Source organism: Callithrix jacchus, chromosome 1 (assembly GCF_049354715.1).
Source record: "Callithrix jacchus isolate 240 chromosome 1, calJac240_pri, whole genome shotgun sequence".
Taxonomy (NCBI): Eukaryota; Metazoa; Chordata; class Mammalia; order Primates; family Cebidae; genus Callithrix; species Callithrix jacchus.
The window spans coordinates 175,383,987-175,447,210 of NC_133502.1; the positions used below are offsets into that span (position 1 = coordinate 175,383,987).

General features: G+C 43.8%; 1 protein-coding gene across 3 annotated transcripts; it reads left to right on the forward strand.

Annotated features, from left to right (window-relative positions):
• Window positions 1-23,935: 23,935 nt before the first annotated feature.
• On the forward strand, window positions 23,936-51,320 carry ZBTB43 (zinc finger and BTB domain containing 43). 3 transcript variants are annotated; one of them, XM_002743326.6, is made up of 3 exons: window positions 23,936-24,059; window positions 27,644-27,764; window positions 49,854-51,320. In XM_002743326.6, the coding sequence occupies exon 3, from the start codon at window positions 49,877-49,879 to the stop codon at window positions 51,278-51,280; it is 1,404 nt and encodes a 467-aa protein (XP_002743372.1). In that variant the 5' UTR covers window positions 23,936-24,059; window positions 27,644-27,764; window positions 49,854-49,876; the 3' UTR covers window positions 51,281-51,320. The 3 variants fall into 3 exon arrangements, with proteins under 3 accessions (XP_002743372.1, XP_003732100.1, XP_054092831.1); XM_054236856.2 differs by having other exon boundaries at window positions 23,967-26,620; XM_003732052.6 differs by lacking the exon at window positions 27,644-27,764.
• The last annotated feature ends 11,904 nt before the right edge of the window (window positions 51,321-63,224 follow it).

Below are 63,224 nucleotides of genomic sequence, written 5' to 3' on the forward strand. Positions count from 1 at the left end.
AAGAGGAGGGGCCCAAAACTGAGATATGGGGGGCCAGGGAAGCATTCCAGAGGCAGTGGCATGTGCAGCAAGACATGAAAAGCTGAACAGGAGTATCTTAGCAAAAAGATAAAACCAGGAGGAGGATCCCAGACAAAAGGATTAGCAGGTGAAAGGGTTGTGAGATAGGAGGATGCTTGACACCTTCCAGAAACTAACCGTGGGAAGAAACCCAGTATGAGACGGCCGGGCACAGTGGCTCACGCCTATAATCCCAGCACTTTGGGAGGCCACGGCAGGCGGATCACTTGAGATCAGGAGCTCAAGACCAGCGGCCAACAGAGTAAAACCCCGTCTCTACTAAAATACAAAAATCAGCCAGGCGTGGTGGCGGGTACCTGTAGTCCCAGCTACTCAGGAGGCTGAGGCAGGAGAATTGCTTTAACCTGCAAGGTGGAGGTTGCAGTGGGCCGAGATCGCACCACTGCACTCCAGCCTGGTGACAGAGTGAGACTCCATCTTAAAAAACCAAAAAAAGGAAGAACGAAAGCGAAAAAAAAAAAGAAAAAAGAAAGCCAGTATGAGAGAAAAGGAGTGAGAATGGGGAGGGTCCAATATAAGACTGCAGCAGGTCTGGGGCTACTGGATTTGAACCTGCAGCTTTAGGGAATGGGGACCATGGAGAGATGATAGGTAGGGAGGAACATAAACAGATTGTGTTTTTAAAATAACCACTCAGGGCCAGGCGCCGTGGCTCATGCCTGTAATCCCAGCACTTTGGGAGGCCAAGGCATATGGATCATAAGGTCAGGAGTTCGAAACCAGCCTGACCAATATGGTGAAATCCCCCATTTCTACTAAAAATGCAAAAATTAGCTGGGCTTGGTGGCGGGCACCTGTAATTCCAGCCACTCGGGAGGCTGAGGCAGGAAAATCGCTTGAACCTAGGAGGCAGAGGTTGCAGAGCACTGGAGGTTGCAGTGAGCCAAGATTGTGCCACTGCACTCCAGCCTGGGCAATACAGCAAGACCCTGTCTCAAAATAAATAAATAAATAAATAAATAAATAATAAAATAACTACTCAGGCTGTACAGTGAAGCATCGCAGTGTAAGGAGCAGAGTCGGGGGGAGGCTGGAGTCAGGGAGACCAATTAGGAAGCGGCTGTAGTTAGGTGAGAGAGGATGGGATTGGGGAGGGATTCCTGAAGTAGGGAAGAGGAGACAGGAGTGGAGATAGTGGATGGATGTGGAGATAGAAGCTGGAAGTAAAGCCCAAGAAGTATCAGTGGCTCACAGTCCTGCAAAACTGGACATCTGGAGGCCCACGCCTCTTCCACCACATCTCACTGGCCAAGAGCAGTCAAGGGCAGGAGCATTCTCCACCTTTGGTGGGAAAGCCCACAGTTACATGGCAAAGAATGTGCATGCATGGGGAGGGGGCAGGCTGAAGAATCAGGGCCAATGAAGCACAGGTTTTTGCTTTTTGGTTTTTGTTTTGAGACAGATTCTTGCTCTGTTGCCCAGGCTGGAGTGCAGTGGCGTGATCTCAGCTTACTACAACCTCCACCTCTCATGTTCAAGCAATTCTCCTGCCTCAACCTCCTGAGTAGCTGTGACTACAGGCATGAACCACCACACCCTGGCTAATTTTTTTTTTTTTAGAGAGACAAGGTTTCACCACGTTGGCCAGGCTGGTCTCAAACTCCTGACCTCAAGTGATCTGCTTGCCTCGGCCTTCCAAAGTGCTGGGGTTACAAGTGTGAGCCACTGCACCCAGCCAGAGCACAGTTTTCTTCCTAGTAATGGACAGTGTCCAGAGAGAAAATGATGTTTAAGAAGCCACCTTCCGCTCGCACACCCTTGCCCTGGTAAAAGAGGAGTGTTGCTTGCTAGTTCAGCTCCTGGCTGCCCTTCTCTCGTGGGGATTCTGGGTGAATGGTGAATCTCACATAACGAAGCTAGAAGGGCTCAGTTAATCTATATAAAAAAAGACCTGAGAGTGAGGGCAGGTTCGGGAGAGAAAACTGCTTGGGTAAGGAGAAGGAAACCTGCCTGGCTCCCAGAAGCTCCGTGGGCCTCATTCCAGCCCTTCCTAAGGTCTTGCCAAATTCCCAGCATTAGTTCCTTTTAATACGCCATCAGAGGAGACTAGGCTGGAAGTGATGAGACCTGGCATACATTTTTTAAAAAACACTCTGGCCAAGGATAGCTGAGATGCTCTCAAGGGCAACAGGTAGCAAGTGTCAGGCCATCCTCATCACAATGCTCTAGTCATTAAAACAGCATGGTTTCAGCAAAAGGACAGACACAAAGACCAATAGAGGGGAAAGGCGAACCCAGAATCAGACTCTCAAACACACAGGCACATGATACCTGCTCTGAGGTGGCCCACAGAGCAGTGGGGAACAGAGAGAGTCTTCAATAAGTAATTCTGGGACAAAATTGAGTACCCACGTGGAAAATAAGAAACGGACCTCTACCTCCACCATATGCAACAACACACATTGCCCTCAGACCTCCTGGAGAGTCTGGAACCAGGCACTGGAGAGCTATCGGGACTGTGGCAGCTCCTCCATCCCCAGCCCCTCTCCTCCTCCCCTCCTGATATTTACAGAGCGCATTTTAGACACTGGGCACTGTGCTAAGGGCTTCTTTGCATTCCCACTGAGTCTCCACAACATTCCTCTGAGGCCAGTGTTATGATCCCATTTTACAGCTGAGGAAACTGAGGCTCAGAGATTCAGTCATTTGCCCAAGGGTATATAAACCGCAGGATCAGCAAGGTAGAGTGGCTCACACCTGTAATCCCAGCACTTTGAGAGGCTGAGGTGGGCAGATCACAAGGTCAAGAGATCGAGACAATCCTGGCCAACATGGTGAAACCCCATCTCTACTAAAAATACAAAAAAATTAGCTGAGCAAGGTGACACCTGCCTGTAGTCCCAGCTACTCTGGGATGCTGAGGCAGGAGAATCACTTGAACCCAGGAGGCAGAAGTTGCAGTAAGCTGAAATTGTACCACTGCACTGCAGCCTGGGCAACAGAGCAAGATTCCATCTCAAAAATAAATAAATAAATAAAAGGATGTAGGGTTGGAATTTGAACCCAAATAGGCCAGTTCCAGAGCCTACTGTGTTACAGCACCTGATATGGTTTGGCTGTGTCCTCACCCGAATCTCATCTTAAACTGTACTCCCATAATTCCCACTTGTTGTGGGAGGGACCTGGTGGGAGATCATTTGAATCATGGGGGCGTTTTCCCCCATACTGTTCTTGTGGTAGTGAATAAGTCTCATGAAATCTGATGGGTTTATCAGGGATTTCTGCTTTTGCTTCCTCCTCATTTTCTCTTGCCACCACCATGTAAGAAGTGCCTTTTGCCTCCCACAGTGATTCTGAGGCCTCCCCAGGCATGTGGAACTGTAAGTCCAATTAAACCTCTTTTTCTTCCCAGTCTCAGGTATGTCTTTATCAGCAGTGAGAAAATGGACGAATGCAGCACCCCTTCTGGAAACAGAAGTTTAATGTGACAGGGGTCTGTGGTATTGGGGTTGGGGGGCTTGTGATGTGGAGTCTGGAAGGTGAAAGAGAGGGGTGGGAGTAGTGCCTGGAGAGGGGGGTAGAAACAGACCATCGAGGGCATAGAATGCCAACCAGGAAGCTGCCCCTCCCTCTCCAGGTAGGAAAAAGTGGAAGGGTTGAAAATCAGGAGAGTCACACTGGCTTCTCCAATTCAATTCCCCTCATCACCAGACTATCCCAGGACCCCAAGCCAGCAGTTCTGTAAGAGAACTGTTCAGACACAGGCCGCTCCCTGCCAGCCTTCATCCTTGTCTCTCAGGCCTTAGAAGTGACCCAGTTACATCTTCCCCTCTGTCATACCAGAATCTGGCTTCACTGGATGCCACATCAGGGTGAAGGGGAGAACCGGGAAGTAGGCCAGCCAAAGCAGTTAGAATGTTCTGATTGTTAAAAAACCAAAAAGAAAAGAAAGAAAAAGAAAACCTATGTGGATTGGCTAATGCCCTCAAGTAAGAATTTGATGTTTCAAACACTGAAAATCAGAAATGCCACCAGGACCTTGGAGGACCTGGAATAAATAAATATAAATCCAGCACTAGGCCAGGCGTGGTGGCTCACACCTGTAATCCTAGTACTTTGGGAGGCTGAGGCGGGCAGATTGCCTGAGCTCAGTAGTTCAAGACCAGCCTGGGCAACACAGTGAAACCCTCTCTCTACTAAACTAAAAAATTAGCCAGGCATGGCAGCGTGCACCTGTAGTCCCAGCTACTCGGGAGGCTGAGGCAGGAGAATTGCTTGAACCCATGAGGCAGAGGTTGCAGTGAGCTGAGATCACACCATTGCACTCCAGCCTGAGCAACAGAGTGAGACTCCATCTCCAAAAAAAAGGAAAAAAAAGCAGGTATAAAAATTTTGCTGAAAAACTGAAGACAAAAAAAAGCAGCACTTTGGGAGGCTGAGATGGAAGGATTGCTTAAGGTGAGGAGTTTGAGACCAGCCTGGGAAACATAGTGAGACCCCCTTTCTTTAATTAAACAAAGAAAATTGTTTAATTAAACAAAATAAGCCACAATGAGATACATTATACCCACTAGGGTGACTATAACCAAAAAGACAGGTAGTAACAAGTGTTGGAGAGGATGTGGAAAAATTAGAAATTTTGTATTAATACACTGCTGGTGAGAATCAACACTGTAACAGCCACTGTAGAAAACAGTTTGGCAGTGCCTCAAAAAGTTAAACATACCGTTATCATATGACTCAAGAATTTTACAGCTAGGTATATGCCCAGGAGATTTGAAAACATGATATCCACACAAAAATTCACACATGAATTTTCATAGCAGCATTATTTATAATAGCCAAAAAATGGAAGCAATCCAAATGCCTGGGATATTCTTCAGCTCTGAAAAGGAAGCACTGATACATGTGACAACAGGAACAAGTCTCTTTTTTTGAGACAGAGTTTCGCTCTTGTTACCCAGGCTAGAGTACAATGGTGCGATCTCGGCTCACCGTAACCTCCACCTCCTGGGTTCAGGCAATTCTCCTGCCTCAGCCTCCTGAGTAGCTGGGATTACAGCACACGCCACCACGCTCAGCTAATTTTTGTATTTTTAGTAGGGACAGGGTTTCACCATGTTGACCGGGATGGTCTCAATCTCTTGACCTAGTGATCCACCCACCTTGGCCTCCCAAAGTGCTGGGATTACAGGCGTGAGCCACCGCGCCCAGCCAAGGGACAAGTCTTAGAAACATGCTAAGTGGGGCCAGGTGTGATGGTTGCACAACGTTATGAATATGCTAAAAACCACTGAATTGTACACTTTAAAATGGTGAAGCTTGTGGTATGTGAAGTCATGTATCAATCCTAAAAAAATAAAACCTGCAGTGGCTCCCCTGACCCTGGGGACCTTTCATGGTCTAGCCCCTGCCTACCCTCCAGCCTCATCCCGTGCTAGTCCTTCTAGTGCTCAGAGGAGCAGGACGTTAGGATTTGTCTGGAGATTGTGGAAGCTGAGTAAGCGGTGTTTTTGTCTGTTGCCCTGGATCTAAATGTGTGCACTGCAACAGCACCTGACTAAGTAAAACCAAGGCTGCTGCTTGGTCTCTACCTTCCTGACTCATACAAATTTCTCTTGAAGCCAAACCTGACCCAGAGCCACACAGGGAAGGGCATTCTGGGACATGAAGTTCCAGCTTAGCTAAACGGACACAGTACCAAGCCACCCAGGCTCTTCTCACATGCTGTTTCCCTGCCCAGAGCATGGTCCCCCCTTCCCTTTTTACCCACACATTTCTACTCTTTCTCTGAATCTCAGCTACCCTCAGGAAAGCTCTCTGGCCCTTGCTCTATTCTTGGATGGGCTCCTCCTCCAATCTTCTCTGGCTTTATGAGGTCCGGCATGTGCAGTTGTGGAGGCTGTGCAGGATTCCAGGAGCACAGTCACACTCCTAGTCATCAGAGTCATCACACACACATCCTTACATGACTTTCCCCATGGAGAATGGTAAAATGACTAACACTGGAGGCATCTTTTTCTAACACAGGTGCTCATAGGCGGTCCCAGTGCTGACTGTATTCCCTTTGTTTCAGGGATTGGAGGCACCTGGGTACTAGGCTGTTTCCCTTCCTAGACTGTGAGCCCCACCTGTCAAGAACCATGTCAGAACAGCTCAATATGGGGTCCAGCAGTTAGCCTCTAGAGGGTCCAGCCCTATAGGGTTCTGTGAGCCCTTCCCTGCTGGTGAACAGACAAGAAACTGCAGAAATAAAAGACACAGGCACAGAGATACAGAAAAGAGAGTTTGGGCTCGGAGGTCCACGGCCAACCGAAGCACGGAGACCTGCAGTAGCCCCAGGTGTCTGGATGCTCTGATGTTTATTGAGTACAAAGCAGCGGGCAGGGAAGGTAGGATGAGGTAATGGTGGTCAGGGATAGGGTCAGGTAAGTCACATGTCTTGAAGATAGGGGCCCAAGACTTTCAAGTAGCCAAGGTGAGAAGAAAACCTAATGCATTAGTGCTCTTCGCATATTTGTCAGAAATATCAAGGACACTAAGATTATGTTACTATTAGTAATTCTTATCTTTTAAGGAAAAGAGAAACCAGGTGCAGAAGCAGGGCATGAAAGTAGACGTGGAATGTGACCACTGAAGCATAGCATCACATAGAGACAGTTAAGCCCCCGGACGTCTGCGGGCCTCCCTGACAGCTGTCACACCTTGCCACAAGGGCTTGGAGAAGTGAAGTTTTCTCCTAACTTCCCCAGGAAGGAGATGTCTTGGTCATTTTGGATGTCTCCTTCCCTAGCTGGCTAAACATCGGACACTTTCACAGCACTGGCGGTGCCGCACAGCCGAGGCACCCTCCAGCAGCCCTTATGCGAGTGTGACAGAGGGCTTAGAGCATCTTGCCTTAGGATCACTTTATTCACAGTGTCACCTCAGTTCTATGCTTCATAACCTGATAGTCATTAGTAAAATTAAAGGTAATATTGAGTATATATTTTTATCATTATAATTAACTATAAGATTATATATGAAGGAACAACTATGTGCCTACATTTCTAGTTCTTTTCTAAATCAATATTTATATGGGAACAGACTGAGGCTTCAGACCCTTGCCATGGCACTTGCAGGGATTCCACCCTACAAGCCTCAGGGCTGGCACACAGCAGATGACCTCCATAAAACAAAGGAATGAGTGAATCTCTAAAGGATGAGCGAGGAGTGGCAGGAGAGAGTGCAGAAGGATGGGTGAGCTGGGGGCTTCAGGAATGGGGCTGGAGGCAGAAAGACAAGACGGCACAGCAAGGGAGCTCAGACTGTGGATTCAGGAGCCAAACCCTCATCCCCACCACTTACCAGCTGTGTGACCTTCAGTAAGTTACTTCACCTCTCTGTGCCTCAATTTGTTGATCTGTAAAAACAGAGCTAAGAATAGCACCTCCCTCGAGGGGTTGTAAGATAATTCACTGAACTAATATTTGCAAAATCTATAGATAGGAGTGCACAAGTGTTCATTAAAGAAATATATACATGCATGCATATGTACATACACAAACAAATGAATGGACAAATACAATAAAGGAAAGATGAATAGCTTTGTTTCTCTTTCAAAGCCAGGACAAAATGCAGCAGAAGGTGGTACTAGGGTTCCCTATTCAGTGGTGGGAAGGCAGTGTAGCGCTTCGGCTCTGAAACTACGTAGCTTTAAGAGCATCAAGACAAATGCCCCGGCTGGCAAGAACATCTAGATTAGAGGGTATTGCATTAGTGAACTGTTAGTTAAGGAATTATAGCTCTTAGGATACCAGCTTCTGCACAATAAAATGATTTTTAAAACATTTTAAAAACCCGATTAAAACATAATGCTCTGTTTAGTTACTGCCACAAAATGTTTTCTTTGCAAATTACAGCCTAGCGGATTTAATTTACTTTCTGCTGACACCCGTATTAGACATGATGGACCAGGCAAGCGCAGCAAGGCTGCCGGCTGCAGAACCGCGTTGCAGGGATTGGAGCTTGCGGCTTCCCGGTGGAGCCTCTGCAGAGGAGGCAGCATAGCCAGGCCTCTCCACTCCCACCACTGGGTCCTGAGGGTCTCACTAATGACCTGTCACCATGGTCCTTCCCATGGGCTCTTTGTACCATGGAGGGTTTGGGGCTTTGCAGAATACTGTACACTGAGAGCAAAGATTGAAAAGGGGCCAAGTTCAGCCACCTCATTGCTTGCCTGGCTCATATTGTGACTTCAAAAAATTTAAGCCCTTTTTTTTTTTTGAGACATATTCTCACTCTGTTGCCAGGCTGGAGTGCAGTGGTACAATCTTAGCTCACTGCAACCTCTGCCTCCCAAGTTCAAGCAATTCTCCTGCCTCAGCCTTTCAAATAGCTGGAATTACAGGCATGTGCCACCCTGCCTGGCCGATTTTTTTATTTTAGTAGAGACGAGGTTTCACCATGTTGGCCAGGCTGGACTCAAACTCCTGACCTCCGGCGGTCCACCCACCTTGGCCTCCCAAAGTGCTGGAATTACAGGTGTGAGCCACCATGCCCAGCCTGAGCCAACATTTAAAAATCAGGGGGTACCACTTTAAAAATCTAGATGTTTTGCTCCTCTTGAAAAATGGGAAGAATGGGCAACACTGGGCTATCATTGTCATGGCAACAAAAGGCTAGAGTATGAGTGGCCATGTGCCTTCCGCTTGGCACAGTCTCTACCATTCCTTACCGTCTCCCTCACATTCAGGAATCTGAGACTTACTGAAGTCCTGTTTGCTGGTGCATGTGAGCTGTTGTTTTTTCTTTGGATAGAGAAATATTTCCAGACTCCATAGATGTCATTCAGGTACCACCAGGAAACAGATGACACACTCAAGGTGAGTAATAGACAAGAGTTTAGCAATGAGATTATTTACAAAGGTATGACCAGTGATTAAGAAAAGCAACAGGGAAGGAATGATTCAGTACCCTGGGGCTAGGAACCCTGGGACTGTTACCACCCTAAATTTGAAGGGATGCAGGGAGGGGACCTGGAGAGAGAGGGCTACCAACAGAGCTGAGGGTGGGTCAAGGGCTGTGGCCAGCCCATGGGGACTCCGTGGGAAGGGATCCTGGAAAATAATCCTTCAAATGCACTCCTCCCTACCTCCAAACTCCCCTGGGGATCACAGGGGCCACACCAGCTAGAAGCCAGCAGACAGAGAAGTCCATATGAGTCAGCCCCCCCCCCGACACAGACTTGGGTGGGAGGCAGAGAGGATCCAAGGGAAGAGCCAAATGGAAGACAACCAGCCTGTCATATATCCTTCAAAAATGACAGGATGGTCAGGCATGGTGGCTCATGCCTGTAATCTCCGCACTTTGGGAGGCCAAGGTGGGTGGATCACTTGAGAACAGGAGTTGAAGACTAGCCAGGCCAACATGGTGAAACCCCATCTCTACTAAAAATACAAAAATTAGCCAGGCATGTTGAAAGTAGCCTACTTTGGGAGGCTGAAGCAGGAGAATCATTTGAACCCAGGAGGAGGAGTTTGCAGTGACCTAGATTGTGCCACTATACTACAACCTGGGCAGCCCAGCAAGACTCCATCTCAAAAAAAAAAAGTCAGGACAAAAAATACAGGAGAGAAATCCAAGATGGCTGATCACTAACAGCTCAGGATTGTAGCTCCCAGTGAAAGCTCAGAGAATGAGAGGACGCCACACTTTCAGATGAATTTTCGTCGCTCAGGGACCAGCAGATTTCTAGTGGAGGAGCCGCATGAGTCACCAGCGCGACTCTTGTGGCCGGCGCAGCGGTTTTGCCGGTGCCTTGGCGCGGCAGCTCTTCATGCAGAGTAAACGGGACTGATTCCCTTACTGACCGGTATTTGGAGCTCCAGGAAGGCAGAGCCACTTGTTGCGGACTCAAGAAGGAAGCCAGACCAGAGATTCCCGGGCAGGAGAGCACCATCAGTCTTATCGCTGCTATTTTGGCCGGCGCAATGGGTTGCTTGAATCCCAGCACTGGGAATCAATAAATTGGACGTCGACTCAGAAACCTAATTAGAAAGGTGGTAATTGTAAAGACGACAGATGGATAAATTTATAATAAAGGGAAAAAACCAGCCTAAGAAGGCCGAGCATACCCAACATCAGAACCCCTCTCCCTCTACAGGGGATTACAGTTCCTCATCAGCAACAGAACAAGCCCTGATGGAAAAGGACTGTGTTCCATTATCTGAAGTAGGCTTCAGAAGGTGGATGATAAGAAACTTCTGGGAATTAAAAGAACTTGTTCTAACCCAATGTAAAGAAACTAAGAACTTTGAAAAAAGGTTTGATGAAATGCTGAAAAGAATAGACAATATAGAGAGAAATATAAATGAACTAACAGAGTTGAAAAATACAACACGAGAGGAGCCAATGTTAAGGTCAAATGGGAGTGCACAGCTTTGTGTGGATGTTAAGAATATACATCTTTATACAGTTAATGTGCAAATGGCTACTGTTCTCATTTGTATCACCGACTTTGCCTCCTGGGAAACCTTGCCTCCCCTTGACCCCCTCATACCCCCTCTCACCCCACATCTTTTTTTGTGTGCTGTTTCTCTTTGGGAAATGGATGGGACTGTCCATCCCCAAATGGAAATAGCATTAGAGGATCCTACCTTTCTGCCCTCTGTGTGGGGAGACAGAGGACAGGTGACAGTTCAGACACTGGCCTCCCCAGGACCTGTCCTCACGAACAGCTTATCCCTTGTTTCTGCTCCTGATGTTAAACAGTAGCTCAGCAACGCAGAGCATCCCTGCTCCAGGAGGAGGGCTCCCCCACAGCAGGGAGAGAAATTCTGTTCTTGAGGCTGGGTGTGATGGCTCACCCCTGTAATCTCAGCACTTTGGGAGGCCAAGGCAGATGGATCACTTGAGCCCAGGAGTTTGAGACCAGCCTGGGCAACACAGTGAAACCCCATGTTTGTATTTTTGTTTCTACAAAAAATTAGCTCGGCATGGTGGTAGCACACCTAGCTACTCAAGGGGCTGAGGTGGAAGGATCACCTGAGCCAGGGAGGTTGAGGCTACAGTGAGCCATGATTGTAATAAAATATATTAAAATATATTAATAAATTATTAATAAATATAATAAAATTAATAAATATAATAAAATAATTAAATATATTTAAAATTATTTTAAAATATATTAAAATGTATCAAAAAATAAAAAGAAAATAAAAGAGAAAAGAAATTCAGCTCTGAGAAGGGGGAAGGAAGAGTCAGTAGCCCCATTTTGGCCCCAGGTTCCAGCTGCATTCTCCAATTTAGATCTACCAAGAATAAAGCTGAAGCTATTCTCTCTATTTGATCTCAGTTCCCTATGCCCTGTATTGTGTTTTTTACTCCCTAGCGTGAAACTCCATCCTGTGTTTGAGGAATTCCCCATTCTTTGAGGCTTGGAGAGAGACAGAACCTACATCCCACTGTAGAAGCCCAAAGGGCCAGTTCATTGCTGTCTCAGTCTCCCTTGCAGCCAGGAAGCAGGTGCAGGGCCAGGTTCAGCCAACCACAGGACTCTGACTCAGCAGCTAGTGGCACATGAGGGTAGCAGCAGGGGGCAGCGCAGTGCAGACTGGAGGAGATTGGGGGGGGTCCAGGTGGCAGTGGCAGCCGCAGTGGCAACAGTGGTGGCCATGGTGGTGGCAGCAGTGTTCTGGCCACCCCAGTTCTGTGGCCTGATTGGGGGTATGGTTTGGCCACACGGTCACAGAGCCTGATTTTCCCACCCTCTTGGGAACCAGATCCTTTTAGTGAATTCCTTTTTTTTGTTTTGTTTTGTTTTTTGAGACAAAGTCTTGCTCTATCACCCAGGCTGGAGTGCAGTGGCGCAATCTCAGCTCACTGCAACCTCTGCCTCCCAGGTTCAAGCGATTCTCCTGCCTCAGCCTCCTGAGTAGCTGGGATAACAGGCACCTGCCACAATGCCTGGCTAATTTTTTTGTATTTTTTGTATTTTCAGCTTCACCATGTTGGCTAGGCTGGTCTCAAATGCCTGACCTGAGGTGATCCCACCCGCCTCAGCCTCCCAAAGTGCTGGGATTACAAGTGTGAGCCACCATGCCCGGCCTACTAAATTCCTTTTCTGCTGAAATCAGCCAGACTCCATTTCTGTTCCAAGAAGCTTAGAAGGCCTACCCATACATGTGCACACATGCCCCAAAAGCCAGAACCCTGGAAGAAAGAGTGGGTGAGTCCTTCGACCACTCCCCCCCAGCAACGACCTCGAAGCCTATGTATCAGTGAAGACTGTCTTGACTGTAAAGAAATGAAAACAAAAACAAAATTGCGAACTGATGAGCAACGAAGTTGGTTCACCTGGGTCTGGTCAGGTGAAGCTGGATCCAGATTCTCACCGAGACACTGACTTTTCATTTCCAGCCCCTCCCACAGGCTCCTGCAACTCCAGGTTCTCCCCTTACAGGAAAAAAAAAAGCTACCTGACCTCACATCCTCCCACACCATCCAACAAAAGGTATGTCTTCCAGTAGCTCCCCACAACTCCTGGGATGTCCAGCTGTCCCCACAGCCTGAAGCAGAGCTGCCCAGTTGAGCCCAGCTCAGACCAGCCAGCCCTTAGCTGATCTGCAGACTCATGAATGAGAATAAGTAATTACTGTCGGAAGCCACTGAGCTTTGCAGTGGATTGTTTTGTAATAACAGCAGGCGGATGCAGCAATCGGTGCTGAAACCAAGAGCCTGCCATAACAAAAACCTCCAATATGAGGCACTGGGTTTGGGACCAGGCAATAAGCAAAAAGGAAATATTTACAGTGGGCTGGAAAGTGATGAGAAAACTCATGGGAAACAGGAAAAGGCAACCTGCGTTAAGTATCGGGAAACATTTAGTAAAACTCCTGTGTATGAAAACTTGAATGAGAAAATGTATCTAATGAAGTTTTAGGAGACATTTAGAGGCAAAATGTCAAAAATAGGATTTTTTCTGGTGGCTCAGGCCTGTAATTCCAACACTTTGGGAGGCCGAGGAGGGTGGATCACCTGAGGCCAGGAGTTCATGACCAGCCTGGCCAACATGGTGAAACCCTGCCTCTACTAAAAATACAAAAATTAGTCAGTCATAGTACATGCCTGTAATCTCAGCTACTCAGGAGGCTGAGGCAGAATTGCTTGAACCCGGATGATGGAGGTTGCAGTGAGCCAAAATCATGCCATTGCACTCCAGCCTGGGTGACAGAGATACTCTGACTCAAAAAAAAAAAAAAATAGTCATATATATATATAGGATATATATATATATATATATATATAGGACTTCTTGGTGTTAGACAAATTTTTGCTAGGTTGGAAAAATAAAGGTTCCTAATGTCCAAACTCTCCAGACAGTAAAAGATTCTTAAATCAAAATACAATTTGGGGACAAAAATCAAATCAAGGGCATGGATCGTTTCAGCTGGCAAAAGGGCTGCTAGAAAGATTAAGAGGTACTAAGGGTATGTTCCCTCAAAATTTTAATTCCCCTAAAGTGCCAGTAAGTACATTGAGTCTATAGAAAGAGGCACATGTCGAGAAAAATTATAAGTGTAACTTTGTCATATGAAGTTGACTGGAATGAAATACATAAAAAATCTACAATGTCTTTGAGAGCTGTGCACTGGCAAAAGTGCCACCAGTCTAGATGGAAAGAGGCAGAGATATCCCCAACTTCCCATGGGAATGTACCAACCTGACAAAGCTGATCAGCCACAAAAAAGTACATACTTTTCAATGCTATCTTCAAGACATGCTTCAGAATTAAGCAAGGGAGTTGTGGTGAAAGGAAGGATTTCCAAGAGGGCAGCCAAGAGCTGTGGAGAACTGACTGAGGAGCTACTCTCAAGGAGAAATCAAGAGCCTTAATCCCAGCCTAGTGAGACCTGGCAATGCCTGTCCCCTGGGATTTTGGAATTGCTATTGACCAGTGACTGACTACTATGAACCTCCCTTTCTTAGCTATGTTCAAATGAGAGTGTTCATTGCTGTTATCTTATTCCTGTACTATCGATGTGTGTTAGGTGTGAGGGTGAGAAGCCAGACAACTTGTCTTTCTAGTTCACAGATGTTTTAGAACCCAGAGAAGCCACATCTAGATCTGAAGTAGATCACAAGACTCTGAACTTGGATCCTCATGAGGATTTTAAGTCTGGATAAGATTTCAGAAGGTCTTGGGATTGAAATGAATGAATGTGCTTTGCATTCGGGAGAAATTTGAACAATTGTGGGTAAGATGGCAGACTTAGGTCAATTGGTTTATTGTTCCTAATCCTTCGCCCCTCCCTGTGTACATGCCTGCTGTCATATGACGTTGTAGTTTCTCCCTCTAAAAGTGAAGTGCACTTCCTGCCCTTGACTTTGGGCTGTCATGTGACTTGCATTGGCCAATAGAATATTAGCAAGTAAGACATCCACGAAAGTTTAAAGTATGCTTGCATGGTAGGGCTTTCTCTTTAGCCCCCTGACATCGTCATGGGATGAGCTTTTCCCGGGTAGCTGCTGTCCCTTCAGCCTGGACCTGCCTAAATTAATACATGTGGAGCAGACTTTTTTTTTTTTTTTGAGACGGAGTTTCACTCTTGTTACCCAGGCTGGAGTGCAATGGCATGATCTCAGCTCACTGCAACCTCCGCCTTCTGGGTTCAAGCAATTCTCCTGCCTCAGCCTCCTGAGTAGCTGGGACTACAGGCTTGCAGCACCATGCCCAGCTAATTTTTGTATTTCTAGTAGAGATGGGGTTTCACCTTGTTGACCAGGATGGTCTCGATCGCTTGACCTTGTGATCCACCTGCCTCGGCCTCCCAAAGTGCTGGGATTATAGGCGTGAGCCACCGCACCCAGCCACCTGTTACTTATTTTCATGTGTGTTGTTAATGTCCAAATAGAGAATATTTTGACTGTATTATTTTGTCAATTCCTTACTTAATTCCACTGAGGTAAGAGACAGAATCTAGGTGATTTTATTTCTTTGAAATTTTTTAAGGTTTGCTTTATAGTCTAGCACACAATTTTAAAACTGTTCTAAACATGTCATATAAGAAAATGATGTACATTATCCAATTCTTCTGTGCAGAGTTCTACCTATATCCTCTCTTAGTCTGTTTGTGCTGCTGTAACAAAATACCTGAGACTGGGTAATTTACAAACGGCATCCATTTATTGCTCACAGTTATGGAAGCTGAAAGGTCCATAACGATGAGCAAGTTACTGATCAAGGCACCAGCATGTTTTGTGTCTGATGAGGGCCCAGCCTCTACTTCCAAGATGGCACCCTGAAAGCTGAATTCTCCAGAGGAGAGGAACACTGGTGTCCTCACATGGTGGGAGGGATGGAAGGGGCAGAAGAGGCAAAACAGGGTTAACAGCTCCCATGCACTTCTTTTATAAGGTCATTAATCCCATTCATCAGGGTGGGTCCCTCATGACTAATCACCTTCCCAAGTGCCCCACCTTCTAATATTATCACCCTGGGGATTAGGTTTCAACATGCACATATTGGTGGACACATACACTGAAACCATAGCAACTAATGAGTTGCACAATCTCCATATGAGAGTGCATTTGTCTATTTCTTCTTATAGTTCTATCAATATTTATACAATGGTTTGAAGCTATATATATATATTTGAGATGGAGTTTCATTCTTGTTGCCCAGGCTGAAAGGCAATGGCCTGATCTCAGCTCACTGCAACCTCTACCTCCGAGGTTCGAGTGATTCTCCTGCCTCAGCCTCCCAAGTAGCTGGAATTACAGGTGCCTGCCACCACACCTGGCTAATTTTTATAATTTTAGTAGAGATGGGTTTTCGCCATGTTGACAGGCTTGTCTTGAACTCCTGACCTTATGTAATTCCCCCTCCTCAGCCTCCCAAAGTGCTGGGTTTACAGGCGTGAGCCACTGCACCTGGCCTGAAGCTGTATTTTTATACGGATACAATTTAGAATTATTATGTACTCCTGGTGAGCTGAACCTTTTCTCATTATAGATCACCTATTTGCATCACTCATCTTTTGCTGAGTTAGGCCATAGTAACTGCACAGTAGCATGAATCATGCACTCGCTCTTAAAGTGCTCACCTGGAAATGATGCATATTTTATAATACATTAGTGAAACAAAGCTACCTGAACATATCTACCTTCAAAAATCTCTGCAGCTTACAACAAGAAGGGGTAATTTTTCACTCACGTTATGCGACTTTTGTGGGTCATTTGTGGCACTATCCATTCTTTATTCTATATTCTCTTCATTCAGGGACCAAGGCAGAAATAACAATCAGTCCCAGACCTGTGCGGTGGCTCACACCTATAATCCCAGCACTTTGGGAGGTCAAGGTGGGTGGATCACCTGAGGTCAGGAGTTCGAGACCAGCCTGACCGACATGGTGAAACCAATCTCTACTAAAAATACAAAATTATCTGGGCATGGTGGTGCATGCCTGTAATCCCAGCTACTCAGGAGGCCGAAGCAGGAGAATCGTTTGAACCCAGGAGGTGGAGGTTGCAGTGAGCCAAGATCGCACCATTGCAGTCCAGCCTGGGTAACAAGAACAAAACTCCGTCTCAAAAAAAAAAAAATCAGTCCCGTTTGGGACACACTCTTCTTGTGTCAGAGGGAGACAGCAATTGTTCTGAAGGCCGTGCTCAGGAATGCATACATGACTTCCACTCACATTTCGGCAACAAAGCCTGATATCCACGGGGTGGAAAGTTAAGCCTCTCGTGGGAACAGCCACCAAACTATTGAAAACAACAATACAAGCTACCACATACTTCTAGAAATGCTTTTTCTTTTAGAGTCTATTTATCCAATATTTTTTTGTTTTTTGACAGAGTCTTATTCTGTCTCCAGGCGCCAGCCTAGAGTGCAGTGGCATGATCTCAGCTCACTGCAACCACTCTGCCTCCCGGGTTCAAGCAATTCTCCTGCCTCAGCCTCCCAAGTAGTGGGACTACAGGTGCGTACCACCATGCCCAGCTAATCTTTGTATTTTTTAGTAGAGATGGGGTTTCACCATGTTGGCCAGGATGGTCTCGATCTCTTAACCTTGTGATCCGCCTGCCTCGGCCTCCCAAAATGCTGGTATTACAGGCGTGACCCCCCGCCCGTCCTATTTTTTGTTTTTTGAGATTAAATCTCACTCTGTTGTCCAGGCTGGATGGAATGCAGTGGCGTGAATATAGCTCACTGCAGCCTCAAACTCCTGGGCTCAAGCGATTCTCCTGCCTCAGCCTTCTCAGTAGCTAGGACTACAGGTGTCACCACACCTGGCTTGTTCTTTGTGTTTTTGTTTGTTTGTTTGTTTGTTTGTTTGTTTTAGATAGGGTCTTACTCTGTTGACCAAGCTGGAATGCAATGGTGCAATCACGACACACTGTGGCCTTGACCTCCGGGGGTCAAGTAATTCTCCCACCTCATCCTCTCGAGTAGCTGGGACCACAGGTGTGCACCACCACACCTGGCTAATTTTTTTGTTTTTTGAAGAGACAGCATCTCACTATGTTGCCCAGGCTGAAATTTTTTAGTTTCCATAGAGACAGGGTCTCACTGTATTGCTGGTTTCAAACTCCCAGCCTCAAGTGATCCTCTCACCTTGGCCTCCCAAGGGTTGGGATTAGGGGAATGAGTTGCCACACTCATCCTTATTTATCCAATGTTAATATAATTTAACCAGCACAGAATCTTTTTTGCAATTCTTTTACTTCAAATTTTCTTTTTTTCCTTTTCTTTTTCTCTTTTTTTGAGACGGTTCTCACTCTGTTGCCCAGGCTTGAGTGCAGTGGCATTATCATGGCCCACTGCAGCATCCTCCTGGGCTCAGGTGATCCTCTCACCTCAGCCTCCCAAGTAACTGATATTACAGGTGTGCACCACCACATTCAGCTAATTTTTTATAGAGATGAGGTTTCACCATGTTGTCTAGGCTAGTCTTAAACACCTGGGCTCAAGTGATCCACCGCTTCCCAAAGTGCTGGGATTACAGGCGTGAGTCACCATGCCCAGTCTTAAATTTTCTTTTGGTTTGTGTTTTAAATAGTGTATAGCTTGATTTTTTTTAAAAACTCATGCTTCCACTGCACTTTGTGCTTTGTATATTTGCTCCTTTTTATTTTCTCTTGTTTCTGCCATTATTTTCTTCCTTCTTTTGCTTTTTTTTTTTAATTCTGCAATTTTTGGCCTAGAAGTCTACATCTATTCTTTCAGTGGTAACCCTCGAAATTTTAACATTCATTTTTAATTAAAAGTCTAAAATTAATCCATTTTTTCGGATGAAGTCTCATTCTGTTGCCCAGGCTGGAGTGCAGTGGCATGATCTCAGCTCACTGCAACCTCCACCTCCCAGGTTCAAGTGATTTTCCTGCCTCAGTCTCCCAAGTAGCTGGGATTGCAGGCACCTGCCACCATGCCCGGCTAATTTTTGTATTTTTAGTAGAGATGGGGTTTCACCATGTTGGCCAAGCTGATCTTGAACTCCTGACTTCAAATGATCCACCTGCCTCAGCCTCCCAAAGTGCTGGGATTACAGGCATAACCAACATGCCCAGCCCCAAAATTAATCAACATTTTTATGGATAATAGAAGGACCTTGGATTGATTGAACTAATAGCTTCAATTCTTCACTCCTCCCTGTGTGCAAACCCTTTGTCATAAACCTTCACAGTTCCCTCCTTCTATAATTCAGGATGCAGCTATGCGACTTACTCTGGCCAATGAGATGTAACAAGAGTCTTGAAAATGTGGTTGTGCATTTCCATTGGCTCCCTTTTGCCTCCCTGCCATTGCCATGAGAACTTACCTATCTACATAGCTGGTAAGTGAGAGAAATACTGAGCAGTAAAGTCCCCCAATCAAGGTCATCATAGATCAGCTGACCCCAGATAAGTAAGCAAGCCCAGCTAAGCTCAGCAGTGCTTCCTAACCCACTCCCAACAGACTCCAGACATGTGAGCAACAAATATAGGTGAACAGGCTGGGCGAAGTAGCTCATGCCTGTAATCCCAGCAATTTGGGAGGCTGAGGTGGGCAGGTCACCTGAGGTTGGGAATTCAAGACCAGCCTGACCAACATGGAGAAACCCTGTCTCCACTAAAAATACAAAATTAGCCAGATGTGGTGGCACATGCCCATAATCCCAGTTTCTCAGGAGGCTGAGGCAGGAGAATAGCTTGAAGCTGGGAGGCAGGGGCTGTGGGGAGCCAAGACGGCACCATTGTACTTCAGCCTGGGCTACAAGAGTGAAAGTTCGTCTCAAAAAACAAAAACAAAAACAAATACAGGTGACCAGGTGTGTTGCCTCATGCCTGTAATACCAGGAATTTGGGAGGGTGAGGTAAGAGGATCACTTCAGCCCAGGAGCTCGAGACCAGCCTGAACAACAAAGTGAGACCCCATCTCTATGAAAAAATTAAAAATTAGCTGGGCATGGTGGTGTGCACCTGTGGTCACAGCTATATGGGAGGCCAATGCAGGAGGCTTGCTTGAGCCCAGGAAGTTGAGTCTGCAGTGAGTCATGATCATGCCACTGCACTCCAGCTGGGTGACAGTGTGAGACCCTGTCTTTAAATAAATAAATAAACAAATATATGTGTCTGAGGTTTTCTGTTTAATAGACACACACACTGATAGATAACTGATAATTTTATAATGCTTTAATTTCAATAATGCTCTTATACTTTGTATACTAATATTCCATTTCTTGTTTGCCTTTTTTTCTTTTCTTTTTTTCTTTTTTTTTTTTTTTGAGATGGAGTCTTGCTCTGTTACCCAGGCTGGAGTGCAGTGGTGCCACCTTGGCTCACTGCAACCTCTGCCTCCAGGACTCAAGTGATTCTCCTGCCTTAGCTTCCTGAGGAGCTAGGATTACAGGCACATGCCACCAACACACACCACCATGCCCAGCTAATTTTTTGTATTTTTAGTAGAGATGGTGTTTCTCCATGTTGGCCAGGCCTGAAGTGATGTGCCCACCTCAGCCTCCCAAAGTGCTGGGATTATAGGCATGAGCTACCACACATGGCCTCTGCATCTGCTTTTACTATCACCTGTTATTCTTCAGTGTTCTCTAGTTTCACCAAAATGGATCTAGGTTTTCTCTTTTCTTAACCTGCTTGGGATTCATTGTGCTTCCTGAGGACTCTGTCAATTCTGAGAAATTCTCAGCCATCATTATTGGACAATTGCCTTGCCCACATTCATTTTATTGTCTCCTCGCATGACTGATAAGCATAGGATGGACCTTCTCTTACGTTTCCTTCTCTCCGAGATGCTTTTTAGGTTATTTTCTTTAAATCTCTCTTCCAGTGCATAAATCTATCATTTGATATTTAACCTTTCCAATGAGCTATACATATACATCCCAATAAGTTATGTCTATAACTCCTGTATGATTTACTTTTACATTTGCCCGCCCTCCCTCACTCCCTCCCTTCCTTCCTCCCTCCCTCCCTTCCTTCCTTTCTTCCTTCCTTCCTTTCACAGAGTTTCCTTATTGTTGCCCAGGCTGGAGTGCAATGTTGAGATCTAGGCTCACTGCAACCTCTACCTCCTGAGTTCAAGCAAGTCCCCTGTCTCCTCATCCTCCCAAATATCTGGGATTACAGGTGCCTGCCACCATGCTTGGCTAATTTTTTTGTATTTTTAGTAGAGACGGGGTTTCACCATGTTAGCTAGGCTGGTCTTAACTCTTCCTGATCTCAGGTGATCTGCCTGCCTCAGTCTCCCAAGATGCGGAGATTACAGGCATGAGCCACCATGCCTGACTACCTGGCAATTTTTCAAGAATATCTTGATACTCACTTGTGTTTTTAGCCCCTTTGTTTTCTAAGCATGCTCGTTTTATGTTCTGGTTCTAAAATATCTAATATCTAAAGCAGGTAGAGATCCATTTCTACTGCTTGTCTTCTCTGCTTATTTCCTCAGAGGGTATGTGGTTTCTGGTTGTGAGTTCATCTTTGTTTAGCACCCTATCTGTGAGAATTCTTTGAAACCTTGGTTGCCTGTGAATTCTTCCAGAGAAGGTTTGTGTTTGTTTTGGCCAAATACTATAGGCACCACCTACCCAAGTTCATTCCAAATTAAAACATTCAGATCATGGGCTTTTGGACTATGCAAATTGTGTGGCCATATGACAGCCAGACTTTTTGGCCATGAATCCTCTGGGGGAATGCTTTACCCTTCCCCTGAGAAGCAACGCACAGAGAGACAATTTTAATTGCTGCCCAGGTCTGTATGGCAGATTTTCCTCCCATAGTTCATCCTTCACCTGAGGACATATTTCTTCTTGGATCCCAATGTGATGTTGCAATTTGGCTCTTATCCTGCCTGGACCTAGGTGGATGCTGCTATAGCTGGTAGCAGTATCAGTGTTTATCTATCTCCAGAGTGCAAGGTCTTTTAGGCTGACTGACTGCACCATGGACTGCATGGTAACCTCTGTGACCTGCACATACACCTCCAGATGAGTTCCTGGAACTAGAAGGTCTGAAGTAACTGGAAAACCACAAAAGGAGAAGAATGACCAACCCCTGTGGAACCTAATTAACTTTGAAAAATTCTTCTATTGTTCCTTATTCCTGCCTCAACTGATAAGGCAACTGGACTTTGTAACTGACCTTGCCCAACTGATAGGTCAACTTCGTGACTCCAGACCCTATGCCTATGACCCCCTCCCAGCTTGCAAGAAAACGCCCTGAACTGTAACTTTCCACTGCCTACCCCAAACCTATAAAGTCAATGCCCATCCCTCAATCCTCTGCTGACTCTCTTTTCAGACTCAGCCCACCTGCACCTGGGTGAATAAACAGCCACGTTGCTCACACAAAGCCTTTTAGGGGGTCTCTTCATTCAAAGCACATGTAACACAGACATAATTTTTAAGAAATTTGTCAGTATAGCACATGCACCAGTGGATCGGAACAGATGCAGACTGTACCTCTGCATAATTTCTGAACATCAGTTGTTTAATTTCCCAGGCTTGTGTTCTTGTTCTCCTCCTAGCTTCAGATAATTTTCCTTTCTTGCAAATGTATCCAACATTTAAAAGGGTATTCTAAATATTTCTTCTAGCAATTTTATATCTTTTGTTGCAGTAATATTTGGAGATATATAGTCCTCAATATTGCCAGAAATAAAGTCCAAGTAAGAATTTTATTTGTCTCATGCAACAAAACACCTATGGGTGTCCAAAACTGGAACTGTAGCCTAATGTCATATAGGACCTACGTTCACCCAATCAGCCTTAGTTAGCATTTACTTGCCACTTCATAGGCACATGATGGCAGTTGAACTTATGAACTTCAGGACCACTTACAGGCAGGAATAAAAGTGGCAAAACACTTAAAAAGTATACTCAACTAGAAGTCCTCGTAGACTTTGTAAAAAATACTCTTCCAGAATTCCCACTCAACAACTTCTACTTATTTATTATTGGCAAAAAGTTCGTCACCCCATCATGCCTAGCCAAATTACTAGCTAATGACAATGAGAGTGACTCATAGCTTGGACCAGTTATGAGTCCCCCATTCCACTGAGGTGAAAGTCTCCCTCACAAGATCAAGGGATCACCTCTGCTACCTGAACAAAATGAGTGTTTACTTTTATGGGAGTCAAAAGAGGGAGGAGAGTTACTAGAATATCCTACCCTATCTGTGGGAATTCTTGGAGGCCTTGGTCAAGAGCCTGTGCCACAGTTGGGTTAAAAAGGGGACTGGAGCATACATGCTTGAAGTAGAATCTTTGACAAGCTCTTCTGCACCCATTCCCATTTCTGTGCTTCCATATTTGTTTTCTTTCATTTTGTTTTCTAGAATTTTTTTTTTCCTAATTTTCTAGGAAAGCCCCAGACTCCTCTGTGAATACTCCTGTGTCCTATAAGCAAGACAGGCATAACAGCTGGGAAACCAATCAGCTTAAACCAAGACAAACAATATCACACAGGTATCTCTGGCCCCAAGAGAGCATCCACCCTTAATCCAGAAGGCACTATGACCAAACCTCTTCAGCTGTCTGGATTTCAGGCATAAATAAGCTCTTTTACAAAGAGGGTACTTGGTCTGTAAACGGGTCCAAACCCGAGTCTTACCACTAAGGACCTATCTCTCTTCTACACTAACATGGTGGGGCAGAAAGGGGTGAGAAAGAGGTATGGAGGATTTTGGGAGGGAGTGGGAGAATTGGAGGCTAGAGAGATCATTTCTGTCCCATCTTTGTGATCCCAGTGCCCAGCACAATGCAGCCCCCAGAAGGGCACTGGTCCTTTTATTGAACATTTACTGAGCATCTGCTACAAGCCAAACAGTGGGATGGGTGCTGTCGAGGCGGAAACGGATTTGGACATAATCTCCACTAGGGAAACAGAGGTCAAGGTTTTTGTTTGTTTAGAGAAGAGAGGGAGAACGTCAAGGTGTTTTTGTTTTTGTTGTTTGAGATAGACTCTCATTCTATGCCCAGGCTGGAGTGCAGTGGGGCGATCTCGGCTCACTGCAACCTCTGCCTCCCGGATTCAGGCGATTCGCCTGTCTCAGCTTTCCTAGTAGCTGGAATTACATCTAATTTTTGTATGTTTTGTAGAGACTGGGTTTCACCATGTTGACCAAGCTGGTCTCAAACTCCTAGCCTCAAGCGATCCTCCCGCCTCGGACTTCCAACGTGTTGGGATTACAGGCGTGAGCCACCCCGCCAGGCCTACGTCAAAGTTTCAACAGGGTTTAGAACTCGGTATCCACTCCCCTATTTCCAACAGCTTAGTCAGTCCCCAAAATTGACCCACTCCAGACTGTACTGCGCAGGCGCCTGCTACCTGCGTGTTCTCTCCCGACGTTTGGCTCCAAATGTGAGTCCCGCATGCGCACTCCGTTTTCTCTCTGACGCAGCCCCGGAAGCACTGTCAGTTTCGGGGGGCGGGACCGGGAAGCGTTTCCGGGGGCAGAAGGCGCAGGCTGAATCTGTTGCGGCAGCGAAGGCTGAAACAGGCCTGCGCCGGTGGCTGAGAGAATTCCTGGGGCGGGGGATGTGAGTGCTGAGCCCTCGGCAGGTACCGCGCGGGGCCAGGACAATGGGCGGCAAGGGTAGGGGAGGAGAAGTCGGTGGGAGAGTTAAAGACTCCCCTGCAGGCCCCGACGCACGCGCGGCTTGCCCCGCTGGACCGGCTTGCTAAAGCCCTGCGCTGGTGGTTGGCGTCCCGACTCCCCAGCTCCGAAACCCGCGATTTCCTGCCCACATGGCGCGCAGAGCGCGACACCAAGGCTTTTGGGGTAGCTTCTCGCCCAAGGTCACCCCCGCGGCGGCGGAGCTCGGCCGGCTACGGCGCTTAGAGATCCCGCCCCCGTCTGTCCGCTGGCCTTTCGGGGCGTAGGGTGGGCGCGGCTTAGCGGCGTGGGGTTCGAGCCACCTGTGCGTGAGGCCTGACGAGCCGAGCTAGGAGAAAGACTGCGCCTAGACTTTGCTGATTTTCTGTTTTACCCCCGTTGCTGTCTGTCACCTGTTGTAACCTGCCCTTTTTGTTTTTCAACTCGGTCCCTGTCAACTTGATATTTCTCTCCACTTTGTCTTTCTCGGGGTATCTCTGTGTATCTGGATACTGTTTTATCTCTGTCTCCACCTTGTCTCTGTATCTATTCACTCTGTGTCTGTCACTCAGCCTTTACTCTAATTCAGGGCCTGTCAGTCTGGCTTTTTGGTCATCTGTCTGTTTCTTTCTGCCAACTCTGTTTTTTCTCTTGTTTCTCTTTCCTGAGTTTGTCTGGGTGGGGCAGGACTGCCCAGACCTCTGAGCCATGACTCATGACCCCGTGAAGCTCCCTTCACTGGTGACACTCTGACTTCACCACAGTTTGGCCGCAGTTCTGACAGGTGTCTCCCAACTTAAGTGTCAGAGTGCAGGAGCGTCTGTTAGGGAGACAGGAGGCCCATCTCAGGGCCAGAGCAGCTTGAGTCCTCGCCTTTTCTCGCTTGTGGTTTTTCAGGCCTGCACACCTTCCCAAATCCCTTTGCTCCATCCGCTCACCACGGGATGGTCTCTATGGATCTCTGGAACCTGCTCGTTGAGTTACAGCTGTTAACAGACCTGTCTACAGGCTACGGAAGGGCCAGGCTGAGATCTCCTTTGGGGCTATCGGGACAGTAGCAGGGTTTCTGAGAGAGCGGCATGCTTAGTTAAGAGATTGTTCAGTATTTTCAGTTAAATTATAAGAAACCTAATGGGGCTTTTTCTTTGCTTTACAAAAGTACCACGGGAGAAATAAACCACACACAAAAGGACAAATATTGTTTGAGACCACTTAAACGAAGTACCGAGAATAGACCAGTTAAGAAACAGAAAGTAAAACAGTTTACCAGGAGAGGAGTTATTGCTTAATGGATACAGTTTTGGGGGTTGATGAATAAGGTCTGGAAATGGGTTGTGATGATGGTTGCACAACATTGTGAAGGTACTTCACTGAACTGGACTCTTAAAAATGCTTAAAATGGTTAAGTCTTAAAGTTTTATACATTACAAAAATATTCATTGAAGACACCTGAAACTAATAAGCTCCTTTTAAATGTAATTTTTAAAATTCATTCTGTAGCTGTTAGGAACATTTAGTTGAACCTGTGTTTATTGATTCCTACTCGCTTTACAGCAGTGGGTACGGCTGAGATTCTTAGAAAAGTTTAGTTAAATGAATTTGGTTAGTCTTCCTCAGGCTTTCCACTTAGCTTTCTGCCCTGGCTCTCCTCCCTCCGCCTTTCTTGAAATCAGTGCAAGAATCTGCTCATAAGTAGGATACTTGATAATTATACTCTTCACAGGAAGAAAACTGATAAGATTGAAAAATAGCCCTTTTATGATAGTGCAAAATTATGTGTTATTTCTTGAGTTTTCTTATAGGGGATGCCTTTGTGGTTTTTTCATTTTAAAAATTTCCTATTTAAGCTATCTGTTTGCCTTTAAGGTAGTTTATCAAGCTTTCTAATAAGATATAGCAAATGAATTACTACTTTATTTTATTGAGTCCTAGATGCTGTTGATTGTTTTATGTACCAGCAAGGAAGAGAGAAACACTGCTAATTAAACTATGGCTTAATGTGCTCTTAGCATGTAGACTTTGTATTATGGAAAATACTTTTAGACTTAGACATTAAAAAAGGATATCAGTGCCAATTCTAATGCATATATACAAAGGAAAAATAAGAAAAAATTGGTTAAAGTGTTCATTAAACTTAACAAAGTTCTACTCTTCTGTATACTTTTCAGTTCAGAGTTGTGTCCATGTTTTTTCCAGAGTGTCATCCTTTGTGCCATCAAGAACATTGATAAGGCCCTCAGCAGTTCTCTATCGTTGTCTCAGGCAGTGACAGTATTAAAACTCCCACCTAGTGATCACATTCTGATTTCAGGAATTTTAAAATGTGAAAAAGTACATGTCTGAAAACCTGATTGAATAGTATCATTTTCCTGAACTTGTCCTTTTTTTTTTTTTTTCTTTGTTTTTGTTTTTTTCAGAGATAGAGTCTTGCCCTGTTTGTTGCCCAGGCTGGAGTTCAGTAGTGCATTCTCGCTCACTGCACCCTCTGTCTCCGGGGTTCAAGTGATCTCCTGCCTCAGCCTCTCAGGTAGCTGGGATTACAGGCATGTGCCACCATACCCAGCTAATTTTTGTATTTTCAGTAGAGACAGGGTTTCACCATGTTGGCCAGGCTGGTCTCAAACTCCGCCTCAGCCTCCAAAAGTGTTGGGATTACAGGTGTCAGCCACCGAGTTTGGCCTGAACTTTTCCTTTTCACTCTGTTTATATTTGCAGTTAAAATAGGGGCTTTTGTCTTATTTGTAACATATTGAGAAAAAATGATTTTTAAAAATTTGTCGATATGTTGTTAATTTCATGAAATGAGTGTTGTTAATTTCATGAAATGAGTGCTGTTTCTGCCTTCTGCTTTCTGGATTTCAACTGCTTATCCTAAATTCGAATGCACATGAGGGTACAGTTAAAAACATTTCCTTGGCTTTATTGAAAGTTGATAGAAGGATGATTGATAAATGGGGGGTTAGTTCCTAGAACATTACTTTCTCTTTTGAATCTCAGAGAGTTTGCTGTAATGGAATGTTTGTCCTGGAAGTTTTTAAGTAAAACATTCAGCCGTGGCTTATAATTGAAGGGAGTCATGAATCAAACTTCATTAAGTAGGTAGCTTGGTTTTTTTAAAAAAAATCTTAAAGTAGATTTTACTAAGTTATTTGACCAGAGTGCTCTAATTAGAAAAGAAATTTAAGAATACTGATTGACAATGGTCAGGAGACCAATAGCACTCTTCCAAAGGCTATATTAATTCTGCAAAATTACATAGTCATTGCCCATGTTGGTTTTCTAGTTTTAATGAATATGCCCTAGTAATGGATGAAAGGTAGATGGAAATTATTTACTGTCTTTTCAGTTTTTTTAAATATAAAATTATTACAAAATAAGTTTATTTTCTTTTAAATACAGAGGCGGGAGCTATGAAGTTGCAGAATGGAATTTAATATAAACAAAAATGCCAGTCTTGATTACTTTTCTTTCTGCCACTAATGTACACCTCTAGCGAGCACAGATGTACATAGCCTCTCTTTTACATTTTCGCTATTACTCTTCCTTTCAGAAGTCAGTGTGATTTTTAATTTGAAGCAAAACTGAAATGGATTCTTCCTCATTCTATTCATATTGCTTTTTGATGGCCATGGCATAAGGAACTTTACCCCAGGAATACAGCTTTGCATTAGGTAAGCTATAAACTTGCTCATAATACCATTTTTAAAATTACTTACTATAATCATTTCTTTTTTAGCAAAAATAATGTATTTTGTTAAGATTTTTAATTACTCTAGACTAGAAGATTCTTACTTCTCTTCTGAAGAGATATTACACATTCTAAGGCCAACCAATGCCATACTTTGCACTGATAGGACATTTAATGTTAGAGAAATTTTTCTGCCAAGTGATTTTTTTTTTAACTTAGAAAAGTGTTAGACTTGGATTTATACTTCTGTTTGAATCCAGACATGCCATTTCTGAGATGTGTAACCATGGGCAGGTCTTTTAATTTAAGCTTCACTTTACTCATCTTTTAGAAGGATGCAATGATACAGGAGTATTGCGCAACCCAGGTTTACGTAGTGTGCTTTGTGAACTGTAAAGCATTTCACTCATGTAACGAGTAGGCATAGGGTATTGGTATTTTTGTACATGTGCGCCAGGCTTTAAATTTACTGAAGCAACATTTACTATGTTTAAATGTGCTTTCTATAGTAAGCATGCAAATTACCATATGCTTTGATTAAAGAAATCTCTGAGGGACTTCATGATAAGTATCTTGTGGGTCTGCTTTCCTATTATATTGCGGTCGTCCTAATGATTTTAGGATCATCCTAATGATCCTAAATATATTTCCTATCATATTAGGATGTTTAATCAGTGTTTAAATCACGTATGAAATTTGACTTACGGTTCCTCAGCTGAATAATAAATAGTGGCTGCTATTAAACTCACCAAAGTTGGAAGGAATCTTGAAGGTTATCTAGTTCAGGAATTCTTCAGTATGTAGTCCTTCATCTGCTTTTAAAAAGCCAAACAGCTTTTAAGAAGCATGGTGGAACAGGCTGGGGTTAGTGTGTTTGCTTTAGAACTGTTGCTACTGGATTTTAAAAAAAAAAGTGCAAAGTGACATAAAACTGCTGGTATCTTATTAAGTCTTTTTTTTTTTTTGGAGTGCAGTGGAAATATCTCCGCTCACTGCAGCCTCTGCCTCATGGGTTTAAGTGATTCTCCTGCCTCAGCCTCCTGAGTAGCTGGGACTACAGGTGCCCACCACCACGCCCAGCTAATTTTTGTATTTTTAGTAAAGACAGGATTTCACCATGTTGGCGAGGCTGGTCTTGAAATCCTGACCTTGTGATCTGCCCGCTGTGGCCTCCCAAAGTGCTAGGATTACAGGCATGAGCACCATGCCCTGCCCACATTACTCTTTTAAACTGCTTTATAGAGACATAATTCGTAATTCAATAAAGAGGGGTTTTTTTAGTGTATCATAGATTTGTGTACCCATCACTACAATCTAATTTTAGAACTTTTGTCTCCCCTAAAAGAAACCCAATTATCAGTCGCTCCCCATTTCTTCTACCCCTAGTTTCTATCAGCCACGAATCTACTTTCTGTCTCTGTGGATTTGTCTGTTCTGGACATTTCATGTAAATGGAGTCGTACAAGATACGGCCTTTTGTGTCCAACCTCTTTCATTTAGTGTAACATTTTCAAGGGCCAGCCATGTTGTCACATCTATCAGTATTTCATTCTTTTTTATTGCCAAATATTTTCTTCTAAGGATATATCCCATTTGGTATAGTCAAAAGTTGATGGAGCTTATGATGGTTTCCACTTTTTGGCTTTTAAGAATAATGCAGTTACAAAAATTCATGTACAGGATTTAGTGTGGACATCATATGTTTTCATTTTTCTTGGGTATATACCTAGGAGTAGAATTGTTGGACTACATGGTGACTCTCTTTAACTTCCCGAAGTGCTGCCGCACTGTTTTCCACAGTAGCTGTGGAAAACACATTACATGCCCACCAGCAATGTATGGGGGTTCTAATACACATCCTCACCAACACTTGCTATTATCTGTCTTACTTATCCCAGCCCTCTTAGTGAGTGAGAAGGGGTATGTTGTAGTTTTTATTTGCATTTTCCTAATACTGGTGATGTTGAGAGGTTTTTATGTGCTTATTGGTTATTCGTATATCTTCTTTGGAGAAATGTCTCTTCAAATCCTTTATCTGTTTTTCATTTGGGTTTTTTTCTATTCTTGAGTTGTAAGAGTTCTTTAGGTATTCTGAATGCAAGTCACTTATTTGTTACATGATCTGCAAATAGTTTCTCCCATTCTGTAGGTTGTTGTTCACTTTCTCGGTGGTATCATTTTTACCTTATACTACTGCTGTATCTTCTGCCTACCAGTTCTGTCAGTCTCATCAATTCCACCTCTTTTCCATGCCCACTGTTACTTTTTTTTGTTTTGAGACGTAGTTTTGCTCTTGTTGCCCAGGCTGGAGTACAGTGGCATGATCTCAGCTCACTGCAACCTCCACTTCTGGGGTTTAAGCAGTTCTCCTGCCTCAGCCTCCCAAGTAGCTGGATTACAGGTTTATACCACCATGCCCGGCTAATTTTGTATTTTTAGTAGAGACAGGGATTCACCATGTTGGCCAAGCTGGTCTCAAGCTTCTAACCTCAAGTGATCCACCTGCCTCGGCCTCCCAAAAGGCTGGGATTACAGGCATGAGCCACTGTGCCTGGCCCCACTGTTATATTTATTACTAGTATATACTGTAGACTATACTTTTTGAAATCTCATAATTAGCTTTACTGCAGACTTTCTTCTGCTTTAGTCCGTCAACAGATCAACCTTCCTTAACCTTGCCCCATAGCATGTCACTCAGAAGTTTTCATTGCTGCCCCAATGCAGACATCCCATTGGGCTTTTTCCAAATTTATCTACCGTCACTCATTGTCACTTGTAGAGGGAAGCACAAGTAATGACGTGTCTGTCATCAGGGTTAGTCTTGAGTGGAAGAGAACCAAGGGAAATTTGAAATGGCTTTCTGATGGTAATTTCACCATAATCTTAGGAACTTGCCCTTAGTGTGATCAGACTGATAACTCAGTTTCTTCAATGTAGCATACTTACGATGTACTACACCCACAAGAGATTAAAGTATACAAACCAGAATGCCATGTGATTTATAATATTTCTGTGTTAATAAATGAGATTGGCTTGTACTGAAAAGTACTGAAATTTTTTGCTGTCCAATTTTGATACCATAGTTTTGTATAAAATTCATGAATTTTCTCCTATCCTGTTCACCTGTCCTCCTCTTCCCTATTTTTAACATTTCTAGTTTTATCACATTGTGTGATCCATTGTATAGTCACATGTAATCAAATGTGCCCATGCATTTCTGCTTTGGGGAATGTATTGATCTCTGTAGCCACATATATTACCATTTTTGTAGATGTCCTACAGACATTGGAAAAGAAGAAGTATTATTTGTAGAGTATAGCAGTATTTCATTAAACTAGCTTTATTAATGATAGCTGTGTCAACCTATAAATTCTTACCCTTTCCCTACTTGATTTATTAAGAATTTAAGAGGGATATTTATATTTCTTACTACAGTTACATTTCTGTTACTGTTGCCTTATTTTCTAACATTGTACTCTGACACATAAAAGTTCACAGAGTAAACTTTTTATTGTGAATTATAGAATTCATCAGTTAACAATAAACTTTCATCCTATTTGATGATTTTTACATTGAAATTTACTTTGATGTTAGTATTGTGTTGCTTGACTTTTGTTTTCATGTGACTTTTTTTTTTACTTTTGACCTTTTTGGTGCTAAAAATTCTTTTAACTTTTCTATGTCTGAAAAAGTGTTTTGCGTTCATTTTGAAAGATATTTTCATGGGTATAGAATTCTAAGTTGGCAGGCCTTTCCCTCCCACCCTGCCCTTAATTTCAGTTCTTTAAAAACGTTGGTCTGCTGTCTCCTGGCTTGCATTGCTTCTGAGGTTCTCTGTACACAAAGGCTCTTTTTTCTTTGGCTGCTTTTAAGATTTTCTCCACTGATTTTAAGTGATTTGATTATGATGTGCCTTGCTTTAGTTTTTTTCATGTTTCTTATGCTTGGAGTTTGTTGAGCTGCTTAGGTCTGTGAGTTTGTAGTTTTCATCAAATTTGAAAAAGTTTTGACTGTTGTTTTCACCTGTGTATAAAATGTGTGTATGTGTGTGTATTGTTTTTACATGTATATCGTTTTCAATATATGAAATAATATATATGTTGTTTTCACATGTCTCATAGCTTATCATATAAAACTTTTTGCCTTCCCCACCACAATTATGTCTATATTAGGCATCTGGAAGTTGTCTCACAGCTCACTGATGCTCTATTCCCTTTTTGCCTTTTTTTCTTTGCTTTTTTCTCCCCCATGTTTTATTTTGAGTAGGTTTTTGTTGCCATGTTTTCAAGTTCACTAACGTTCTGCAGTGTTAATTCTGTTGTTCTCATCTCAGTGTATGTTGTGTGTTTTTTAAATCTCTAGATGTTTCATTTGGGTCTCTTTTTTTGTTTTCCAATAGTTTCCCTGTCTCTACCTAACATGCTTAATCTTTCCTCTACTTTCTTGAAAATATAGAATATAGAATTGTCTACCAGTTGTATAAATCTCTTGTCATTTCTGGATCTGTTTCTGTTGATTGATTCCCACCCCCCACCTCACTATCCTGGGTTATATTTTCCTCGTTCTTGGCATGCCTGGTGATTTTTAAATTTGATGTCAGATATGAGTTTTACCTTGTTCAGTGCTGGATATTTTTGTATTATGTAAATGTTCTCAAGTTTCATTCTGGAACATAATTAAGTTGGAAACAGTTTGATCCTTCTGAGGCTTGTTTTTAAGCTTTGTTTGGCAGGACCAGAACTGCATTTTGCCTAGAATTAATTTGTCCCCACTACTGAGGTGAGATTCTTCTGAATACTCAAGGTTTTCCACTGAGGGCAGTTTTCTTCAGTTAAGTTTATTTTTTTTATTTCACATACCCTGGTTGTTTCTCTTAAGGACATTAACAGGCTGTACATTGATCTCTTCTCCGTTCTCCTGCTTTATCATCTTCTCTCTTGCTGTTTTCATGTTTTTGTCCTTTTCCTGCATTTTAGTAGAAGTTCCTTCTACTAAAGAAGGTATTTAGTAAAGTACCTACTAAAATGCCTTCTACATTATCGAATCCATTTTTTTGCTGTTGTAATTCTGCTTCTTATTGCCTGTGTGAATTTCTGCTCTATATTAGTTTCCTGATATCCTGTTGTTAATTCAGTCTGCTCTTTTTTCATATCATTCTTCTGTTTCGTCTCGTCTTCCTTATACGTTATTCAGAGACTATGTCTTTGTGAAGTTTGTGAAAAAACATCAATTTAAAATTGTTGTTTAAAATGTACTTTTAGTCTATTTCTTGCCATTTTTTCCTTTTTGAAATTCTGGAATATATCCACAGACCCCATGTTGGTTTTATTTTAATTATTGAGAGGGAAACATTCTGTTCAGGTCTGAAATTTGCTTTTGAGTCCCTCACTGTATACCTGAATATTGTTAGAATCAACTCTTAGTTCTTAAGCTGGATGTAGGGCTGACCTGCATTGACACCTGGGATTAGTTAAGTGGAATGGCTGGGGCTAGAAGGCTAGGCCTTAGGTACTCTCAGGGGAGCTTGAACTCTGTGTACTTTCTTTGCAGTTGGTGAAATTGGTATACCAGGAGCCTCTGTTGTCTTTGGCTCAGCTGGCAAATGATGGCTACGCTTTTATCTCTTTCCTGGGGCTACAGACCCCCACCCCCTTATGTTAATATTTCTTCCTTCTGCTGAGGCAGTGTGCAACCTTTGGTATCCTAATACCACCCACCTCTGAGTTTTACCAATCTGCAGGACCTGTCTGTCTCTGGCTTTTAGCTCTGGGCCCTCCAAGTGAAAGAGTGTTACTTTACTGATCCTGTCAGAATTGTCTGGTATAGATAGGAAGTGGAGTTTCAGGCCAGTGTCTCCCTTTAACTTGGCCCCATTTCCACTATGTCTTTTTTTTTAGACAGAGCCTTACTCTGTCACCCAGGCTGGAGTGCAGTGGTGGCAATCATGGCTCACTGCAGCCTTGACCTCCCCTGCTCAAGCAATTTACCCTCTTCAGCCTCCTGAGTAGCTGGGATGTCAGGTGCATGCCACCATGCCTGGCTAAATTTTGCATATTTGTAGAGATGGGGTCTTGCTATGTTGCCCAGGCTGGTCTTGAATTCCTGGGCTCAAGCGATCTGCCCACCTCAGCCTCCTAAAGTGCTGGAATTACAAGCATGAGCCACTGTGCCCGGCTGGACTGTTAAATTTCTTGTTTGTCTTTGAAGTCCCCCACAGTACATTGAATATAGCATTTGATGAGGGGTTTTGTTTTTGTTTTTGTTTTTTTTGAGACATAGTGTCGCTCTGTCACCAGGCTGTAGTGCAGTGGCACGATCTCGGCTCACTGCAGCCTCCGCCTCCCGAGTTCAAGCAGTTCTTCTGCCTTAGCCTCCTGAGTAGCTGGGACTACAGGTGCACGCCACCACGCCCAGCTAATTTTTGTATTTTTAGTAGAGACGGGGTTTCACCATGTTGGCCAGGATGGGCTCAATCTCTTGACCTTGTGATCCACCCGCCTCGGCCTCCCAAAGTGCTGGGAATACAGGTGTGAGCCACCGCGACCAGCTTGATAAGGTTTTTTAGTGAGCTAATTAATTACTTCTATGACATCATCTAAATAACTGAAACAGCAGCTATACTCTCTGTGTAGGTCACAATTGCCTATGAGTTTGTAATAGGAAAACCTGTAGAAGTTTAGCATGTTGCAGGTCAGAGAATATGGAGAAATGCCATATTCACCCAAAGTTAAAGGGAAGGATTTTTGATAGGGCTTGCTTTCAATCTGTGTATTGCTTTGGTTAGTATTATTATCTTTACTGTATCTTCCAATCCATAATCAACATGGGATATCTATTTGTTTGTTTAATTTCTTTCAGCAGTGTTTTCTAGTTTTCTCTCTCTTTTTTTTTTTTCCTTTGTGGACAGAATCTCCCTCTGCCACCCAAGCTGGACTACAGTAGTATAATCACAACTCACTTTAGCCTAAAACTCTTGGGCTCAAATGATCCTCTTGCCTTAGTCTCTCAAGTAGCTGGGACTGTAGCTGTTTACCACTATGCTTGGCTAATTAAAATTTATTTATTTATTTATTTTAGCGACAAGGTCTTGCTGTGTCATCCAGGCTGGTCTCAAACTTCTGGCCTCAAGTGATCCTCCCAAGTAGCTGGGATTACAGGTGACAGCCACCACATGTGGCAGCTTTTTAGAGACGGGTTTTGCCATGCTGCCCAGACTGGTCTCAAACTCCTGAGCTCAAGCAATCCACCCACCTCAGCCTCCCGAAGTGCTAGTGTTACAGACATGAGCCACTGTGTCCAACCTCTTGTTTTTATCATGAAAGGGTGCTGAATTGTGTCAGATACTTTTTCTATATCAGTTGAGATGATCGTGTTTTACATGTTTTTTTCTTTTTTCTGTTAATGTGGTGTGTTACATTGATTGATTTTGTATGTTGAACTATCCTTGCATTCCAGGAAGAAATTTCACTTGGTGGTGGTGTATAATTCTTTTAATATGGTGCTGAATTTGGTTTGGTAGTATTTGTTGATATTTACTCTGATGTTCATAAGGGATATTGGTCTGTAGTTTTTGTATAGTGTTTTTGTCTGGCTTTCATATCAGAGGGCACTCCTGACCTAATAGAACATGTTAGGAAATGGTCCCTTCTCTCTAGTTTTTTAGAAAAGTTTGAGAAGGATCGGTGTTGGTTCTTCTTAAAACGTTTGTTAAAATTTACCAGTGAAGCCATCAGGTTAAGATCTTTTCTTTATTGAGAGAGTCAGTGTCCTTGATAGTTACAGGTCTTTAAGGGTATTGTTTAATTTCTACATATTTATCAGTTTTTGAGTTTTCCCTCTTATTGATTGCTACTTTCATTTTAATGTGATTAGAAAAAATACTTTGTCTTTTTAAAAAGACTCAGTCTTTTAAAGTGTATTAAGACTTGTTTTATGGTGTAACACATGATCTATCCCAGAGAATGTCCTGTGTGCACCCTGTGGTTGACATGTTTTATAAAGGCATACCTCATTTTGTGCTTCACAGATATTACAAATTGATAGTCTGTGGCAACCTTGCATTGGGGAAGTCTGTCAGCATCATTTTTCCTTTCCTTTTGCACATGCTCGCTTTATGTTTCTGTGTCATATTTTGGCAATTCTTGCAATATTTCAAACCTTCTCATTATTATATTTGTTATGGTGATCTTGGATTAGTGATTTTTGATGTTACTATTGTAATTGTTTTGAGGCACTACGAACCACACCCATAAGGTCCAGCAAACTTAGTCATTAAATGTGTGTTCTGACTACTCACTGACCCACCATTCCTCCATCTTTCCCCCTCTCCTCAGGCCTCCCTATTCCCTGAGACACAACCATCTTGAAATTAGGCCATTTAATAAACTTACAATGGCCTGGTGTTTAAGTGAAAGGTGTGGTAAGAAATGGTCAGGGGCAGACCTGTGTTACTTACATGATTACAAATTTGCTTTGCTTTTTATGCACTGAGATTTGTGCCATGGATCGTATCCAAACTATGGTGCAGTAAAATAAAAGCAGAGATCAAGTGGTAACAGGAGGCCTATGGTAAAGATCATCTGAGAGCGCCCTAGAACCAGGGAACAGTGCAGTGTGGCTGTAGAGCAGGAGAAACTGCTTTGGTCACACTATCTTCCCAACATAGTGTTTGTGTAAGGATCTCATAAAGGAAGCTTATGCAAAAGACTCTGGGAAGGAATTGCAGCCTCTGCTCACAGGACTCGGGAGGGTCTTTGCAGATGGGAGCTGGTAAGGCCGGAAAGGCCTTACAGGGCAGATATCACCTGAACGCCACAGGCTCTGCCTACGTTCTCAGAATATGGAGCAATTCCAATTGCTCTATGTCCACAATACCCGGGAGATAAAAGCCCCTTGATGCATTGTGGGTGGTCAGACCTTACAGGCACCTTATCCCGCTACACCTCTCTTGCCAAAACACCTGGTTAGACAATGGCTGCTAAAATCTCAGTGTCCTTAGTTAGCATTTCTTAGGAGAACTACATCTGCTATTGAATGCTGCAGGCACGTGCCCTTCCCCCACCTGTCTTCCTCTTCAACCTCCCTCCCCAGAGCCTGCAAGATTAACAAGATAATGCACCCAATAAAAGTACAGGAAGCCCAGAGCTCAATGCCAACGCAGATCACCCTGTGAGAGTGCGTTAGACCCCTGGACCCATGCTGTAAAATTCTATTCTTGTGTCTTTGTCTTTATTTCTTTTCTCACTCCCTCGTCACTGCGGGGACACAGGGCACCCACCAACAGAGTTGGGCTGGTTCCCAACAAAAGGAAGAGTCATATGCTTCTTACTTGAAATCAAAAGCTAGAAATGATTAAGCTTAGTGAGGAAGGCATGTCAACAGCAAACATAAGCCAAAAGCTAGACTTCTTGCACTAAACAGCCAAATTGTGAATGCAAAGGAAAAGTTCTTGAAGGAAATTGAAAGTGCTACTATAGTGATCACATGAATGATAAGAGAGCGGCAGTCTTAGTACTGATAGGGAGAAAGTTTCAGTGGCCTGGACGGAAGATCATACCAACCACAGCATTTCTTTAAGCCAAAACCTAATTCAGAACAAGACCCTAACTCTCTTAATTTCTTCGAAGGCTGTGAGAGAGGTGGGGAAACTGCAGAAAGAAAGTCTGACGCTAACAGAGATTGGTTTGAGGTTTAAGGAAAGAAGTGTCTCCACAATGTAAAAGTGCAAGATGAAGCAGTGAGTGCTGTTGTAGAAACTAGCAAGCTATCTAGAAGATCTAAGGTAATTGATAAAGATGACTGCACTAAACAAAGATTTTCAATGTAGACGAAAAAGCCTTCTATAGGAAGAGGATGCCATCTGTGACTTCCATAGCTAGAAAGTAAAAGACAATGCTTGACTTCAAAACACAGGCTATAACTATCTCGTTAGGGGCCAGTGCAGCTGATAACTTTTAAGTTGAGGTCATTGCTCAGGTACCATTCCCAAAATCCTAGGACCTTTAAGAATTATGCTAAGTTGCTGAGCACGGTGGCTCACACCTGTAATCCCAGCACTTTGGGAGGCCGAGGTGGGTGGATCATAAGGTCAAGAGATTGAGACCATCCTGGCCAGCATGGTAGCACCCCATCCCTACTAAAAATACAAAGAAAATTAGCTGGGCCTGGTGGCACACACCTGTAATCCCAGCTACTCCAGAGGCTGAGGCAGGAGAATCACTTGAACCAGGGAGGTGGAGATTGTAGTGAGCCGAGATTGCACCACTGCACTCCAGCCTGGCAACAATGAGAGACACTGTCTAAAAAAAGAAAAAAGAATTATGCTAAGTATACTCTGCCTGTGCTGTATAGATGGCACAGTGAAAGCTTGGAGACAGCCTGTTTACAGCATGCTTTACTGAATATTTTAAGCCCACTGTTGAGACCTGCTCAGAAAAAGATTCTTTACAAAACATTACTGCTCATTAACAATGCAGTTGATCACCCAAGAGATCTGATGGAGATGTACAAGAACATTAGTGTTGTGTTGATGCATGCTAATATAACATCCATTCTGCAGCCCATGGATCAAGGAGCAATTTCAATTTTCAAGTCTTATTATTTAAGAAATACATTTTGAGCCAGGTGCAGTGTCTCACACCTGTAATCCTAGCACTTTAGGAGGCCAAGGCAGGCAGATTGTTTAAGCGTAGGGGTTCAAGACCAACCTGAGCAGCATGTAAAATCCTGTCTCTACAGAAAATCCAAAAAATTAGCCCAGCATGGTGTCATGCACCTATAGTCCCAGCTACCCATGAGGCTGAGATGGTAGGATCACCTGAGCCAGAAGGTCAAGGCTGTAGTCAGCCGTGATCATACCACTGCACTTCAGCCTGGATGACAAAGTGAGACCCCCCCCCGACATCTCAAAAAAAAAAAAGGTTATTTTATAAGGCTATAGCTACTAGAGCTGCTATTGTTAGTGATTCCTCTAATGCTCTGATGGATCTCTGGGCAAAGTAAATTGAAAATGTTTCAGAGGCAACACAGTAGCTCACACCTGTAATCCCAGCACTTTGGGAGGCTGAGGCAGGTGAATCACTTGAGGTCAAGAGTTAAAGACCAGCGTGGCCAACATGGTGAAACCCTGTCTCTACTAAAAAAAAAAAAAAATATATATATATATATATATATACACACAAAAATTAACATGGTGCCACATGCCTGTAATCCCAGCTGGTTAGGAGGCTGAGGCAGGAGTATTGCTTGAAGGCAGGAAGCAGAGGTTGCAGTGAGCTGGGATCGTGCCACTGCACTTCATCCTGAGCAACAGAGCAAAACTCTGTCTTAAATACAAAGAATCAAACAGAAAGAAATAAAATGTTTTGGAAAGGATTCACTATTCTAGATGCCATTAAGAACATTTGTGATTGGTGGAAGGAGATCAAAATATCAGCATTAACAGAAGTTGATTCCAACCCCCACGGATGACTTTGAGGTGCTCAAGACATGAGTGGAGGAAGTAATTGGAGATGTAGTGGAAATAGCAAGAGAAATAGAAACAGAAGTGGAGCCTGAAGATGAGACTGAATTGTTGCAAAATCTTGCTAAAACTTGAGTGGATGAGAAGTTAACTTCTTAGGGATGAGCAAAGAAAGTGGTTTCTTGAAATGGAATCTACTCCTGGTGAAGATGCGGTGAACATTATTGACAACAAAGGATTTAGAGTAAGCTTTTCCAACCTGTGGCCCAGGACAGCTTTGAATGTGACTCAACACATACTCATAGCCTTTCCTAAAACATGAGATTTTTTTTTTTTTTTTTTTGAGACAGAGTCTCACTCTTTTGCCCAGGCTGGAGTGCAGTGGCACAGTCTCAGCTCACTACAACCTCCACCTCCCTGGTTTGAGTGATTCTCCTCCCTCAGCCTCCCGAATAGCGGGACTACAGGTGCGAACTATCACACCTGGCTAATTTTTGTATTTTTAGTAGAGAAGGGGTTTCACTATGTTGGCCAGATGGTCTCCAACTTGTCACCTCGTGATCCGCCCACCTCGACCTCCCAAAGTGCTTGGAATTACAGGTGTGAGCCACTGCGCCCGGCTGAGGATTTTGTTTTTGTTTAGCTCATCTGCTGTCATTAGTGTTAGTGTGTTTTATGTGCGGTCCAAGACAGTTCTTCTTTCACTGTAGCTCAAGCCAAAAGATTGGACACCCCTGATTTAGAATATAAACTTTATTGATAAAACATCAGCAGAATTTAGAAAGATTGACTCAAATTTTGTGGAAGAAGTTCTACTCTGGGCAAGATGCTATCAAACAGCATATCATGCTACAGAGAAATCTTTTGTGAAAAGAAGAATCAATTGGCGTGGCAAACTTCCCTATTGTCTTATTTTAAGAAATTGCCAGGCCGGACATGGTGGCTCATGCCTATAGTTCTAGCACTTTGACAGACCGAGGCAGGCGGATTGCCTGAGCCCAGGCTCAAGACTATCCTGGGCAACATGGTGAGACCCTGTCTACAAAAAATACAAAAATTAGCTGGACATGCATGCCTGTAGTCCCAGCTACTTGGGAAGCTAAGGCAGGAGAACCGCTTGAGCCCAGGAGGTTGAGGCTGCAGTGAGCCGTGATCACACCACTGCATTTCATCCTGGCCAGCAGAGCAAGACCCTATCTTGGGAAACAAAAAGAAAGAAAGAAATTGCTACAGCTACCCCATCCTTCGGTCACTACCCTGATCAGTCAGCAGCCATCCACCCAAGATAAGACCCTCCACCAGCAAAAAGATTACAGCTGGCTGAAGGCTCAGATGATTGTTTGCATTTTTTTAGCAATAAAGTATTTTTAAATTAAGGTGAGTACATTTTTTTAATACATCCTGCTATTGCACATTTAATAGACTGTAGTGTAGTGTAAACATAACTTTTATGTGCACTGGGATACCAAAATGTATGTGGCTCACTTATGCTGTTTGCTTTATTGCGGTGTTCTTGAACTAAACCAACAGTATCTCCGAGGTATGCCTGTATATGTCTTTATAGTAGGCTTAACTGGTTTATGATGTTGTTCAGGTCTCCTATTAACATATAGATCTTCTGTCTGCTTTTTTCTATCCATTCTTGGAAGTGGGTTATTGGAGTGTCCATCTTTTGTTATAGAACTGTCTATTTCTTCCTTCAATTTTATCCGCTTTTACTTCATATATTTTGGAGTTACCTTGTTAGGTGTATACATGTTTATAATGGTTACATTTTCTTGATAGATTGAATCTTTTTACTCAACGTATAATTCTTTGTCCCTTGTAACCTTTTTTTGACTTAAAATCTATTATTTCTGAGAATGTAGCCATCTCAGGCCATTTTTTGTTATGCTTACATGGAATATCTTTTTTCATCCTTTTGCTTTTAACCTCTTTGTGTCATTATATCTAAAGTGAGTCTCTTGTAGACTGCACATAGATGAGTAGTTTTTTAATCCAACTACTGGCAAGGATTCACTTTACTGTTTAGCTATTTGTTTTCTGTATGTCTTACATGTTTTTTACTCCTCAGTTCTTCCATTATTGCCCCCATCTGACTTTTTATTATTTAGGGATTTTGGTTTTGTTTTGCAGTACACAATTTTGATTCTCTTCTTTTGGTGTATGTTTTTAGTTATTTTCTTAGTAGTTACTTTGGGGTTTTGCAATTAACATTTTAAACTTCTAACAACTTAGATTGAATAATACCAACTTAGGTTTAGTACAGTCACTGCAATGTATGTTTCTTGTGTCCACCTTCATGTTGTCATTGTCACTGATTGCATCAGGTTTATAGTTATTATTTTATGCATTAGACTTTTAAATCATATAGGAACAAAGGAATTAGAAACCAAAAGTGCAAATGATGGCTTTTTTTTTTTTTTTTTTTTGAGACAGAGTCTCCTCTCTCTCTTGCCCAGGCTGGAGTGCAGTGGCGTGATCTCTGCTCACTGCAACCTCCGCCTCCTAGGTTCAAGCAATTCTACTGCCTCGCCTCCCGAGTAAGTGGGATTACAGGTGCATTCCACAATGCCTGGCTAATTTTTGTTTTTTGGTGGGGAAATGGGGTTTCAGCATGTTGACTGGGCTGATCACAACCACTGACACACCTGCATCAGTTCTTCCAAAGTGCTGGGATTATAGGAGTGAGCCACTGAGCCCAACGAACGGTGACTTTTATATTTACCTATGTAGTTAACCTTTACCAGCAATCTTTGCTTTTTTGTGTGGCTTTAAATTTCTGTCTAATGTTCTTTTATCTCAGCCTGAAGGACCTATTTAGCATTTCTTATAGAGCGGGTCTGCAGGTAACGAACATTCTTAGCTTGTTTCTCTGAAATTGTCTTAGTTTCTCCTTCATTCTTGAAAGGATACTTTTGCCAGATCTTAATTGACAGATTTTTTTTTAAAGCACTTAAAATAGATTGTCTGCTGCCTGTGGCCTCCCTGATTTCTGGTGAGAAATTAGCTGTTAATTTTAGTGAGGATTCCTTTTATGTGACTAGGAGCTTCTCTCTTGCAGCTTTCAAGATTCTCTTTGGCTTTGGTTATTTCTACAATTTGACTATAATGTGGCTCTCTTTAACTTTATCCTGCTTAGAGTTTGTTGAGCTGCTTAGTTGTGTAGGTTCAAATATTTTATCAGTTTTTAGAAGTGTTGGAGCATTATATATTTCTTCAAATTGGTTTTCAGCCCTATTCTGTGCCTCTACTTCTGGAGCTCTCATGATAGGTATGATGGTGTCCCACAGGCACCTCAGGTTGTGTACATTTTTCTATAATTTTTTTTTTTTTTTTAATTCAAAGATGGGGTTTCACCATGATGGCCAGGCTGGTCTTGAACTCCTGAGCTCAGGTGATCCACCCACCTCGGCCTCCCAAAGTGTTAAGATTACAGGTGTGAGCCACCGCGCCTGGCAGGTTGCGTACATTTTTCTTTTGTTGTTGTTGTTTTGAGACAGGGTCTCACTCTGTCACCCAGGCTGGAGTATAGTGACGTGAGCATGGCTCACTGTAGCCTCAACCTCCTGTACTCAAGCGATCCCCCCACCTCACCTTCTTGTGTAGCTGGGACTACAGATGCATGCCACCATGCCCAGCTATTGTATTTTTTGGTAGAGACAGGTTCTTACTATGTTGCCTAGGCTGGTCTCAAACTCCAGGGCTCAAGGGATCCTCTGGGATTGCAGGCATGAACCACTGTGCCCAACCCATTTTTCTTCATTCATTCTTCCTTCCTTCCTTCCTTTTTTTTTTTTTGAGACAGAGTTTCGCTCTTGTTACCCAGGCTGGAGTGCAATGGTGCAATCTCGGCTCACCGCAACCTCCGCCTCCTGAGTTCAGGCAATTCTCCTGCCTCAGCCTCCTGAGTAGCTGGGATTACAGGCACGCGCCAACATGCCCAGCTAATTTTTTGTATTTTTAGTAGAGACGGGGTTTCACCATGTTGACCAGGATAGTCTCGATCTCTTGACCTCATGATCCACCCACCTCGGCCTCCCAAAGTGCTGGGATTACAGGCATGAGCCACCGTGCCTGGCCCATTCTTTCTTTCTACTCCTTAGCTGGATCATTTTATTTACCTTATCTTTGAGTTTGTCGATTTTTTTTTTTCCTTCTGCCTGCTCAAGCATACCATTGAACCTCCTCTTACGAACATGTAATTTCAGCTTGTATTAGCTTGCTAGGGCTACCGTAACAAAATACTACAGGCTGGGTGGCTTAAGCAATGAAAACGTATTGTCTCACAGTTCTGGAAGTGGACAGTCTATGATCCAGATGTTAGCAGGTTTGGCTTCTTCTGTGGCCTTCTTCCTCAGCTTGCAGATGGCCTCCTTTTCACTGGGCCCATACAGAGTCTTTTCTTTGTGCGTGTGCATTCCGGGTGTCTCTGTGTGCGTCCAAATCTCATCTTACAAGGACACCCATCATACTGTGTTAGGGTGCATTTAAATGGCCTCCTAAAGGCCCTCCTACATGTAAATATAGCCAGACTCTGAGGTACTGGGCATTACAGCTCCAGGGTGTTAACTGAGGGGCAGCTAGGGGAATGCATTTCAGCATGTAATACATCCATTGCACTTTTCAGCTCCAGCTTTTCCATTTGGTCCCTTTTTATAATTTTTTTTTTTTTTGAGACGGAGTCTCACTCCATTACCCAGGCTGAAGTGCAGTGGTGCCATCTCGGCTCACTGCAACCTCTGCTTCCTAGGTTCAAGTGAGTCTCAGGCCTCAGCCTCCTGGGTAACTGGGATTACAGGCACACACCACCATGACCAGCCAATTTTTATATTTTTAGTAGAGACAAGGTTTCACCATGTTGGCTAGAATGGTCTCGAACCCGTGACCTCAAGTAATCTGCCCACCTCAGCCTTCCAAAGTGCTGAGATTCCAGGCATGAGCCACCGCGCTGGCCCCTTTTTATATTTTCTATCTCCTTATTGATATTGTTCTCCTGGTTTTCTCTATTCATCCTTTTCTTTTGTTCTTTGAGCGTATTTAAAACATGGATTTAACCTCTGCAATTTGTGAGTACGGTGTCAGCGTTTCCTCAGAGACGGTTTCTAATTCTTTTTCCTGTGAATGCACCATGTATTTCTTTTTCTATGTTTGCTTTTACTTTCTTGTTGAGAACTGGGCATTTAGAGTGTAATATTGTGACAACTCTGGAAATCAGATTCTCCCCCTCAGGGATTGCTTTTGTGACTTGGTGAGGTTACAGTTGTCTGTTCAATGACTTTTCCTATTTTGTAAAGTCTATATTCCTTGTTGCACGTGATTGCTCAAGGTTTTTTTTGCTCTTATTCATGCAGCCAGCCTGTGACCTGGTAGATCTCCTTAAGTCTGGATCTGTGTATGCACTTGTATAGATGTAGGTATAGGTGTCTTAAATATTGTGATAGATGCCACCCCGGGAACCACTGTAGCTGAGGCGGCCCAAAAAAGGTGAGCGGGTTTGCCAGACGGGCCAAAATGCACAACTGCACATTTTTGGAGGACAAGGTCCTTCCTCCACCTGCCACCCCTCATATGAGTCAGCTGCTGTGGGAACACAGGCCACCTTCCTGCAGGCTGCCGGTGTTAGGGCTGTGGAATTGGGGATATGTGCACACTGATCTCTTCTGAGCTTCCTTCAGCAGCCTCCCTTCATCCAGCACTCTCTTGGTTGCTGTGTCTGATCTGTTTCCAGAGTCCTGAAGTCGTGATTTTAATTATTTTTCCAGCTTCCTGGTTGTATTGGTGGAGGGACCAACCCGTGGAGCTTCTGACTGCACCATTTTCCATAACCTCCCTGTGGCATTTATTTTTGTAGGACTGATATTTTTTATTTTTATTTTTTATACAGAGTCTCCCTATGTCACCCAGGCTGGAGTGCAATGGTGCGATCTCAGCCCACTGGAACCTACACCTTCCGGTTCAAGCAAGTCCCCGGCCTCAGCCTTCCTAGTAGCTGGGATTATAGGTGCACGTCACCACGCCCAGCTAACTTTTTTTGTATTTTTAGTAGAGACAGGGTTTCACCGTGTTGGCTAGACTGGTCTTGAACTCCTGACCTGAGGCGATCCGCCCACCTTGTCCTCTCAAAATGCTGGTATTACAGGCGTAAGCCACCAAGCCTGGCCTGTAGAACTGATTTTAAATGTCTTACACTCTGTCATCTAGAGTTTCACAACAGATAACTTGACCTTTATGAAGTAAACAGGTTATTTGACAAATAGTGTTACAGAAATGGCTCGCCTTTATGGAGGAAAAAGGACTGGGTCCCAACCTTACTCTTTATGCCAAGATAAACTCCATGTATTAAAGGCTTTATTTTTTTTTTATGGTACCAGGATAACATCCTGAATAATTATTTTCAAAAATAATTTTGGGCCAGATGTAATGGCTTACACTTGTAATTCCAGCACTTTGGGAGGCCAAGGCAGGAGAATTGCTTGAGCCCAGGAGTTTAAGACCAGCCTGGGCAACACAGTGAGACCCATCTCTTAAAATAATAATAATATTACTTTGGAGTTGTGAATGCTCTCCTGTGTCTGACACAAATCCTTGGCAAAATTTATAAAATCAGCTAACTGAAAAAAACAATCACAACGTAAGATAAAGTTAACTTTCTGAATTTACAAAAAGCCCTACAGATCAATAAGGTTAATTGCCCAATTTATTTGAATCAAGGGTGTGGCTGATTTTATAAGAAAAAAAACACAAATGACCAGGAAACGTAAGTACAGAGTGCCAGCCTCATTCATAATTAAGAAAATGCAGATCAGAACAGGAATGCATCATGTCACTTAGGAGATACGCAGACTTTATTTTTCTTGTTTAAATGATATCCAGTCTTGGTAAGAGTGCTAAATAGACAATGTCATTGATTGTTGGTTAGAGTGTGACTTGGTGTAGGCTTTCTGGCAAGTAATTTGGTAATATGTATCAGAAATTTTTTTTAAAAATTAGCTAGGCATAATGCCATGCCTATTGTCCTAGCTACTCAAGAGGCTGAAGCAGGATTGCTTGATGACCCAAGAGTTCAAGGCTATGTCAAATGCACAGCTCTTCAACCCAGCAATTCCACTGGTAGAAATTAAGCTATAGGTATTTCCAAAGGTATGCACGATAGTTACGTAAAAATATCTATTGTAGCATTGCTTGTGATTTCAAAACCCCTGCCAACTGAAATTCTGTAAGAGGAGAACTGCTTAGATTACGATACATCCATATAATAGAAAGCTATGTGGTCATTAAACAGAATGAGTTAGCTCTTTTTGTGCTAATGTGGGAAGATCTCCAAGATATATTAAGTGACAAAAGCTAAGTGTAGAATAAAATGTAGGTAATGAACCCAGTTGAGTAGGGATTTTTAAAGGATGTATATGATTTATTCTGATATATGCACAGAGAAGTTTCTAGAAATAAAAACAGGAGTTTAATGGTGATTTCCTTTTGGGGAGACTAGGAATAAATGATGGAGAGATTTTTTTTTTACACCTTTCTATAAATTTTTTTACATGTGCATGTGTTATCCCACACCCCCTTTTTCAAATAGCTAAAAACAAATTCTACAGTGGTGAGATCTAGCAGAGAATCTGTTCACCCAGATGTAGTTTCCAGAATTTACATACTTTTAGTCTACTCATTTATATAGTCAACTTTTCTTTTTCAAATTACGAATACCTAAATAGTTTTTTTCATGATCTATTTTTGTTTTAAATTACTATGAAATGTTTTATGATGTATAAAACTATAATACTTCACTCTAAAAACACTGTCTTTGAAGATTATTAATGACTAATCTGGCATTTTGGGCATCTTAGAGGAGGCACAGTGATGTGATAGGAAAAACAGCATAGAGACTTTAGAGTCATACAGACCTGAATATTTCAGCTTAATACAAACTAGCTTTTAACCTTGGGAAAGTTACTTAAAATAGCCGAACTTCAGATTATCAAGCCCTGCATTTGCAGAGTAATTGTAAAGATTAAGTAAAAAAAAGGTATGCAGTCCCTAGCATGTCGTAATTAAGAAACCTTCATTTCTTCTCTTGTCATCTCTCCCTATCCCTCAAAGATGACTTTCAGTCTTTGTCTGCATTGTCTGGCTCTTTTATATCACACTTAGGAAACTTGGGGCTGGGCGCAGTGGCTCATGCCTGTCATTCCAGCACTTTGGGAGGCCAGGCGGGCAGATCTCTTGAGTTCAAGAATTCGAGACCAGCCTAGACAATGTGGCGAAACTCTGTCTCTGCAAAAAAAATACAAAAATTAGCCAGGTGGTGGTCATGCCTGAAGTCCCAACTACTCAGGAGGCTGAGATGGGAGGATCACCTGAGCCTGGGAGTTTGAGACTGCAGTGTGATCATGCCACTGCACTCCAGCCTGGGCGACTAGAGTGAAACCCTGATTCAAAAAATAAAATAAAAAAATGAAAGAAAGAAAACTTGGTAATTTAGCAATGTTTGGATATAGGATCAGAGCAAGGTGACACAGCAGTGATAAATTGTTCGGGTGTTTTTGTTTGTTTGTTTTTTGTTTTAATTACAGAATTGTGGGGAATTTTGGAGTATCGGCAGAATCTCTAGCACAGCTCATCTTGTGTGCCATTGTTACGAATTGTTTCTAATGTTCAACTTACCCAACAGAATATATTTACAGTAGCAACACAGGCAATGCCCTATTCTTCGTTGTAACTGTGTCTTCTGATTGACTCTGTTTGGTAGCAGGGACATACTATCGTCTTTGGTCTATAACTCTTTAGACAGTTTGGAAATCATGAGATAAGAAGAATACCTCACCTTGCAGTTTCATTCGGTTTCCTATCCTCAGAAGCTCTTAAACAGCTAAAATTCTAGCAGTGGCTAGAGAAACCTGCATTGCTCAGGGCCTGAGTAACTGTGCCCATCTGGTGCTGAAAGACCAAAAGTGCTATTGTACTGTCCTTCCCGCTCCAGCCCCTAGGCCCCTCATTCCCTGACTATACTCTAGCCTAATGGTCTCCTTCTAATTCCTTGAAATTGCCAAATTCATTCCTGCCTCCGAGCCTTTGCATGCACTTTTCCTTGTTCCCACCATTCTGTTCTCCCTCCCTCACCACAGCCTGTCAAATATCAGTTAAATCTGAGGCTTAGGGTGGGGCCTGGTGGCTCATGCCTCTAATCCCAGCACTTTGGGAGGCCAAGGCAGGTGGATCACAAGGTCAGGAGATCGAGACCATCCTGGCCAACATGGCGAAACCCTATCTCTGCTAAAAATACAAAAATTAGCTGAGCGTGGTGGTGCGTGCCTGTAATCCTAGCTACTTGGGAGGCTGAGGCAGGAGAATGGCTTAAACCAGGGAGTCAGAGGTTGTATTGAGCCGAGATCACACCACTGCATTCCAGCCTGGCAACAGAGCAAGACTCCGTCTCAAAAAAAAAGAAAAAATCTGAGGCTTAAAAATTCTATCATTTTGAGCTGGGCACAGTGGTGTATGTGCATAGTCCCAGCCACACAGGAGGCTGAGGTGAGAGGATCACTTGAGCCCAGGACTTCAAGACTACAGTGGCTATGATCGTGCCACTACGCTGAAGCCTGAGTGAAAGAGTGAGACCCTCATCTCTTTTAAAAAAAAAAAGAAAAAAAAAAAAACCGCCAGGAGCGATGGCTCATGCCTGGAATCCCAACACTTTAGGAGGTTGAGGTGGGTGAATCATTTGTAGCAAGGAGTTCAAGATGAACCTGGGCAGCAAAGCGAGACCCTCATCTCTACAAAAAAACATTTTTTTAAAAAACGGGCTGGGCTGGGCCGGGCGTGGTGGCTCACACCTGTAATCCCAGCATTTTGGAAGGCCAAGGCGGGTGAATCACGAGGTCAAGAGATCGAGACCATCCTGGTTAACATGGTGAAACCCTGTCTCTACTAAAAATACAAAAAAAAAGTTAGCTGGGCATGGTGGTGCGTGCCTGTAATCCCAGCTACTCAGGAGGCTGAGGCAGGAGAATTGCCTGAACCCAGGAGGCGGAGGTTGCAGTGAGCCGATATCGAGTCATTGCACTCCAGCCTGGGTAACAAGAGCGAAACTCCGTCTCAAAAAAAAAAAAACTGGCTGGGCATGTACATATAGTCCCAGCTACTCAGGAGGCTGAGGCACGATGATTGCTTGATCACCCAAGAGTTCAAGGCTGCAGTGAACTCTGATTGTGCCACTGCACTGCAGCCTGGGCAACAAAGCAAGACCCATCTCATTTTTTAAAAAAAGTTCTATTGTTTGAATGGGTATCATGTTTGTTTTAACTATAAATATTTACAGTACTTGGTTTTACTTAGATTTGTATAGCTTACAAATCCTGTCACTGAGGATTCAGTTCTCTTCCCCACAGACACAGACAAAATCAGGAGTTCCGCAAGGAGCAGTGTTGAGTCCTGCTTTTGGCAAACTCACTCCTGTAGGCCTTGCTCTAGGGATTGAATTCTTCACACAGTAGGGCCCATAGGCTAGGGGACTTTGTGGAACTTGGAATTTGTCTTAATGATGGAGCAGGGGATAAAGTCAGTTTCTCTTTGGACTGGAATTAGTACTAATTTTTCTTTCTCTTACAGCACCGAACAAGATTTGTGATGAAATGGAGCCTGGAACAAACTCTTTTCGGGTAGAATTTCCTGATTTTTCCAGCACCATTCTACAGAAACTGAACCAGCAGCGCCAGCAAGGACAATTATGTGACGTCTCCATTGTTGTCCAAGGCCACATTTTCCGGGCACACAAAGCTGTTCTTGCTGCTAGTTCACCCTACTTTTGTGACCAGGTACTCCTGAAAAACAGCAGGAGAATTGTTTTGCCTGATGTGATGAACCCGAGAGTGTTTGAGAACATTCTCCTATCTAGTTATACAGGACGTCTAGTAATGCCCGCTCCAGAAATTGTAAGTTACCTGACAGCGGCAAGCTTCCTCCAGATGTGGCATGTGGTAGACAAATGCACTGAAGTTTTAGAGGGAAACCCTACAGTCCTTTGTCAGAAGCTAAATCATGGCAGTGACCACCAGTCACCAAGCAGCAGTAGTTATAATGGCCTGGTAGAGAGCTTTGAGCTGGGCTCTGGGGGTCATACTGATTTTCCCAAAGCCCAGGAACTGAGGGATGGTGAGAATGAAGAGGAGAGCACCAAAGATGAGCTGTCATCTCAGCTCACTGAGCACGAATACCTGCCCAGCAACTCGTCCACAGAGCATGACCGACTGAGCACAGAAATGGCGAGCCAGGATGGGGAGGAGGGTGCCAGCGACAGCGCCGAGTTCCACTACACCCGGCCCATGTACAGCAAGCCCAGCATCATGGCCCACAAACGCTGGATCCACGTGAAGCCCGAGCGCTTAGAACAGGCATGCGAGGGCATGGATGTGCACACGGCCTACGACGAGCACCAGGTCACAGAGTCCATCAACACTGTGCAGACAGAGCACACGGTCCAGCCTTCGGGAGTGGAGGAGGACTTTCACATCGGGGAAAAAAAAGTAGAAGCTGAGTTTGATGAACAGGCTGACGAAAGCAATTATGACGAGCAGGTGGATTTCTATGGCTCTTCCATGGAAGAGTTTTCTGGAGAGAGGTCAGATGGGAATCTAATTGGGCACAGACAGGAGGCTGCCCTCGCAGCAGGCTACAGTGAGAATATTGAAATGGTAACAGGGATTAAAGAAGAAGCTTCCCATTTAGGATTCTCAGCCACCGACAAACTGTATCCTTGTCAGTGTGGGAAAAGTTTCACTCACAAGAGTCAGCGAGATCGACACATGAGCATGCACCTTGGTCTTCGGCCTTATGGTTGTGGTGTCTGTGGTAAGAAATTCAAAATGAAGCACCATCTCGTGGGCCACATGAAAATTCACACAGGCATAAAGCCTTATGAGTGTAATATCTGTGCAAAGAGGTTTATGTGGAGGGACAGTTTCCACCGGCATGTGACTTCTTGTACCAAGTCCTACGAAGCTGCAAAGGCTGAGCAGAATACAACTGAGGCTAACTAAAAATAGGTTCTGGCCCTTGAGTGGCATGCACAAAAATAAACTATGGTAATTAATGCAAATCTGGGCACAGATGATGCGTGCTACTTGCTATTATGAGAGAAGCTTAAAAAAAAAAAAGGAAGATATTTCTGAAAGACCAGCTCTAAGTAGGCCAATTAAAAAAATCTAATTCCTGAAATTTGTGTGTTCCAGTCCTGGCCTGGAATGGGTAATGGGGTGAGTTAACCCAGTGCCCAGCTGGCAAGGTAAACCTTCCGACCGGTTGTGATCGAGACAGGTGGACGGAGTCACCTGCTCTTGGAACTGGACTCCACCCCACCAGTTCCGTTTCAAGTGGCAACAGCTCTGGATCACTCATTGTTACAAGGTCGTGCTGAAATTTTATTTTGCTCTTGCTATAGATATTTAGTAATATGATTTGATTTGGTAGCTGTTTCACTGAAGGAAATGCTACTTATGTAAAAGCTACAAATCATGGGATTCCTAGGATGAGAAATTGGTTAACAGAGCTCTTTCTGGTGTATTCTTTGTAAAGGATATTTTAACTAAAAGTATGGAGATGCTAAGAGAGTGACTTTCTGAATATGAAACAGATAACTTACGGTACAAGTTTCAGTTTCTATAAGATGCTGCTACTGTCACAGAGTGTTTCAGACTCTTGATAAGGCAGTGTTTTGTATTTTAGTACTAACATAGAGTTTGAACAGTTGTATCTAATTGTAATTCTCTAGGGTGCCAGAGAGAGATGTTTCTCATTGGTTTGCTTTCCCAAATCCTGTTTACTTAATTGTAGCCCCCATGCAGTGGGATCTACTCTATGGCTGGTAGACACTGAGCTGCTGTGACTCTGATCATGGTACCACGGGCCACTGCAGCCCCTGCTCTGTCTTCGATTATGGTGCTTTACAAAGACGGCAGTCAGCACCATGCTTATTGGGAAGGAGCCACAAGTTGTGGCTGAGAGTTCCCTGTGGACTTTAGTAGTTCATAGAGTGTAAGGCGACACTCCACCAATCAGTGAGAGTGCAGATAGGATTCTGAGTGGTTATAGCTAAGGGGAAAAAGCTCCCCAAGAAGAACGTTGAAAATACATTCTTTCAAGGTGGGGGAGATAGTCTTTAGAGGGGTACACTGAGTTAATACTGCCAGTTCTTTATGAGTGCTGGAATGTGGTTTTGAAAGGAGTCCTAAGTTTAGCAAAGTCGTCTACAGATTCATGCTCCCAAATTATAGATAAAGCTGCTTAAATTTACAATTCCACGAAGCTATGCCTACCAAAAAAAAAAAAGCAGCTATTCTGAGACCTTTTCTGCCCATCAGTTAGATGGTTTAGGTCAAAAAGAAAGGTATATTACACATGCTTTTAAGCTGTGTAATCTACCTGAGGTTATTCCCAGGGTAGGACAGGGTGCCACTACTATGTCATCTTTTCCATAAATGTACTGGTTTATTTACTTCTAAACAGAAACTTTTTTCCCTTAAAATAAAAATAATTTTTCTTGGATTTGGGGTGACATTTTAATTTGGCTTTGCTGTAATATTATAGACATTGCTGGCAATGGCCTCTGATTCTCAAGCTCCTAACACCAAGGTGTTTACTTGTTGAACATTGTCTGGAAAGAGGAAAGAAAATACTTATTTACCAGTTAACTCTTGTAAGCAAGATTACAAACAGGGATTTATTCACAACACTGTATCATTCTCGATATATAATAAGCACTTTGTATTTAAAACTTTATTATAAATATATATATATATATATATATATTGTTTTTTTTAACCTAGAAACTAGATATTACCTCTTGGTTGTTTGCCACATGAATAGCTTCTCTTAGTATTGAAACATTACCAATTAGCAGTCCTTTCTCTGTACCTGACACACGTATAGAGAGGTGACTGTATAATCAAGCCTCATGTCTCCTTTTCTTTTTCTCAGTGGGTTTTTAGGTATGATCCTAGCCATTATATTTGAGGAGAAATTGTTTTATTACTCCTACTAATTTCAGTACTAAGGTGGTGATGCCATTTTGTTCTGCCAAAAACTGATCACCCTCTCCCATGGTATTAGCAGAACATTTCTGCCTGTTTGGAAGGTTTGGTGTGCTGTTTCTCATTAAAGACTATTCCTATAAGCATTAGGACACTGTGGGAGAACAGTCTGCAAGGTAAAAATATAGATATTCTGGGAGAGTTGTGGTCCTTCAGTTCTGCTGAAATCAGCATAGTGCCCTCGTCACGAGGAAGAGTTTTTGTTCAGCCAAGAGTGGTGGCCAGCCCTTGGGTGGTAGTTTTGGAAGCAGTCAGTTGTGCCAGGACTTATTAATATGTTGTAAAGAGAAGAGTGTCTTCTTGAAAGCCTTATGTGTCCATCAGCTACTAAATGTAGAACTGAAATAAGTTTCTCACATCTGTTCTTTTTAAGTTTTCTGTGGTATTTGAGTTTTTGGTAGAAATTGGGATCGTTTATCAGGCAACCAGACCCTGTGAGGTGGTAAGTATCTGAAATGCTGGCCATGTTCAGAGAGGCAGGAGAAGGGGATTGCTTTAGTTTGAATATTAAAAGTGAATTTTTGTAAACTCTGAGTTTTACCTTTTTTTCCTCCCCACCTTGGGTTGGAGGAATAGCCTCTTTCTTTCATCTCAATTCAGCTTTAGAAACCTTTATCCTTCCTAATGAGTTTGGATTGTTGTGGGTAACACTGTTCAAATAGTCTTTCAGGGATCACGTCAATGGCCTACAACCAAGGTATTTGTCCCCTACTCTGAGTCTTAACTGTGGTTTTTCTTCAATCCCTGTGGGAAAGGGCTTCAAGGCACCACCAGTGGTATTTAATATTCATACTTATACCGGCCAGACATGGTGGCTCACACCTGTAATCCCAACACTTTGGGAGACCGAGGCGGGTAGACCACAAAGTCAGAAGTTCAAGACCAGTCTGGCCAAGATGATGACACTCCATCTCTACTAAAAATACAGAAATTAGCCAGGCCGGGTGGTGGGTGCCTGTAATCCCAGCTACTTGGGATGCTGAGGCAGAGAATTGCTTGAACCTGGGAGGCGGAGGTTGCAGTGAGCCTAGATCGCTCCACTGCACTCCAGCCTGGGCGACAGTTCGAGACTCTGTCTCAAAAAAAAAATAGTTTATACTTACACCATGTTTTTACCTTTAGATACACACATGACAGTAATCCACATGGTAAAGTGTACGTCACCATTAACTAAGGAAGGACTGCAATAACTTTCCCTGCAGGGCTGTGGGGTGCCTACAGGCGCTCCAGGGCCCCAGCCTGTTGATTCTGATTTCTAGGTCTCATCTTCCTCTGGTCCCTTTTGGCCATTACTTTAAAAGCTTGCCCAAAAGGATCCCCTCCATTCTAGTGGGCATTTGCTGAACTAACCTGACCCTAAGGCTGGCTTCTAACCACTGGGGAAAGCCACTTAGCCTCCGGGGCTCCCTTCTTGAGAGGCTCACACATCCCCAAGTTGCTGTGGAAGTGAAGTTGAGGCATAGCAGAAGCTTCAAAGCCGTGCTTTCCGTGGGGAAGGGGATGTGATGTGGCCTCCTGGCTGGGTGTGGAGAGGACGCCATCACAACAAGTCCAGGTTTTTGCTTTTGGAAGGTCTGTGATAATTTAGGGTCTCTGGAAACCAGCCACATGTTATCTCCAATCCCTTCCATGCCACCAGTTTTGTGATTTAGGTTGCTTTAGTGGGTGACTAACTTTGTTCAGTGAAACCAGGGTTTGTTTGGGGTTTTTTCTTTGCTACTTACATATTTAAAGGTACAAGTTTCTTATTTCAAATCTCTACTGATAGTGCCCTATGGGAAGATGCTGGAACACATTTTGCAAATGTGACTTATTTTTTTTTTTGCTTGAAGCCTGTGTCATGTTAGTTGCTGCTGCCTTCTTTCCTTTTATGAGGTTCCCAATGTTTCGTCCAGAAAAGTACTTTATTTATGCAAGTCAGGTGACTCTTAGGCCACAAAACCATTTGATGATAAAAAGATTATCATTAGGTGCATATCTTATTGATATTTTGTGTAATGTTATGCCTATGTTGCAAAAGTTGAATAGTTTCTGTCTTTATATATTGCTGTCTTCAGTGCACAGCATGGTTTTACTTAATTGAATGTTTATGTTTAATATTTTCTTCTTATAGAAGAGACCACGCCCTTTTGTATGACATGTTTTAATAAACGTTATCTGTCAACTTCGTAAAAGTTTTGTTTTTCACTATGAGTAGGTGACCACATCTTGTTTGACCCTGGGTTTTACCACCTAAGAATAAAGTTATATGGTGGCCTTTTGGTAAGTAAATGCCAAATAACCTGATCCATTGGGCAGTGAGTGACTGCCAGGCTGGCATTCATAGTGACATTTTACACCCCACCGCCCCCCCTGGGTACTTGGGGTGTGCTAGAGTCTCTCTGTGTGCCCCTCCGGGCCCCCTTGCTGCCATGCACTTCTCTCCAGAGGCTGGCCACTGTTGACCTGTCCTGGCTTCCTGTCAGAATCCACAGATACTCTGGGAGGAGCCCGGGAGAAGAGAGAACAGAGAAGTCAGAGAATTCACTCCCCTGGCTTCCTCCCGCCAGCTGTGGGTTGGCAGTGGCTGGGCTTCTCTGCCAAGGCCCTCAAGTCCTGTCAGGCAACTTCTGGGGGGGTTAGTAGCCACACCCTCCCCTTGTCCCTCAAGCCAGTCTCAGTCCTGACTCCCTGCTTTTGCCAGGCCTCTGGTACATCACTGTCCTCATTGGAGTCTCTTAACCCTGCCTACACCCTTTGTAAATAGTCCCTTTATGAAGCTCTCCTCAGTGACTCCATCTGAATGTGCCATGTGTCTCCTGCCAGGACCCTGACTGATAGCTGAGGTGTCCTCATTTTCCCGATGAGCCAGCTGTGATTCAGAAAAGGCAGCTGAGGTACCAAAGATCATCCAGTGCCCAGAGCAGAGCTGGGCCTCTGTGCAGGGCCTGTGTATGGCATGCTTGGCAGTGGGTTTCTCCACTGCTCTGTCACGCCTCCACGCACATTAGTGTTTATTGGATCTTTGCTTCACTTCTCTTGTCCTCCCCCATGCCCAAAGCCCTGCCCTCGAGAAGCAGCAGCGGTGCTCTTTCAAAGGCTGCAAGCGCTGCGTATTTCCTACCAACAGCTCATTACCAGAGACACTGCTTGTTTTAGACCAAACTCAACCACCTTCCCACACAAACCTTCTGTTACCACTGTTTGTTGTGAGGTTCTTCCCCTCCCCTTTGCTGATTCTGAAGCCAACTACAGATTGCCTCAGCTAGCTTAGCCATTTTCTGTATGGGGAAGAAGTCACCCAGAAAAAAAAACTTCTAGCCTTTATTTGAGGCAGGGCCTGTCCATCCTGACCAAGAACGAGTAGCTCAGCCCCTGCAGCACGGTGACCTCTCTGACCCCCACTTTCAGCCCTGCAGAGGACCCTGCCAAGGCCCTGGTTACCAGCCGTGCACATCTGGGAAGCAAGTATCCCCACAGCACAAGTATCTCCCCAGGGTGGAAGCTGGTGGGGTTGAAGGAGAGCAGCACTACAGTTCTTGGGAGGAGAAAGAAGATGGAGCGGTTCATTTGTGTTTGGGAACAGAAGGGGGTGGGATGTGAGGGGTGTTACCCACATGGAGCATTTAACACCTGTGCAGTTATTTTGATTCCATCACAGTCAGCTCAGGGACTGCTACTTCCCACCAAACCACCGAAGTGTTCCTTCAGACAGTCCCCATCTCTGGGCATCTTGGAGGGTGCAGGACTCTAGAATTTACCCCATCAGTGGACCAGTTAGGTCATTTGAAATGAGGTAAGCTTGAACTTGCTGTAACAGTCTGTTATTCCATAAATGATGTAAAATATGTTCTTTCTCAGTGCATGTAAGTGAAGGATAAGAACTCTGCCCTTGCTTCCCAACTCTTACGTTCTTTTTAAGAAAATGCTCTAAAGTTCAGTGATTGAAGATGGGTGCAAATAACATTTTTTTTCTTTAACCACAGCAAAGTAGGGGTGGGGAAAGTAGTCTTGGAGACTTTTTCTGAACTGGTTTGACTTGTTTGAATCAAAACCAGTTTTCCTGGTGCGCTGGCTCACGCTTGTAATCCCAGCACTTTGGGAGGCTGAGGCGGGCAGATCACCTGAGTTCGAGAGCAGCTGGGCCCACATGGTGAAACCCCGTCTCAACTAAAAATACAAAATTAGCCAGGCATGGTGGCATGCACCTGTTATCCCAGCTACTCGGGATGCTGAAGCAATAGCGTTGCTTCACCCAGAAGGCGGAGGTTGCAGTGAGCTGCACTCCAGACTGGGTGACAGATACTCCATCTCAAAAAAAAGTTGATTTTAAAATCTTTACCACTTTTAATTTCTTCCAAATAAGCCCTAAGTTTAGCCTTGCAAGTAGCTTGATGCAATTATAGGAAGAGTTACCATTGTCCTTTGAGGGACTTTGTGGGCTCTATAAAAAATAATTCATAAGCAGTATTGTAGGTAAATACATATTATTTTTTAAAAGTGGCTTTTTACTTAGACTACGGTGATTATGAAATCTATTTTTTTTCCTCATTCCAAAATAAGAAACCAATATGAAAGCCATTAAATGTATTTATAACTTAATAAGATACTATGTTACTCCCCAGAGTATTCTATCCTGGTCTGCCTTTGGCAATAGCTAACCTTTGTCAATGGAAGCTATAGGCTGCCTCTAGAACTGCCACCATCCTGTTAATTTGGGATCAGCAATGCTGTGATAAAATCTCACTTATTAGGATTCTCAGGAAAGATCCTTAACTGCACAGCGTTCCACTCAGGATAGAGGGAGGCCAGAGCTGTAAATGCTGCTAGAATTCCTGCAGGATCTGGCGTGGTTAGAAATCCTAGGCGTTAACATGACAGCAAAGTGACCTTGAGCCAAATTAGAAAGGATCCATTTTTGCTTCACATAGAGCATGTCATATTGTGTGAATCTCTTTTGTCTATTCATAATATGAAGAATATAAGAGTGTTTTTCTTGGACAGAATTTTTACTGCAGTTCTGTATATTTATTGGACTCTGAACACCCACTCAACTCACTAAACACCATGCTGACTTTAATAGATATAAGAAAAATTGGGATTACGGAGTAAAAATAACAGCTCTAAGTGAAGACCCACTACATGTTTAACATGTGTTAAGTACGTAACTTGGATTAACTCATTTGTAACCAAACCATGAAGGAGAATTTCCTTCCAGGCCTCATATCTTGGAAAAGGGTGACAGCTTCCTATTCTGATGGGGAGATGTTTTTCTTCTTCAGGAAACCCCTCTCTAAGGCCTTCCTCCTGGGCCAGCAGGGATGTCTGTGTCTGGAGTGAGATGCAGACAGTTGTCCCTGTCAGGACACAAAGCCCAGCTTCTGATGCTGGGGAGCAAGGACCTAGGCCAGGCTGTCCTACAGATGCTCTTTGGTGGCGGGTGACTCGCCGGATCCCCCTCAGAGCTCAGGCTCTTGTGCTGGGCTTTCTGAGGAGGAATAGAGACTCCACCCCCAGACTGTGCTCCAGGCCTGGCACCAGCAGCTAACCCTACTTGAACCCTCGGGTTTAGGAAATACATGTAGAAATTAACCCCAGGAATGCAAAGCACAGTGATTTACTTATTTTTTGATGCAGAGTCTCACTCTGTGGCCCAGGCTGGAGTGCAGTGGCACCATCTCAGCTCACTGCAATCTCCACCTGCTGGGTTCAAGCAGTTCTCCTGCCTCAGTCTCCTGAGTAGTTGGGATTACAGGGGCCCACCACCACGCCCAGCTAATTTTTGTATTTTTAGTAGAGAAAGGATTTTGCCATGTTGTTCATGCTGGTCTTGAACTCCTGACCTCAGATGATCCACCTGCCTTGGCCTCCCAAATACTGGGATTACAGGCATAAGCCACCATGCCCAGTCAAAGTCCAGTGATTTTCAAACTAGTAGAACAGCTTCATCAAGGCCTACTGCAAGGAATGGGCAGGGAAAAGGTTGACCCCTCCCCGTCTACTTCCGATCAGAGCAGTTTTCATTTCACATGGCGTGGTGGCGAAGGGCTTACTCCTCACTAGCATTTATATTTCCCTGGGGCCCACTGTGTTCTGCAGCGTTAACCACTTTCCATGATTAAACCTTCACCCTGACACCAACCCTGCCAGGTAGGTGTTCCTGCTAACAGGAGAACACTGACTTTCACAGATGGTAAGAAACCCAGGCAGCCAGTGTCCTGGGCCCCACTGAGCTATGTGTGCTCTGTGGCTTTCTTGTGACTGCTGGCCCAAGGGCTGAGAAGTCAGAGGAAACTGCTCTGCCTGCTGGTGCCCTAGTTAGAGAGGCATTCCAAAGGCCAAGGGCTTATCTGGGCCCCTGACCACTGCCCTAGTGTTTACAGGAGACTGTGGGTCTCAGCACCAGCAGAACCTGCTTATCCCTGGGTTGTTGGGCCCCAAGCTGGCCTGCCCTGTTCGCATCTGCTCTGGGACAGCCACTCCCTCACAGCAGCCTCCACTGCACACACAGTCTCCCCCCCTAAACTGCTCCAAGGCCGCCTCCTAAGCAGATCTGATGCCGTCACCTCCCACGTGAGGTCCGCCTGGTGGGATCTCAGCTCCTCAGCTTGGCCTCCCAGGCCCTTCCAGATCTGACATCAGCCCACCTGTTGGTTCTATTCTTCTGCTCCCCACTTGGGACCTGGCTGCTCTCCTAAGGTTTCTCTTGCTTCTTGCATGGATTATTCTGCCTTGAATATACCCTTCTCTTTTCTATCCACTCCCCTCTGACTTTTCCCCTCCCGGGTAAGCTCCTTCCTATTGTTCTAGGCTCTGCAAAAATTATTGCCATGACACCTTCCCTGAGCATCCTACCCAGCTGCTCACCACTCAGTGATCCCATTTCAGTTTTTTTTTGTTTTTGAGACAGTCTCCCTCCATGCCCAGGCTGGAGTGCAGTGGCATGATCTTGGCTGACTGCTACCTCCACCACCTGCATTCAGGTGATTCTCCTACCTCAGCCTCCACAGTAGCTGGGACTACAGACACCTCCCACCACGCCTGGCTAATTTTTGTATTTTTAGTAGAGACGGGGTCTCACCATGTTGGCCAAGCTTGGTGTTGGTCAGGTCTTGAAGTCCTGACCTCAAATGATCCACCCGCCTTGGCCTTCCAAAGTGCTGGAATTATAGGGGTGAGCCACCACGCCTGGCCCCATTTCATTTTGAACTTAGCTCTGCTGTGATGCTTGTCACTTTGTAATTTTGTATATACCATCCATTCTTCACTCCCTCCCCGCTACACACCCACATGTTCCCTGCTAGACAGTGGGCTCCTCCGAAACAGGAACTATGACTTAATTGTCTGCCCGTTCCTGGCACAGTCCTGATCCACAGTCAATAAATACTGTTGATTTTTTTTTTTTTTAATGAATGCAGATTCGCTGTTGAGTCTTTATCTACTAGCTGGAGCCATGGACTTTTTGCTTCCAAGATCTTAGGAAGTACAGGCTCACAACAATCTTAAAAAGTGCCCTCTTTCCACTGAGTGTCACCTAAGTGCTGCCAAAATTACCTGTTAGCTGAGAATTCTGAGATAAGTATGGATCTTCGTTTCTAACCCAAATGAAGATTTTATGTTTCAGCAGGCACTTAGCTGAAATACTGGACACCGGCTTATGTAGGTAAAGTCAGGCGGAAGAAGGCAATGGGATTGATCAGAAAAGGGTTTCTGGTGGAGTTAGTGTCTGTCAAGAGAATTACTGACAGCTGACAACTAGCTTTGGAGGTAGAACAAATGGAACTGACACATTCTCTATTGAATATACCAGACCTCTAGTTATAAAAAGTGACTAATTTTGTTGTTAATTTCTGCTGGGAAGCTTGTTCTAGAAGGGCATATTTTCAGTGAGATTTTGGCACAATCTAAAGCAGATGGTTACATGTTATTTGGTGCTTCGTCTAATATTAAAATTTGTGGCAATTGATTAAGGACCGAAAGTTGCTTTTGGACAGCTTTCAAATTGTGATTGCACCAATCTGAGCTTCAAGTAACAGCAGCACATTGTAGTCAGGAAGCACAGAATGTGGGCTAGACAACTTAGGAGGTTATACGTACTAAAAACTGTTCCGTGTGAGTCAGCTCTGAAGAGCATGGCGTGAGCCTATTCAGACCACCTGAAGTTAGAAAGGGCAGGAGCGAAGTCTGCGACTCATACAGGGAGCTCTGCCAAGGAAGTGCCATGCGATTCTGCTGGCAGGAGCTTCAGAAGCATCTTAGGCCACTGTTTCCAATCTTTTCAAGTACTGCAGAAAAATTGGGGTTTATTTATTTATTTATTTTTGAGACAGAGTCTCACTCTGTCACCCAGGCTGTTTCCAGTCTTTTCAAGTACTATAGAAGGATCATTATTTATCTATTTTATCTATTTTTGAGACAGTCGCACTCTGTTGCCCAGGCTGGAGCACAGTGGCAGTATCTTGGCTCACTGCAACCTCTGCCTCCCAGGTTCAAGCAATTCTCATGCCTCAGCCTCCCAAGTAGCTGGGATTACAAGTGTGCACTACTATGCCCGGCACTTTTTTTTTTTTTTTTTTTGTCTTTTTAGTTGAGATGGGGTTTTGCCATGTTGCCCAGGCTGGTCTCAAACTCCTGAGCTCAGGCAATCCACCTGCCTCAGCCTCCCAAAGTGCTGGGATTATAGGCGTGAGCGCCCAGCCTGTTTTGAACATTGGAAAATTTTAAAGAGCGTCCCCTCCACCACGTAATGGTTGGTCAAGAAAAATTCAAAATCACAAAACTTGTGAATTCAGTAATGCTTACTGCATTTATATTTATTCTTCAAAAAAAGTATACAATTGATAGGTAGTAGGGCAAATATATGGGAGACCTTAAAAGTAGCCTTATATCCTTCCAGGTCTGTTCTTTGGCTTGGTCATTCACGCCTTTATTTACCAAATACTGATTCCTGGGCCTACGATGATGATTCCCTGTCTTCAGGGGTTGTGAAAATCAGTACAAAAAGTAGATTCATGTCTGTATCTCATAATTGGCTACACACCTTATGAATCCAGACCTGTAAATAAAATTTCACCATCAACTTAAAGAGAACAATTCTCGCCGGGCACGGTGGCTCACGCCTGTAATCCCAGCACTTTGGGAGGCCAAGGCAGATGGATCACAAGGTCAAGAGATCGAGATCATCCTGGTCAACATGGTGAAACCCCGTCTCTACTAAAAATACAAAAAATTAGCTGGGCATGGTGGCGTGTGCCTGTAATCCCAGCTATTCAGGAGGCTAAGGCAGGAGAATTGCCTGAACCCAGGAGGTGGAGGTTGCGGTGATCACGCCATTGCACTCCAGCCTGGGTAACAAGAGCAAAACTCCGTCTCAAAAAAAAAAAACAATTCTCAAACAAAGCTAACTGTACTTGGTCACTGGGACACTCTTAACTGTGAATGTGATCCAAGCCACTGAGCTTGATTGATCTGTAGGACAAAACTAAAGGCCACTTCTTGTAATAGCAGTATAGCTACCTTCAATCACATCTCTTTGCTGGGCGCTTTCAGTTAACTAATAACGTATCACCTGACTTTGAAAAGTGGCAAAACTTTCCTAGCAAAGATTTCTACTTCTGCCTCCTAGGATTTTCCTACTCCCCTTTTTGAGCAGAACCCTTTTCTTATGTTTCCCCTGCTATAGTTCAGCACGTTGACTTCACAAGGGCAGCATGGAAGCTGTAGAATAAGTCAGACCCTCAAACAGCATCATCCATCGGTAGGCAGAGTCATGCTTTCAAAACACCGTCAGAGTCTACTATGTGCTGTTCTAACCACTGGCGATACAGCAGTAAATAAAACAGATTTTTTAAATTCCTGCTGTCCTAGAGTTCACATTCCAAAGACAGATAAGAGTGGTCCCTCTCCAGCGCTAATG

Coding starts and splice junctions, on each gene's coding strand:
- ZBTB43 (XM_002743326.6), top strand. CDS start 49,877: ATGGAGCCTGGAACAAACTCTTTTCGGGTAGAATTTCCTGATTTTTCC.